The sequence below is a fragment of the Pelophylax lessonae genome, assembly GCF_965119305.1.
Source record: "Pelophylax lessonae genome assembly, chromosome: 2".
NCBI lineage: Eukaryota > Metazoa > Chordata > Amphibia > Anura > Ranidae > Pelophylax > Pelophylax lessonae.
In genome coordinates, this window is record NC_138769.1 from 654,728,939 (window position 1) to 654,801,027 (window position 72,089).

The following is a 72,089-nucleotide window of genomic DNA, read 5'->3' on the forward strand; positions in this document are numbered from 1 at the left end:
TGTTTGACTGGTGGTGAGGAGGTGATTTGTTGCTTCCTCACCACCTGATTCAAACCAATGATTTCCGTGCGATGCATGTGATTGTGTCATGGTAATGTCGCAGTTGGAGGTTTAAATCAGGTGTAAGGAGGCGACACTGTGCCTGGTGATCTTGACTTCTCCTAGGTTGTTCAGGTAGATCTCCAACTCTTTGTTGTCTACCCCTGCAATAGAATATAATTGTTTAATCAGGTTAATACCGCTTTATGCTTAATTTCCTCTTTCAGTGATTGCTGAAGCTGAATGAGCATGGTTTACCCAAAAATAAAGTCCAAATGTGTTCACTGAAAAAGTTATTTACTACAAATTCTATTATTACAGCATATAAAATACATGCTCTGTTTCAAAACAAACTGCCAGAGAATTCAAAAATAACAGTTTTTATTTAAATAAAACATCTTTTCTTTCATATACAGCTTCATCCCTTCCCGCATTTCTATTTTGTGCTCTTTCCCTTTGGACTAAAAAAAGAAGATATGCTTTTCATCCCAGTTTTGTCCACTTTAGCCAGGGATTTTTGGGCTGCAGTCATCTTGCTATTGACCTATAACAAGGAGAAAAATATTGATTAACTTTGCATACATTTTATACGCTAGGCATGAATAGGATAAAAAAAAATAAACAAATAAATAATTATATTACATTATATATATATAAATAAAATAACATACACACGCATATAGTATCTCACAAAAGTGAGTACACCCCTCATGTTTTTGTAAATATTTTATTATATAATTTCATGTGACAACACTGAAGAAATGACACTTTGCTGCAATGTAAAGTAGTGAGTATACAGCTTGTATATCAGTGTAAATTTGCTGTCCCCTCAAAATAACTCAACTCACAGCCATTAATGTCTAAACCACTCACAACAAAAGTGAGTACACCCCTAAGACAAAATGTCCAAATTGAGCCCAATTAGCCATTTTCCCTCCCCGGTGTCATGCGATTCGTTAGTGTTACAAGGTCTCCGGTGTGAATGGGGAGCAGGTGCGTTACATTTTGTGTTATCGCTCTCACTCTCTCATGCTGGTCACTGGAAGGTCAACATGGCACCTCATGGCAAAGAACTGAGGATCTGAAAAAAAGAATTGTTGCTCTACATAAAGATGGCCTAGGCTATAAGAAGATTGCCAAGACCCTGAAACTGAGCTGCAGCACGGTGGCCAAAACTATACAGCAGTTTAACAGGCCTCGTAATGGTCGACCAAAGAAGTTGAGTGCACATGCTCAGTGTCACATCCAGAGATTGTCTTTGGGAAATAGATGTACGAGTGCTGCCAGCATTGCTGCAGAGGGTGAAGGTGTTGGGGTCAGCCTGTCAGTGCCCAGACCATACGCCGCACACTGCATCAAATTGGTCTGCATGGCTGTTGTCCCAGAAGGAAGCCTCTTCTAAAGATGATGAACAAGAAAGCCCGCAGTTTGCTGAAGACAAGCAGACTAAGCAAATGGATTACTGGAACCATGTCCTGAGGTCTGATGAGACCAAGATAAACTTACTTGGTTCAGATGGTGTCAAGTGTGTGTGGCGGCAACCAGATGAGGAGTACAAAGACAAGTTCGTCTTGCCTACAGTCAAGCATGGTGGTGGGAGTGTCATGGTCTGTGGCTGTATGAGTGCTGCCGGCACTGGGAAGCTACAAGTCCTTCAGGGAACCATGAATGCCAACATTCAGTGACATACTGAAGCAGAACATGATTACCCTCCCTTTGGAGACCGGGCCGCAGGGCAGTATTCCAACATGATACAAGAGATTCGGGTGAATGCACTACCAATGGAATATATGTGATTGACATAAAAAACAATTTAAGATAACAAAATAAGGGAATCACACAATGCGATAAGATAATGGAATAAATAGAAAGAGGCTGCAAATTTTAGGGTCACCACTAATAAGATAAAATATTAGAGGATAAATCGGATCTCCTTTCCTATCTGAGTGGACTGCAAAAACGTGATTGGTATAATAAACATTAGAATGTAAAATCAAGTTCCCCAAAAACGGGGGTTAAAATAGATGAATCTGGGTGAGGAAAAAATGTGTGGATGTGCCAAATAGATAAAATACTGACAATAACTGTACCAAAACAGATGCCAAAAAAATGTGCAAATAAGCCAAAATGTAGTATAATGTAGATGGTGCAAAAGCAATAAAGTGCTCAAGTGCAATATAAATAATAAATCACAAAGAAAATATGTCCATGTGCAAAATAGTGCAACACAGTAATGTGCTTCAAAATATTGTGACTCTTCTCATTCAAATAAGGACTCTTGTGATTCTCCACTGTTGTCCGTTGGGACAGCGTGTCACCCGAGTGAGCTTAATCCTTAAATAAGTGCAATGGCCGCTCACCTCCAAATACACTCATATGAGCGTTTTGTGATAAATATAACTGGATCAGAGAGAAAAAAAAAACAGGTTTTCCTTCACAGATTGGAATGGGGCCAGATCCTCCTCCACATGTAGGACTTTACTGGGGCCAATGGGGAACTTCTCTCTTCCCTTAGAACACACTGCCAGTGGTGTAGTGATGTAACCCATCTCTTTAAGATAATTCTCCTAAAGATCTTGCTCATCCCAGGGACAATAAAAAGGGATCTCATGGTGTAGTATATTAAATAAATCGGTATTTAATATACTACACCATGAGATCCCTTTTTACATTATAATGTTTATTATACCAACCACGTTTTTTTGCAGTCCACTCAGATGGGAAAGGAGCGCCGATTTATTCTCAAATATTTTATTCCAACATGATAACAACCCCAAAACATCTCCAAGACGACCACTGCCTTGAAGATGAGGGTAAAGGTGATGGAATGGCCAAGCATGTCTCCAGACCTAAACCCTATTGAGCATCTTTGGGGCATCATCAAACCGAAGGTGGAAGAGTGCAAGGTCTCTAACATCCACCAGCTCTGTGATGTTGTCATGCCCAAGACGGTTAAGGTAGTGCTGGAAAATAATGGTGGCCACACAAAATATTGACACTTTGGGCCCAAAGTTTACAAAAATGTGAGGGGTGCACTCACTTTTGTGAGATATACACACACATTATAAACACACTATACAAATACAGTATCTCACAAAAGTGAGTACCACCCCTCACATTTTTGTAAATATTTTATTATATATTTAGTAAATATTTTATTATATCTTTCATGTGACAACACTAAGACCCGGTTCACACTTCTGCGTGTGCCGGGTTCGCATGTAATGTCGGAGCGCACTGCTCCGACATTACATGCGATCAGCTGTGCGGTGCGAGTTTAGCCATACAGTTTGTATGGCTAAATTCGCATCGCACCCGGTGCAAACACGCACAGGAGGCATTTTTGCAGCCGCATCAGGATCGGATCGCACAGCGGTTCACACTTGTGCGATCCCATCCTGTGCGAACTGCACGATCGCACTGCGATATGCGATCAAACTGGGGGTGTCGTTAAGATTACATTGACACCCCCAGCGTATCGCATATGGCAGTGTGAACTGCCGGGGGTGCGTGTGCGATGCGGGAAAAGGCTGCGAATTCGCAGCCTACCCGCATCGCATATATGTGAACCGAGCCTGAAGAAATGACACTTTGCTACAATGTAAAGTAGCTTGTATAACAGTGCAAATTTGCTGTCCCGTCAAAATAACAACACACCCATTAACCACTTGCCGACCGCCCCACGCAGATTTACTGCGGCAGAGCAGCTCGGCTGCGCATAATCACGTAAATTCGACATTAACCACTTTAGCTTCGGAAGGCTTTACCCCCTTAATGACCAGGCCATTTTTTGCGATTCGGCACTGCATTGCTTTAACTGAAAAGTGCGCGGTCGTGCAACGCCATACCCAAATACAATTGATGTCCTTTTTTTCCTACAAATAGAGATGATCTTTTGATCACTTCTGCATTTTTTTGATTTTGCACTATAAACAAAAAAAGAGCAACAATTTTGAAAAAAAAAAAAAAAACAATATTTTTTACTTTCTGTTGTAAAACAATCCCAATTAAAAAAAAAAAAAAAAAAAAAAAAAAATCACTTTTTTTTTATCATTTTAGGCCAATTTGTGTTCTACTTCTGCGGTCAGGTTCCCGCTGTGTCTAATCACAGTGGGAGCGCGGCACAAATCCACGTGCACATAATCACGTAGATTTACGTGATTATGTGCAGCCGAGCTGCCCTGCCACAGTAAATCTGCGTGGGGCGGTCAGCAAGTGGTTAATGGGTGTGTTATTTTGAGAGGACAGCAAATTTGCACTGTTATACAAGCTGTACATTCACTACTTTACATTGTAGCAAAGTGTCATTTCTTCAGTGTTGTCACATGAAAACATATAATAAAATATTTACAAAAATGTGAGGGGTGCACTCACTTTTGTGAGATACTGTATGTGTATAGTGTGTGTATATATATATCTCACAAAAGTGAGTGCACCCCTCACATTTTTATAAAATTTGGGCCCAAAGTGTCAATATTTTGTGTGGCTACTATTATTTTCCAGCACTGCCTTAACCATCTTGGGCATGGAGTTCACCAGAGCTTCACAGGTTGCCACTGGAGTCCTCTTCTACTCCTCCATGACGACATCACAGAACTGGTGGATGTTAGAGACCTTGCGCTCCTCCACCTTCCATTTGAGGATGCCCCACAGATGCTCGATGGGGTTTAGATCTAGAGACATGCTTGGCCAGTCCATCACCTTTACCCTCAGCTTCTTTAGCAAGGCAGTGGTCGTCTTGGAAGGATTGTTTGGATTTGGAGTCGTTGGAATACTGCCCTGCGGCACAGTCTCCGAAGGGAGGGGGATCATGCTCTGCTTCAGTATGTCACAGTACATGTTGGCATTCATGGTTCCCTCAATGAACTGTAGCTCTCCAGTGCCGGCAGCACTCATGCAGCCCCAGACCAGGACACTCCCACCACCATGCTTGACTGTAGGCAAGACACACTTGTCTTTGAACTCTTCACCTGGTTGCCGCCACATATGCTTGACACCATCTGAACCAAATAAGTTTATCTTGGTCTCATCAGACCACAGGACATGGTTCCAGTAATCCGTGTCCTTAGTCTGCTTGTCTTTAGCAAACGGTTTGCTGGCTTTCTTGTGCATCTTTAGAAGAGGCTTCCTTCTGGGATGACAGCCATTTAGACCAATCTGATGCAGTGTGGGGTGTATGGTCTGAGCACTGACAGGCTGACCCCCAACCCCTTCAACCTCTGCAGCAATGCTGGCAGCACTCATACCTCCATTTCCCAAAGACAACCTCTGGATATGACACTGAGCATGTGCACTCAACTCCTTTGGTCGACCATGGCAAGGCCTGTTCTGAGTGGAACCTGTCCTGTTAAACCGTTGTATGGCCTTGGCCACCGTGCTGCAGCTCAGTTTCAGGCTCTTGGCAATCTTCTTATAACGTAGGCCATCTTTATGTAAAGCAACAATTCTTTTTTTCAGATCCTAAGAGAGTTATTTGCCATGAGGTGCCATGTTGAACTTCCAGTGACCAGTAAGAGAGTGAGAGCGATAACACCAAATTTGACACACCTGCTCCCCATTCACACCTAAGACCTTGTAACACCAACGAGTCACATGACAAGGGAGGAAATATGGCTAACTGGGCCCAATTTGGACATTTTCACTTAGGGGTGTACTCACTTTTGTTGCAAGTGGTTTAGACATAATGGCTGTGTGTTGAGTTATTTTGAGGGGACAGCAAATTTACACTGTTATACAAGCTGTACACTCACTACTTTACATTGTATCAAAGTGTCATTTCCTCAGTGTTGTCCCATGAAAAGATAGAATAAAATATTTACAAAAACTGAGGGGTGTACTCACTTTTGTGAGATACTAATATATATATATATATATATATATATATATTTATATTAGTATCTCACAAAAGTGAGTACACCCCTCAGTTTTTGTTGTTAGGAAAAATACTTTGTGTGTGCAGAATTACCAAATCTTAGTTGCAACTCAATTGCCTGCATTTGTGAGAGTATTTTGAAGTATAGTGTCCCAAAGAAAATGTTAATTATGAAATGAAAAAAATTAAAGGTAAGGCTTTCTTGGAAATCTGTTGGGGTGTACTCATTTATGCTGTGTATGTATGTATGTATGTATGTATCTATATACACACATATATATATATATATATATATATATATATGTATATAGATACATACATACATACATACACAGCATAAATGAGTACACCCCAACAGATTTCCAAGAAAGCCTTACCTTTAATTTTTTTCATTTCATAATTAACATTTTCTTTGGGACACTATACTTCAAAATACTCTCACAAATGCAGGCAATTGAGTTGCAACTAAGATTTGGTAATCTGCACACACAAAGTATTTTTCCTAACAAGTTCATTGAAGACCATGTTGCAAAAATGATTATACCCCAATGAAAGTCTTGGAACAAAGCTAAATTTTAGGCCCCTTTCACACGATCGGTCCTATCAGGTCCGTCTGTTCGTTTTTTCAGGGGGACCCAATGGGGCCACCTGTTCTTTGTGCGGAGGTGGATGTCAGTGGACCTGCCTGGCATCCAATCCGACAAGATCCGCTGAAAACAGAGGGATGGCGATACGTTCGCCATCCATCCAGCGGGTTGAATCGGATGGGACTCGATGAAAACAGACAGGCTGTTCATTTGAATCCGATCTCCCCATAGAGGAGAGCAGGACTGAGCAAGCATAGTCCATCAAAACGAATCTGCCCCCTGAGAAAGCGGCCCCCCTTCAATTTCATGAAGTCAGCACTGGCACCACATGGAAGAAAAAGGTCACAAGGCCAGAGAAATAAAATTATTTCCTTATAAAAGAAAGGTGAAGGCTACAAGAAGATCAGCAAAGCTTTAGTTATCAATCAGAATATTGTAGCAAAAGTGATCCAAAAATGTAACAAAGATGGAACTTTGTCCAGGCCGTCCACGGAAGTTACCACCTCAATAGGAGCGTCTTCTGATGATCGCCATGTAAGTTCACTGTAGTTAGCTAAAGAAGTAGAAAACCAAACTGGGGGGATTGCTTTCCGCAACACAATAGGGTGTAAACTGCAGAGGAATGCATGGGTGTCATCCAAAAAGGAAGCCTCTCCTAAGGCCCATGCACAAAAAAGCCAGCCTAGAATTTGCCAAGGCCCATGCCTAAAAAGGAAGACTACTGGGACTCTGTACTCTGAAGTCATGAGACCAAGATAAATGTTTTTGGAACTGATGGGAGAAGATGTTACCATCACTCCATGCCATTTTCCATCATGACAATGATCCAACACACACATCTAAGGCATTTCTGAAGAACAGGGTGAAAGTAATTCAGTGGCCAAGTATGTCTCCTGATCTGAACCCAATCGTACACCTATGGGGAATTCTGAAGAGAGACAAGTCAAGCATCACGCTCCATCCAGCATCCAGGCTCTAAAAGAGGTAATTCTTGAAGGATGGAAAAAGATGTTGCAATATGTTGCCAACTTGATCATGCCTAGAAGACTTGGTGCTGTCCTTACAAATCATGGAGGTCATACAAAATACTAGATGTAGCAGTTGTTGTGGGGTGTATTCATTTTTGCATCGACTAATTTGAGTAAAACTGAAGATTTTATAGTTAACCTTACTTTCATGTATTGGAGCTAAACAAATGTTCTATAGAACTTAGTTTTTTCAAATTTTTGGAAATTGTTCTTGTGTTTGAGATATTGATTAAAATCTTACTTTTCAAAAAGGGTGTACTCATTTATGCTGAGCACTATATTATATATACACACACATACAGTACTGTGCAAAAGTTTTGGGGAGTCTTAAACAAATGGTGTAAATTAAAAGTTATACTAAGGGGTTAATTTACTAAAGGCATACAGACTGTGCACTTTGCAAAGTGTAGTTGCAGTCTGCAAGAGCAGTTGCTCCAGAGCTTAGTAAATGAGCAGAAGCTCAGCTGACTTCCATCATCCAATCATGTGCAAGCAGAAATGCTGTTTTTTTTTTTTCCTTGCACGTGATTGGTTATTCTCTGCAAAGTGATGCTTTACTGCCCTGGTCCTCAACCCTGGTCCTCAGGGCACACTAACAGGCCAGGTTTGCAAGATAACTGAAATACATAACAGGTGATATAATTTGCTGCTCAATGATTGCAGTATTCTAGTCTGCATCTCCCCAAGGTAATACCTAAAATCTGGCCTGTTAGTGGGCCCTGAGGACCGGAGTTGATGATCACTGCTTTACTACATTTATAAGCTCTGAAGCAACTGCACTTTGCAAAGTGCACAGCATGTTTGCCTTTTGTATATCAACCCCTAAGCCTCTGTTCACCCTAGAATGCAATGCGGGAAGACTGAGGATCTTTGCATTCAAATAGCACTGCCCTTGCAATTTGCAGCTGTTGCCAGTGCAATCTTAATGACAACCCAAACACAGGTTGCGAATGCAGTGCGTTTGCCTGCACAGGATTGCATCTTACAAAATGACCGTGCGATCCCGATGCAGTGCATTTCCAAAATGTCTGCATGCACGGCTTTGGCACGGATGCAGTAAAATTTGAGCCATTCAAAATAAATGTGTTCAAATCGCACAGCACTAAATGAAACCAAAACATGTGAGCTGTACAGGAATGCCATGCGGTTCCTGTGTGATGATTCATAGTGTGAATAAACACGTTAAAACTTACCTGCATGCTTACCTGATTTGGCGTTACCACCCTTTGCCTTCAAACCAGCATCAATTCTTCTAGGTACACTTACACACACAATTCTTCTAGGTACACTTACACACACAATTCTTCTAGGTACACTTACACACACAATTCTTCTAGGTACATAGGTAGATTGTTCCAAACATCTTGGAGAACTAATCACAGATCTTCAGTGGATATAGGCTGCCTCAAATCCTTCTGTCTCTTCATGTAATCCCAGACAGACTCGATAAGATCAGGGCTCTGTAGGGGCCAAACCATCGCTTCCAGGTCTCCTTATTTACACTTTAGATAGTTCTTATTGACATTGTCTATGTTTGGGGACATTGTCCTTCTCCAAAATACATTTGGGCCCAATCACACACCTCCCTGATGGTATGGCATGATCGATAAGTATCTGCCTGTATTTCCTAGCATTGAGGGCACCATTGATGCTGACCAAATCACCAACTCTATTTGCAGAAATGCAGCCCCAAACTTGAAAGGAACCTCCATCATGCTTTACTGTTGCCTGCACACACATTACTGTACTGCCCTTCAGTGAACAAACTGCCTCCTGCTACAGCAACATTTTTAAAATGTTTACTCATCTGTCCAGAGCACCTGCTGCCATACTTCTGCATCAGAGTTCCTATGTTTTCAGGTATAGTGCAGTCGCTTAGCCTTGTTTCCACGTCAAAAAGGTATGGCTTTTTGGCCTCAATTCTTCCATGAAGACCACAGTAGATGGGTGTACCTGGGTCCCAATGGTTTCCGCCGTTCTGTGGAAGATGTCCAGCAGTGCCATCAGCAATGTCGAAGGGAAGTAAGCATGATGTGTCTTTCATCTGCTGCATTAAGTTTCCTTGGTGGCACTTACGGTCCTCAGGGTTACCAGATCTATCGCGTCTTTAATGCTGAGAAATACAGGCAGATACCCATCCATCATGAATACCATCAGGGAGGCAGGTGATTGGCACCAAGTTTTTTCTACAGCAGGACAATGACCCCAAACATAGAGCCAACGCCATTAAGAACCATCTTCAGCATAAAGAAGAACAAGGTGTCCTGGAAGTCATGGTTTGGCCCCCACAGAGCCTTGATCACATAGAGTCTGTCTGGGGAGACCTGTGGTTAGTTCTCCAAGATGTTTGGAACAACCTACCATATTTGCCAAGTACTTTCAAATACTGTGTGCAAGTGTAGATAGAAGAACTGATGCAGTTTTGAAGCCAAAAAGGGAAAGTACACCAAATATGGATTTCATTTAGATTTTAAATCTGTTCGCTCACTTTGCATTTTGTAAATTGATAAAATCAAAAAAGATATCTCTGAAAGCATTTTTACTTTACAGAGTGAGTGTGTGTAGAAAGGAGGGCTCAAAATACCTTATTCCTCCCCGATACAAGTTCATTTTGGGAATTTTTTTTTTCCAATAGATCATTTCTCAGCCTAACTTGGCCATAAGAATTTCCCACACATATGCAAATTCTGATAAACACATTTAGGCTGACAATTTATGCTTACAAATTGGAAGCATGAATCCCAACAGATATGCTCAGTACCAACTAATGACAGTGGGGTGGACTCAACAACCAGAAATGCCCCCCCTCTCCTATAACCAAAAAAATACAAGCTGGCAAGTCTGCTGGTGCCCACTCACATTAAATACCATCCACAAGACCTTTTGATGGCAAGCTCACATCCATCGACTTAAGCAGATGACTGTTGGCTGCTCTAGACCAGGGCTGAGGTTTTGGTGGGACCTTTCCTAACTGCTACCCCCTTAAATATACATGCTGGGAATAGGCCTATACCACCTCTCTGTTCTCAGGGAACTTGGCTAAGAACCTGCATTTCTGTGCCAGGAGATCATATCATAGAGTGCTTGGATTTCTGCCCAGTGTCACCATCCTTTTTTCTGTGGTCACCCTTAGATTGTAAAACAGATGTTCAGCTATCAATGAGAACTGGTATATTGATTGTTATACAACTCATCAAGCTCAAAGTACTTAAGCTGCCATGGTTTATAATAACATGCAATCACATAGATGTTAAAGTGCATAGAAGCATGGGGGTCTGGAGGCAGAGCATATGTAGAAAGAAGGAGAGCTGAATCACAGAGTCAAGCCAAATGAGTTTATGGAAAAAAGGAACTTCAAATATAAGCCATTAACCAAAAGGTAGCTTGCAGCAAATGGATAAAGAAAAAAGATATTCTAAGTGTCGGGTCACACTTATGCAATGCGGGAAGGCTGCGAATTCGCAGCCTGTTCCCGCATCGCAAACGCACCCCTGGCAGTTCACACTGCCATATGCGATACGCTGGGGGTGTCAAGGAAATGTTAACGACACCCCCAGTTTGATCGCATATCGCAGTGCGATCTTTACAGTTCGCACAGGATCGGATCGCACAAGTGTGAACCACTGTGCGATCCGATTCTGATGTGGCTGAAAAAAACTGTCCTGTGCGTCTTTGCTGCAGGTGCAGTGCGAATTTAGCCATACAAAGTGTATGGCTGTATCCGCACCGCACAGCCGATCGCATGTAATGAAGGAGCAGTGTGCTCTGATATTACATGCGATCGCCGCAGCCGCAAGAATGTGAACCGGCACTCAGTGACAAATCTCTAAAATGCAATCACGCACACAAAAAGGTAAGGTTACCACGAAATGGTCTGCAGATAAACATCACGTCAGCCTTGAAGTAGGGCCTTCTATGCAATAAATATTAAACTGGTCCTCTATTAGGCAGAGCTATGATTATGTATGCATCATACATGTAAAGTATTAATACCCTACACACGGCGTCAAAAAATAAAAGAAAAAAAAAAAAAAAAATGACATGAACTAGGAAGATTAAAATGCCCACCTTTTTTGTTGAACTGGAATTAAATTTTGTGTAGTCCTCATCTGCTTCCACGGGTTTCTCAGACATTTTCCTTTTCTGTAAATTTAGATTGAGGAAGTTCTCAATTTACGGCCAGGTTACCATTTTATGAAAACTTCCTACTAATTACAGTGTAAAGTAACCTTCAATTCAAAATTACATGCAAAAACAAAAAACCCTCAACCAGTGCTGACCCATTAAAGCCCCACAATGTGTGTTTCTAAGAGCGCGATAGTAGAATTTTAGTGCCTCACATTTCACATTAAATAGGAAAGAGGAAAGGTGTTAGTTTGATTTTTTTGAAACTACATAGCACCCCCACTGCAATGCACAAACATTTCTACATCATTTACCTTTGCAGGAGGTTCTGGAGTTGGACCGGAGATATCCGGGAGGCTGTATGGTAAAATAAAGAATTGTCAAATATTTAAGCTGACATGTTATCTTTTAGAACAAGTCACAATGCTTTCCTCAAACCAAGACAATTTTTTTCCTTCAGTACATGTGAAATTATGCAATTTCTACTGGAAAAAGGAAAGCAAGTTACACTAGCTATTTCTAATGGTTCTCAAAACAACAAACATTTCATTATGCAGCTCTACAGGACTAGAATGGTTTGAAACGTTTTTTTTTGTTAAACTCGAGTTTTTTGTACAATACTAGCCACCGAACTCCCCACGCCGCGCCTGGATGTGATGTCAGCTGCGGGGTGGGCGGTGCGTCTGTACAGGCCGGGGCTGCGGCGCGCTGTGATGATCACAGCGCGCCGCAGCCCCGGCCTGTACAGACGCACCGCCCGCCCCGCAGCTGACGTCACATCCAGGCCGGGGAGACTGTCTGTACCTATCACAGCGCGCCGCAGCCCCGGCCTGTACAGACGCACCGCCCGCCCCGCAGCTGACGTCACATCCAGGCGCGGCGGTGGGGAGTTCGGTGGCTAGTAATGTACAAAAAAACTCGAGTTAAAAAAAAAAAAAAAAAAACGTTTCAAACCAAAAAAAGGTCGAGTTTAATAAAAAAAAAAAAAAAAACGTTTCAAACCAAAAAAAGGTCGAGTTTAATAAAAAAAAAAAAAAAAACGTTTCAAACGATACGTTACTGGGGACTGGAGTTCTGTTCCTGTGGACTAGGAGCTGGCTGGACTGGAGCCAAGGGCAGGCCCAGGGTGTGTGTAGTTACGCGGGGGCTGGCTGCACAAGGCAGAAAAAACTATTTTTGAAAAAAAAAATAGTTACTTTCAAACAAGTCAAACTAAAAAAGGTGGCCGGTTACTGACTGTGGACTCGTTCTCTGGACTGTCACTGTACCTATCTCAGCGCAGCCCCTGTACAGACGCACCGCCCGCAGCTGACGTCACAACATCCAGGCGCGGCGGTGGTCCGTCAGAGTCAGACACACATATACAGCGCTTCTCCTTCCTCAGTCCTCCCTCAACACAGTGAGCTCTCCTCCCTCCCCGCTCAGCGCGACGCCCCCGCATCTTCTTTTACTGTCTAATGTCAAGTAGTCTATTAAAAAAACAACAGTCAAAAAATTCTACGCATTTTAACTCTTGAGGAGTTAAAATGGCAATAAAGTTGCACTTTTGACACTATATCTGATGTCTGCAGTAATTTTTTAAGTGCATTGGGAAAAAAAAAAAATCGAAAATCGAATCGAAACTCGAATTTCTCTTTAAAAAAATCAAAGATTTTTTTTTTTTTTTTTAGGCAAAATCGCCCAGCCCTAAAATATATTATATATATATATATATATATATATATATCCCATCTATGATGGGGCTGATTTACTACAGGACTCAGGAACTTAAACAAGTCCTAAAGCAATTTATTGTGTGAATATTCGCAATTTATTAGTGAATCAGCCTCAGAATGTCACAGACTACTCATGCTGATCCCCCCTTTTGTTTAAATTCTTCACTTTGCTATCCATAAAGCCTGAAGACAGAATATATGCACCCTGCTGCATGGGTTATGGCTTTCCAGCATTCCATTAGATGCAAAACAGAAAGACCAAAAAGAACAACAACATACTCATAACCTTGTCTCCTATTGTTAACCGGATTATGAAAGCCTTTACTGGAAAGTTTTGCTGTAACTTTGATGGCATACTAGTTTTTGACTACTTAAAAAACCACCGTCACCTTGCCCAAGTAACGTGAAAGCGCCTCTGCAAAGGCCATCCCCTCAACCCCCATATACTCTCCCTACTAGCAAACCACTTGTTCCTCCACTGCAGATGCCCACAATACCCGGCACCACTGGGAATGTAGAAGCATGTGATCTCCTCCCAAGCACTGTCTTATAACAGGGGCAGCGATGTCACTGATCTCTTGGGTCGCAGATATCAGTCATTTCAGTGCTGGCTGCGGAGGAGGAAGGAGCATCGAGGAAGCACAGGTAAAGTGAGCAGAAGGATGTCCAGAGCGAGCCTATGATGATATCCTGCAATTTTGGTCTTGACTACATGAAGATTGCTAACCCTGATCTAGCACTAAACTATATTGTAAAAATCAAAAAAGGAGGTAAAGTAGGGTATAAAACTTACTTTAGATACTGGGACAGCTCAGATTGGAGTACTTCTGGTATATAATCTGATAAGAGGCCATGAGCATACCGGAGGTAGTCCTCTGTGTAACAAAAAAAGGTTTAAGAGGTTGAAAAACAAGGTTCACATTAGTACAGTGCCTAAAGTACATCATACACACTACAATCTTAACATACAATCTCTGTACCAGCAACTTTATATGTACCAAAGCCATGTACTTTGCATGACCTACCTGTCCTATCAGACAGGCCATGCACTAGAAACTTGTTGGTAGAGCTAAAGGAGATTGTACAATCTGATTGTAGCCTGTGCAGTGTGCTTCAGGTTATAACACAAGTACAGCATTTTGATTCATTAAAATGTATGTATATCCCCATGTTCAGAAGATGATATGGCAGATGATATGACAACAGCAATAAAAGATTATATTTGCAAGATTTTTACGCGAGGATGTGTGAAAATATCCTATCCAGTCCAGGATAATATAAAAAATCTCCCCATAACCCATCACCCACTTTCAGGAGGTATTCTGTAGAATAGCGGATAGAGCTTTCAGACAACAGATTATATCCAAAGACACCAGGGATTTCTTGATCATCGCTTATCCAGTTATGCCTATATTTTATGCGTTTCTGAAAACCGATGAACCCCTTTACAACCCCCTGGGCCGACCCATTGTTTCGGGTATTAAGGGTTTGACATCTAGGGCTAGTATATTGAGTATATTGGTGGATGACTATTTGCGTCCCCACGTGGAGAGTTTACCCACATATTTGAAGGATATGACTCATCTAGAATGTTAAAAAAAAAAAAAAGGAACACTCAGTTTAGCATCAAGTCAAAAACTCCTGGGATATTGATCTGGTCAGTTAAGTAGCAGGGGTTGTTAATCAGTTGCAGCTGCTTTGGTGTTAAAGAAATTAACAAAAGAGGCACTAGATGGGCAACAATGAGACTACCTCCAAAACAAAATGGTTTTACAGGTGGAGGCCACTAAAAATTATTTTCCCCTACTCAACTTTTCTGATTGTTTTTTTTTTTAAATGGCGGCCCGTGGTCCAAACACGGACCGAGTGACGCTCCTCTCCGGACCGTCAGGCCGCCGGTCAAAAGTGCCACATCTACAGTCCGCAGTCATTGGTTGCTGGGCGTCCCAGGAACCAATGACGTCGCGTGTGCGCCCCACCCCCTGCTGCTGACTATATTGTGGCTCCCAGCCGGGCCGCAAGGTAAGGCGTGATGTCACTTGTGTGCCCCGCCCCCTGCTGCTCGTTATTTCACAGCTCCCGACTCACTCCTACTGACCGCGAGCACACCGATGGGCACATTAGTGGGGGTTACTCTGACGGGGACACCTGATGTGAAGGGGCATTCTGATGGGGACACCTGAGGTGAAGGGGCATTCTGATGAAAAAACCTGATGCAAGTGGGCACTCTTATGGGGACACCTGCTATAAGGGATAAAATGGGGTACCTTGACAGTGGTAACTGATTTATGGGGGCACACAATGTAAAGAATTACTCTGGTAGGGGCACCTGATGTAAGGGGGAACACTTATGGGGACATTTACATTTACAGGGTATTATCAGAGTGTGTGGAGAAAAACAGTAAGAATAGCGCCAGAAAGCGTGGCTGTGCCAAAAAAAGGAAAGTTGACACATACAATCTTTCATGGCTCAGACTTGTAATTAGGACCTCGGCCCGGAAGAAAATTTTAGTGACCGGACCTCCTTGATTTTTAATTCACTACCCCCGCTATAGGAGGTTGCATAGGCAACCAGGATGGCACATCAATACGTGCCATTGCCAGAAGGTTTTGCGGTGTCTCCCACCACAGTCTCAAGAGCATGGAAGAGATTCCCGGAGACAGGCAGTTACTCTAGGACAGCTGGACAGGGCCAAAGAAGGTCCTTAACCCATCAGCAGGATTTACGGTTTATACTCAATGTTGGTTCTAACACATTACGTTTTTTGGATCTGATGATCATCAAACACCCTGATGGTGATATTGCCACAAATTTATATAGAGAGCCCACAGCGGGGAATTCCCTGCTGCATGCTGCACGTCCTAGACATTGGAGTAAAGGGATACCAGTGGGGAAATTCCTACGTATCCGAAGATGCTGCAGCAGTGATAAGGATTTTAAAAGGTACAGGCAGATTCATTGAGGAGAGGTTCCTCAAGAGAGGATACGGGCATATAAAAAAAGCATTCAAGAGTCTACGCAAGCTTTTATTATTTCAGGGTGAACACCAGTCTGAGGCTTTTAAAATGAGGCCAATTATGAAATTTAACAAAGTGATGATATCAGAGTGATCCTGTAGAGGCACTGACATTTTCTTATGCAGGATAGCACTATCAAACACTTTGTTGAGCCCAGTCCACAGATCACTTTCACGAAGAATCTTTCATTAGGGGAGTCTTACGTCCAGTTATTTTGACAGACATCAGGGATCACGCCCGAAGGGCACTTTCCAATGTGGCTATTGCGACTATTGTCAAGGGACCCTCTGATATTAGGATCAGTTAGCATAAGGCCCAAAAATGTTGCTAACTGAAACAAAAGGCATCGTTTACCTACTGAAAAGCAGGTTTGTTGCCTTCTATGGGGGTAAAACCAAACGCATGTTTTGGCAACACATCAAGGAACAGGTCGATGACATTCGGGATGGCATCCCTGAGAGCCCGATTGCAAGGGCTATGATTAAGTACCAGACTATGGTGTGAAACGCATCAGCTGTCATTGCTGCTGTACTTGATCTCCACGTTTCTGTATGAGTTTTTTTTATACACAATAAAAAGGTGTTGCACCTGGAGTGCTGCCATCCAGGACTTTTTTTGCTTTACTTGCGACACAAGGCAGAGCCAGCACCCAGACTTGCAGGGCGGAGCTGTATATTGGAGAGAGGACACCTGGAGCGGTATCTATTTAACCAATTACAAGGCATGTCAGGGATTGCCATGTTTAGTTTAGAGACACTTCGGTTTATGGATATTGACAGGATACAGGTGGTCATTTCGATAATTCCATCTTACATACAGAATCATGATGGCTTTTTACCCTAAGGGCCAACCAACCCCCTGGCCTAAATGGGTTTATCAGCTATGCCCCATTTTTAGAGGCCTGACATCACACCAACATACATCTGTGTGTGTTGGATGACACATTTAGGATACTATAACCAGTTAATGTATGTACAGATTGTACACCTTTTGAGATGAATGGGACAGACGACCAAGGAAAATAAAAAAGGCTATGTTCATGCTAGGTCTCTTTTGGCTCCAATCAGATTTATTTGGGGTAAATGTCTATTAAAACATATGCCTTATTCTTTTTAGTATATCTTTTTGATGATGAATATCAGTTATCTATAGTGGATGTGCAGTATGCTCTGGCATGTGTTTTTGGCTGTTGACGATTTGAGGTGCCCCTTATATATTTTTGGACATGCTGTTGGTTTGTTATGTTGGGATTGGCCCTCATTGATGTATTGGTTCGGCTATATAGACATTGAGGGGTCTGAGGTTGTCCATTGGTGATTGGACATACTGGATGCCTTTGCTGTTGTACCATTGGCTGGGCATCCATTATGCCCCCAAGTACATTTAGGAGGGTTGGACCACCTCCAGGTTCACCTGTCCCCTATCTATCCATTAGCTTGCATGTGCTTCCATTGTGAAGACTCACATATATTTACAACTAGGACTGCAGGTAATACAGGGTGCCGTGGAGTACTCCTACAGCTTACACATGCCTTTGCAAATGTGTGCCAACTAAACCCCTGTTTTGACGCAAAACTGTTAGACAGGTTAATTTGGTTGGTAAGCAAACTGGTTAGCAAATTGAACTGGGAATTTTTATCTTTGTCTGTCTCATCTGAGGTTGTCCCCCCCCCCCCCCCTCATTTTTATGCCTGTGCCACTGGATGTGGGTTGGGATCCATCTATGACCGGCTCTTGCTTTTACTTTTTTGGGCATGCTGTACCCTTTGTGGCGCGCATTGTTGCGCGTTGCACTTCCCTGTTGCTACGGGATGGAGTTGGAAGGCATTTCCAATTTGGCAATCTGATGTCATTTCTGCCTTCGGGCGGTAATGGACGGGATCGTAGGTCACTTATGCCCTTAGTCAGACCCCTTCGTAACAGCCATTATTCCAAGCCAGCAAGACGCCATAACGTAGCTCCCTGGTCAAGGGTATTCTATATAGTTGCTCTTCTAGTTAATTTGCCAGGAGAGAGATCTGTCCAGCTCCCTAGAGGCCGTCCTTATCCACAATTTAAGGGATTACTTGCTGGTGTACGGATCCTCAGGAGACCCAGATATACCTCTTGCCTTTTATCGCCTTCATGTATTACTGTTTCTGGGGGAATGTGGACATAATCCAATCTGGGATGGCCTTCTGGGTAAGACCACGAGTGAGGTATTATTCAATTTATTAGAAGGGTCCGATTCTGATGGGTGCTATTCTAAAAGGTTTATTTTTTATAAAATCGAGAGAGAACTCTTATCATGAACCCCTTTGATTTTGTGAAAATGTTGGAGGAATTGGCCTCTTTGCCAGTATTCCTGCAGCCCACCTCACTCAGGTTAGTTCCAATTTGGATGTTTTATCTACCTAGCAGGCCTGTCTGTTTTTGTCTGTCTTCAATCTATTGATCGGTAAATTGAGGAGTCTTTAAGATTCACAGATTTATGATATTTAGGAGTCACAGATTAATCCCCCCAACACCCAACATGTCCTCCCCCCCCCCCCCCCCCAATATGTCCCCGTGCCCAAACCATGTACCCTATTCTTATCCCATAGCACCATACACACAGCAACACATATCCATGACACTTATACACATAATCCCCCCAAAACCCCCCCCCTCCCTTGTCATCTCCATCCCTCCCAGTGAAAAAAACCCCCAAAACAAAACCCCCTCCCATTTTTAGTTTTCAACTACGGTCCTATTACACTATTGTTTCCCACATGGTCTGTTATTCCCCTCCCCATGCCTTTAACCACATCAGTTTGTGTACCCACACACCCCACCTAGTGGCCAAACACCTATATTCCACCTATTGCAGACTTTCAAGCCATGCTTTTTGCCTCCCCTGAGCCACCGTCCTTATCACTGCATAAATGCCCTGTCCAAACATGGTGCATCCACGGCCTGAGGAAGGAGCGCATGCTCCGATAACGCGTCGCCGTAGCATCCCGCATCACCGCCAGGAGTGACTCCAGGATCCCAGGACCCACGAGTGCCAGCGTTCCACCAGTTGACGAGGAGCCCACGGACACCACCGAGGCCATCCCTGTACACACGGAGGAACCCCCTGCCGCTCTCACCGGGATCCACTGCCTCCACCACCAGGACCTGCTCCAGTGATGCTCCTGATGATCAACATTACTTGACAAACTGCATCTTATTCACCGACTAAATGTGAGTGTAATACTGCTGCACATACTTCAATAAATGTCTTGCTGCACTTAGAAGGCGCTGCGCTGTCTTCACTCTTGTCTCCCCCCAGAGATCTCTTCTGTCTCTTCCACCGGCAGCCGCTACAGTGGACAGCTACCCCCTGAACTGTTTGGGGGTCCCCCCACCCCTGGTGTTTCCCTTCTCCCCCTCCCCAGGACCAGACTTTTTTTTTGAGACCTCTTCTTGCGCCAATTCACCACCAAACAGATTAATCTGTGCTTGCTGTTGTAGATGTCCTTCTATATAGAGCATATATACTACCTGACACAGTGCACCCCATGCTGTTCCACATTTATGCATGAGGCCAGCAAGACAGTTTGTGGGCTGGAGGTCTCCCATTAGCCTGAACACACCTGATGCTACTTTATGGAGTATTTTTATTCCCCCCCTCTAAATTTTTTTTGTGTGTCTGTCTCTCCATGCCATGGGACAGGGCAATGTTTATTTTATTCCACTTTACTATATAGTTAGTGTTTTGTGAATATGTATTATGTTTGCTTTGTTTGTATGTACTAGATACGGAGACAATTGAAGTTTTGGAACACATGTGGATTTTTTTTATTTTTTTGCGTGTTTTAGGGGTAACACTATTTATGATAACATTGCACAATTGTTGTATTGGAGCAGGTGTGAAAATCACTGATATTTTTTCATTTGCGTTTGTGTAATTTACTAGCTGGAGAAGTCCCCGTTCACACTGGGGCGACCTGTCAGGCGACCTGGTCGCCTGACAGGTCGCCTTCCATAGAGAAGCTGCGGACCCATTCTAATAGGAGCGACACAAGTCGCTCCGACTTAGAAAAAGGGTACGGAGCTTCTTTGGGGCGACCCGGAGCGACCTGCATAGACTACAATGTTATGAAGTCCGTGCCGGCCGCTCCGAGGTCGCGGTGCGAGCAGCGCGCTGCGACCTATGAGGTCGCCCCGGCAAGTAGCGTCGCCCCAGTGTGAACGGGGCCAAACAGGGGATGTGTTTTGTATTTTTGTTTTGTTTGTTATTTTATGTATTATTGTATTAAAAAATGAATAAAAATTAAAAAAAAAAAAAAAATGATATGGAGAATGATGCCCTGAGGAGGCGGTCTGTACTGAGAAACATGTAGGCCAGCTCCATGCGGTACATCCTATACCAAGTCTAATTGCTCTCAAAATATACATGATTTTAAATGTTTGTGGGCTTTCCTTTGTCCCCTTTTTTGATAATTATAACCTGTTATATATATATATATATTTTTTTTATAAGTTTATTACAATACAGAGAGTCCACCATCTTACACCCATAGACAAATATCCCTTTGTCCCCTCTCCTTATTGTGAATATATTTGCACAGAGGATAAGCATTCCTATTGGAGGAAGGGGGCAAATTCAAAATAATACCGAATCCAGGTGCATAGATCAGCAAGAAACTGGTACGTTTCCCCTTACATGACATGACAATGACATTGGTAACCTACTTGGTTCTTCGCCACTGGCTTTGTCAGTGATGTCTGCATAAGAACTACAGTATGTAGCCACTATCAGGCAGAACACTGATTCACAGGGGCAGGCATGCACAGTTGAGAGTTTTACATCAAAAACACCATCAGCTATGCTGCGGAGATCACAAATGTTTAGTCAGCAAGAAGGCCTCAGACTTGTTATCTTCGGCTGCCAAGTCCCAAAGACAATCTGCCAAAATTTCATAAATAAGAATGGGGTTAAACCAAACACTCGCTTACACTTATCAAATCTGAGTTTTATTATAAATACGAAAACATTCCAGTTTAAGCAGCCTAAAAGAGTAGAATCTGTGTCAGGGTAGGGATTATCATTGCTTCAGGAAAGGATCCTTACAATGAGCTGAAGAACCAAGCTTAAATGTGAACAGTCTGGAATCATAAATGAGGATTTTTTTTTTTTTTTTTTTTAATTATTAAAGTTAAAAAATGTTTCTTTCCAATCAGCATAAAAACCCACTTCTATAAACACAATGAAAGAAGAAAAGGACACATATGCTCAGACCAAGGCAGGACTCAATCCTTAATACTTTGTAGAACCAAAAAAAAGAATGAATTAGCCCATGGGACTTTTAAAAGAGCGGTGCCAGATAAAAACGATTGGATTGATTTACTAAAGGCAAATCCACTGTGCACTACACCAAAAAAAATGCACTGTCACTGTACCGACAATGGCAGGGAAGGGGTTATTAGGGGCGATCAAAGGGTTAAATGTACTCCCAGGGAGTGCTTTCTAACTAACTGTGTGGGGGATGCTTTGACTAGGGGGGGGGGGGGGAGACAGATCGGTGTTCCTGCTTAGCAGAAGCACAAAATCTCCATTTTCCCCTCTCACAGAACGGCAGTCTGCCTTGCTTACATAGGCTGACTGCTGTTCTGCCTCTCCTGAGAAAGATCGCTCGGTGCCGGCGAACATCAGGCCCGCTGATTGGCTCCCGCTGTATCCAATCACAGCCACACACACCAGACCCAGTGCATGAAATCACATACAGGTACATGCTTTCGCACAGGAGGGCCAACCTTCTGCAGTATATCTGTGTGGGGTGGTCCAGAAGCTGTTAAATGTGCCGGCTTGCATTACAGTGGGATGTGGGGGTGTGGCAATCAGCATGGTCACCCAACCACACCTAGTCCTGCCAACGGCTTTCTGGATTGACAGCACTGTGTCTTTGGCTGAAACCTTCCCACTGTGAGCTGCAGTGTCTGAAGGGGAGTGAAGGAGACAAAGGGAGGATTTGGCTTTGTCAGGGAGGTAAATTAATTTATCAGGCTTGTGAATCACAAAACTGGATTTGGTACTTGTTTTAAAAGGAGTCTTTAGTTGTACTTTAAAATCACCAATTGGCATTTCATAATGCAAACTCATGAGGGAAGCACACCCAATTTGGGCTCGAGCACCCCCTCCCTCAATGACTCCTTGGCTCTTGCCATTCCACTAACTACTATTTTATAATGTAAGATTTTGCATCTAACCCCTTTTTCAGAGAAAGTAGAGACTCCTGTATTTAAAAGTTTACACCAATCTATACTTCTTAAGGATAAGCGCTGTATTTTATTTGAACAGAGTAAATCAGACTATTCATTTAGAGTTAGAATTTTAAAATGCAAAACCTCAAGAGATAGCGTGCCAAGGAAATAAACAAACATTTCCTGTGAATTCTCCGGTGTAAAAGGCTTCCTAAATCTACTTTAACGATAGACATATGGGGGGACAAGCTGAAATATATAGAATACACCTCTCCTGCTCCCAGCATGCTCCAGCAATCTGCCAGATGAGAAGAATTTCACCAGTTCAACTCAAACATGACCTAAAATTTCTAGAGAGGGTGTAAAACAAAGGTGTGTCAATAGCACATGAACTCAGAGTTCTTTAGAGCTTGAAATTAGAAAATTGTTGAATAACTTTCTTTTAAACATATTTTAACAGAAAGCTTCAACAAAATGTATTTTATATTGCAGAAATTAAAGTGATACTAAAAAGGTCTAAGTTTTTTTTTTTGTTTAAAAATAACAAACATGTAAATACTTACCTGCTCTGTGCAGTGGTTTTGCACAGAGCAGCCCCAATCCCCCTCGGCGCTCCCGGTCCCTCCCTCCTGCCCCCACAGAAAGCAGCTTGCTATAGGGGCACCCAAGCCGAAGCTCCATGTGTCCCTTCATATACAAAGCCGTGGCTAACCCCCACCCCCTCTCTCCTCATTGGCTCACTGACTTCCACTGACAGCAGCGGGAGCCAATGGCACCTGCTGCTGTGTCTCAACCAATGGGGGGGGCGGAGGGGAGTCCTGGACAGCCGAGTCTCACGTGCAACATCGCTGGATCGAGATAGGCTAAGGTAAGTATTAGGGGGCAGAGGGGGACTGCTGCACAGAAGTTTTATTTTTTTTAAATCTTAACTGCATTAAGAAAAAAACAAACTTCTGCCTTCACATCCACCATTCACTAGCTGTACACAGGATTTCAACAAACCTCTTCTAGCATGGTGAAAACTTGCTTGACAGGTGATGTAAGTTATGGTCAATAGGAAACAAATCGATTCTCTACCAGCACAGTAAGGACCCCTCTGTTTATAGTACATGTAAAAAACAAAACCCACAACACGACACTCGAATGCAGCTGTCAGAGTAATAAAGATATATTTTTTTAAAATTGGGGTTTTTACCTTCTTTTACATCAGATTCCTGCTTGATCCGAACAAAACTGGCAGACTGAACTCCTCCACCCACACACACATCATTGTTCTTTAAAACTTTGACAGTCTGGTCAACCTATAAAAAAGGCACACAAGCAACATTTTAACAGTATAAAGATCCAGGGTTTTTTTTTTTTTTCTTTCTTTTAAATATAAAAAAAAAAAAAAAAATGGGAAAAGTTTTTACTCAAGGCTCATCTACGACAGCTTTTATGGCAGTAAAGACCATCATAGATGAGCCTTGAGTGAAACAATTTCCCATGGAGTAGTTGGCGATTGCTGGGAGGGAGACCAGTTGTGGTTATACTGACCCTGGTTTAAAAGGGAATGGGCATTGGACCTAAAATATAATTGGGTCATATGCAGAAGGGGAAGGCATTTGTAAGTCTGACAGGAATTGCAGTGTATAGCGTATTTAGAGCACGACTGCACAGGAAGATATTGCAACATTTTGTATGGACATGGACACAAATATATGGTGAACGAAATATATTTATTGAAGGACTCACTTTATCTTTTTGTGTTTTTTCATTTAAATAGTGTATTTTGTTTGTAATATACCAGCTTTATGTTTGCTTTCAGTCAGTGCCTCAAAGCCAGACAGACATTGTTATGCAAGTGCATCGGATTATTTTTTTTCCCCCCCTTTAAATAAATATGATGCTTTCACTATGAGAGGCTTGTCTCATTCCACTTCATTTGTCCACTAAATAAACTGGGCAAGAGATTACCTGGAGTGGCAAATAAGAGACGGACATCCTGGAAGATTGATACTGGGTGCTTACCTACCAGGTGACATCTTGGGCATTTTTTGACTCTTAATTCAAGGAGTCAATATTCTCTGGTTATGTGTGGCATGCATTGGACAAACAGGGATGGTGTGGAGGCAATGAGTTGAATCACAAATACACTGATGTATTATGTAATACAGAAGTATTGTTTAGGCACAAATTTACTGAGCATGGTTATGAATTTGCACATATTAGCCCCATAATTTAGGTTTCTATGGATGCCATTTCACTGAGTTTTGTATTTGTTTAGAGCGTATGTATTTATTTCCAGGGCTTCTATAGCGCTGTCAATTTACACAGAACTTTACATATATACATTGTACGTTTACATCAGTCCCTACCCTTAAGGAGCTTACAATCTAAGGTCCCTAACTCGCATTCATACACTGAACAAAATTATAAAATGCAACACTTTTGTTTTTACCCCCATTTTTCATGAGCTGAACCCAAAGATCTAAGACTTTTTCTATGCACACAAAAGGCCTATTTCTCTCAAATATTGATCACAAATCTGTCTAAATCTGTGTTAGTGAGCACTTCTTTGCCGAGATAATCCATCCACCTCACAGGTGTGGCATATCAAGATGCTGATTAGACAGCATGATCATTGCACAGGTGTGCCTTAGGCTGGCCACAAAAGGCCAGTCTAAAATGTGCAGCTTTATCACACAGCACAATGCCACAGATGTCGCAAGTTTTAAAGGGAGCAATTGGCATGCTGACTGCAGGCATGTCCACCAGAGCTGTTGCCTGTGAATTGAATGCTCATTTATCTACCATAAGCTGTCTCCAATGGCATTTTAGAGAATTTGGCAGTACATCCAACCGGCCTCACAACCACAGACCACATGTAACCACACCAGCCCAGGAATTCCAAATCCAGCATCTTCACCTCCAAGATCATCTGAGACCAGCCACCCGGACAGCTGCTGCAACAATCGGTTTGCATAACCAAAGAATTTCTGCACAAACTGTCAGAAACCGTCTCAGGAAAGCTCATCTGCATGCTCGTCATCCTTATCTGGGCTTCGACCTGACTGCAGTTTGTGGTAACTGACTTGAGTGGGCAAATGATCACATTCCATGGCATCTGGCACTTGAGAGGTGTTCTCTTCACGGATTAATCCCAGTTTTCACTGTACAGGGCAGATGGCAGACAGCGTGTATGGCATTGTGTGGGTGAACGGTTTGCTGATGTCAACATTGTGGATGGAGTGGCCCATGGTGGCAGTGGGGTTATGGTATGGGCAGGTGTATGTTACAGACCATGAACACAGGTGCATTTTATTGATGGCATTTGAATGAAGAGATACGGTGGCGAGATCCTGAGGCTCATTGTTGTGCCATTCATCCATAACCATCACCTCATGTTGCAGCATGATAATGCACGGCCCATGTTTCAAGGATCTGTACACAATTCCTGGAAGCTGAAAACATCCCAGTTCTTGCATGGCCAGCATACTCACCAGACATGTCACCCATTAAGCATGTTTTGGATGGTCTGGATCAGCGTATACAACAGCGTGTTCCAGGTCCTGCCAATATCCAGCAAATTCGCACAGCCATTGAAGAGGCGTGGACCAACATTCCACAGACCACAATCACCAACCTGATCAACTCTATGCGAAGGAGATGTGTGCACTGTGTGAGGCAAATGGTGGTCATACCAGACACAGTAAAACTGCAGGTTTAATGCTGGCCATACATACACTAGACGAAAAAATTGTTTAAAAAAAAAATGTGTCATTTGGTCCGTTCGTTCATTTTTCTTCCAGATAATGGGCACAAATAGAAAATCAGTTTTAACTTTTCTGAGCTGAAAAATCTGCCGAACGATTAATTGAAAGGTTAATGTATTTCTCGCCCAAACTGTCTGCACTAGACATATGTGACAAAACTAAAGAAAAATGGATTCATTTATGTCCATTGAACGATTGATCAAAATGAGGCATTACATGATGGCACGATCATCTGCTCTCACGGCCAGGTGTTCGCTTTTCGAAAAGGAGTTTGAACGACTTTTCGTATAGCGTATGGCCGCAGCATTAGGCCCCTTTCACACATACAGTCCGTTCAGTTCATCAGTTCAGTCACGTCAAATGTATCAGTTTTTCATCCGTTTTTCATCAGTTTTTCATCCGTTTTTCATCAGTTGTCATCCGTTTTTCATCCGTTTTTCATCAGTTGTCATCCGTTTTTCATCCGTTGTCGTCCGTTTTTCATCCGCTGTCATCAGTTGACATCAGTTTTTCATCCATTGTCATCAGTTGACATCCGTTTTTCATCCGTTGTCATCCGTTTTTCGTCCGATCCGTTTTTTTGACGGATGAAAAATAGGGCATTCATCCGTTCAAAAAAACGGACATTGACGGAAGTGGATGAAAACGGATGTTAACTGATGATCATCAGTTGTCATCCGTTTTTACATAGAGATGCATTGATGTCCATTTTTCATCCGTCAACGGATGGATGAAAAACGGACAAACGGACAGCATGTGTGAAAGAGGCCTTAGTGCGGCCTTTTATTGTGCCCAGCCTAAGGCACACCTGTGCAATAATCATGCTGTCTAATCAGCATCTTGATATGCCACACCTGTGAGGTGGATGGTTATCTCGGCAAAGGAGAAGTGCTCACTAACACAGATATAGCCAGATTTGTGAATATTTGAGAGAAATAAGCCTTTTGTGTACATAGAAAAAAAAGTCTTAGATCTTTGAGTTCAGCTCATGAAAAATGGGGGCAAAAACAAAGTGTTGCGTTTATAATATTGTTCAGTTTATATACACATACTAGAGCCAATTTAGACAGGATTCAATTAACCTACCAGCATGACTTTGGAGTGCAGGAGGAAACCGGAGTTCCCAGAGGAAACCCACATATTGTATTGTATTTTTGAACAACTGTGCTGATTAAATGAAAATCGTACGATCTGGTATCATATGAGAAAAAATGTCATGCTTGTACTATTGGATAATATCGGATTGCTTTTAAAGCAGTATTTTTCCTGCGATTTTATGAACGTGTGCATGAGCTTTATATCAGTGACTGCTGGAAGAAACAAAATTACCAGCACATTCAACCATTCTAATAATGCCAGCACCAAAATTAACAAATTTGGCAATTGAACAGATTTAAACACCTAAAATAGCCTACATTTTACAAATCTAAGTAGGTAGTCTCTAATTGTTTAAAAAAAAATAAAAAATCGCTCCAAAGACTGAAAAACCAAAATAGAGGGACTTAGAAGACTACAGCTGACTATCACTATGGATTTTTGCACTATTTTTCGTAAACATACTACAAATAAAATTATAGTGCCAAACATTAATACCCGTTATTGAAGTAGAGCTACAAGGATACAAGAATTACACTTCAGGTAGGCCTATGCATTAATGTCTACAGCAATAGATGTGTTAGTGCAGCCAGGAAACAATCTGCCCCTTCAGCAGCTTCCCTCCAACAGGAAAAAAATACTAAAGCATGTAAAATAAGGTCACTGATAAAAGTATTAATATGCGAGAGTCCACAGACCAAAAGTTTGCAAGTGCATTAATTAGAAGTTAGAAGAGAGGGTCTCTCTCTTAACTGCTGGAAGCTCAAACTGAGGTTGTACACCCGAAGTTCAACAAAAAGAACAAACCTTAAGATAGCCCCAATTTTCGAATTGCGTGGTCATGCAACGCTGTACACGTGACATTTTTATATATTTTTTTTCACACAAATAGAGCTTTCTTTTGGTGGTAATTATTCACCATTGGGTTTTTACAATTTTTGCTCAACAAGCAAACATTTTTTTTATAGTTTGTTACAAAATTTTGCAAACAGGTAATTTTTTTCCTTCACTGATGTGTGCTGATGAGGCTGCGCAGATGGGCACTAATGAGGTGGCACTGATTAGCAGTACGGATGGGCACAAATAGATGGCACCAATTAGCAGCACTGCGGGGACCGATGTCCCTGTAACAAAAGCCAGTTAACCGCTTTCTTCTTTTTTCCCCTCACACCGATAGCTGGGAGTGCGGGGGCAGCATGAGCACCGGAATGACATCCATAGATGCCCTCCTGGCATTTTAAGCCCATGCTGTAGATGTCTTTCAGCTATAGCGTGAACGGATAGGGTTTAATAAGGGCAACAGCAGCCTACAGAAAACAAATGGTCTATATTAAATAACTTAATATTGAAAGGGGTTGAACACAATATCTTTACAAAACCCCTTTTAGGTGACCCCTTTCACAACATTTCACCATGTTCTTCAAAAGGGGTAAACCCAATGATTAAAGCAGAACCTAATCCTCTCCACTGACATTGACTATTTTTAATCCTTATGCTGCTAGCATTAGTAAACAGATAGGAAAGTAGATCACATTTACTTTAACCACTTGCCGACCGCTTACTTTATATTTACGACGGCAAAGTGGCAGTCCCAGGCAGAATCATGTTAATAAATGTCATCTGCCTGGGAGGAGCTAGGGGGCGAGCGTGTGCAGACGCCGGCGCGCTCCCGCCCCCGATCGTCAGCGGGGAAGCCAGTGCGGGTGCCAGGCGGCTCCGATTGCCGCCTGACACCTGCGATCTCTCCCCGGTGACAGAGAAGGACGGACGGCTGATGTAAACACAGCCGTCCGTTCTTCTCCTTCTGATGATCACAGAGGCTATGTGATCCTGCTATATAGGTTCGCATGTCTCTGTGATCATCTCACAAGTCCAACCCCCACAGTTAGAATCACTCCCCTAGGCTTATATTTAAGCCCTTGATCACTAACAATGGTAACCCCTTCCCTGCCAGTGTCATTATTACAGTAACCGTGCATATTTTTAGCACTGATTATTGTAGTAATGTCACTGGTACTCCCCAAAAGTGTCAAAAATGTCAGTTAGGGGTCCGATATGTCCGCCGCAATGTAGCAGTCCCACACAAAAAATAAATAAATAAAATAGCAGATCACCGCCATTACTAGTAAACACAACACACACACACACACAATAAAAAAATGACATAACTCTTTCCCGTAGTTAGTAGACGTAATAACTTTTGCGCAAACCAATCAAAATACACTTATAGCGATTTTTTTTACAAAAAATATGTAGCAGAAAAAAAAGTTGGCCTAAAATGTTAAAACATTTTGATTTTTAATTTTTTTTTGGGAATGTCATATAGCAGAATGTGAAAAATATTGTTTTTTGCAAAATTGTCGCTATTTTTTTTATTTATAGCGCGGAAAAAAAAAAAAAAAAAAAAAAAAAAAAAAAAAAAAAAAAAAAAAAAAAAATCGCACAGGTGATCAAATACCACCAAACGAAATCTCTATTTGTGGGAAAGAAAGGACGTCAATTTTATTTAGGTACAGCGTCGCACGACCGCGCAATTGTCCCTTAAAGTAACGCAGTGCCGATTAGCAAAAAATAGGGCCTGGTCATTACGGGGGAAAATCCTCCGGTCTGAAAGTGGTTAAACTTTTGTCATGCACTCCAGGAGTCTTCAGGAGGGGGGGGGGGGGGGGGGACGGGGAGAGGATTTTTTTTAAGCACACCCTCTTGTCTGCATGCCTGAGCTAGGGGTTTATGGATTCCAAGAAGTAAATGCTACATGAATCTACCTTACCCAAGATAGCCACAGCCATAAATGCTAGCGGGTGTTTTCAAAGTGATTTCTCAGCAAAATAAAGCATGGAGACATGGATGGATAGATGGACGAGTTTGCTTTAAATATTAAAAATGAATTAAATAGCGTCCACCCAAAGCTCACATGGAACAGAAACATTACTGGAAATGTAACCTAGTCAGTAGAGGAACCTCACCAAAATGAAACTGCACTCATGATAACGGTAAAATGTGAACGAGAAAAAAAAAAAAAAGTCACCTTTTTCTTAAGCCATGCTAAAGTTTTTTCTTTGCTGTATTTATAAAACTTCTTGCTGCCAATTTCTAGGGATAAAAATGCAAAGACAAAAATTATTTTTGAATTAAGAATCATGCACATTGAGCTTTTACATGCATTTTGCTTTGTTTATGCCCTTAAAACACAATGTTTACACAAAAAAAAAAAAAAAAGGAAAAAAATAAAACACCATTACCACATTACCAGCACAGGAGAGGAGCTTTTGGGAAGAAAACAAAGAATGCAGAATATGCATAAATGCTAGGTGCAATAATGCACTCTAATGGGCAGAACAAATGAATGGGTGTGTGCAATATGCGGCTTTTACCATGTTTTTAAGCAACGTTTCTCGTACCAGGAGAAAAGGCATTCAGAGGAGCTGAGCAAAGGCTCAGTGTGCATGAGGCCTCATTCTGATACATATATACTTTTTGTTCTGCAGGATCATTATGTGCTTTTTAGACCATCACAAGACTTAAGCCTCGTACACACGCACCGATTTTTGGCCGACCGATCGGCCGTCTTTTGTCCAGTGTTGTTGTGTTGGTTGAAATGTGCTCTAGACTGCACACAAATTTTGTCGGTCAACAACCAACTGCAGAAGTGATGTCATGTTCTGGTCTACTTTTCGTGTTTTTTTCTTCTCTGAGCATGCCCAGTCTTGCTCATCTGACTTTTGTCGGCCGAAATCTGTACTGACTGAGGAACAATCGGCCGTTCTGTTGACGGCCAACAAAAATTTTATAGCATGCACACCAGATTTTGTTCGGCCGAAAAGTCGCAGTCGGTTGTCGGAAGCATCATACTAACAAGCCGACAATCGGCCGATCGGACATTGGCCGAAAATTTACGGCCAACAATCTGTGCGTGTGTACGGGGCTTTAAGGCAAACCTGACCTGCTATTGCAGACCACTCCTGGTGATATTGATAGATACCAAGCCATCGTGCTGATCACAGAACAAATACTGTATAACAAATAATTCACTATTTTCTCTCCACTTTTCTTTCATTTGCTGCATGTTTAAGATCTGTAAAGTTTTAAGGCAAGCACGGAATGCCAGGTGCCCTTCAAAGCACAACTTAAGGCAAACAAGTAATTGAAGGTTGCTCTACAATCCCCTTCACAGAAAATATTTCAGGTGAGAATGATAAGAGGGAAATACATCTGCAGAGTACTTCCAATCTAACGTGCTTCAGGCACTGGAGTCACATAAGGCAGATGGATTTAATCACAAGACTTGTTAAAAGGGAAATAAAAAATACTACAATAGGTTTAAGCTAATCCCCCACCTCCTGCAGCCAATTCTGCATTTAGATTTTAAAGCTGAGCTTCAGGCAAAGTAAAAATGCTCCCTTGCTGTGGGTCCGTGCCAACACTGCAAGGGTTAACTGTTCATGTCTAGGGGACTTGGAAAAGCACTTTTACTTACCCAATCCTCCACTCCAGCTGACTCCTCTACACTTTATTTTTAACCAGTCCCAGAAGACTCCTGTCCCTCCACTCTTGGACGTCATCATAACCAATGCAGGGCTGATGAACAGTCCCAGCGCCGGGGCACAGGGCAGCAAGATTCAGATAAGTAAAAGTGCTACTTCTGTCTCTTAGGCATAAACAAGTATTTAACACTTGCAGTGTGAGCGTAGTTCAACTGCAAGGGAGGGTTTTTACTCTTCCCAAAGTTCAGCTTTAAAAACGAAATGGCCCAAATACTTACCTAAATCTGTGGTCACAGGACATACTGGGTCCTGAGTGATCTTCTTTTGTAGTAAAGAGTGGGGTTATTCTACAAGCAGGATGCTCCTTCTCTGGTAAAGTGGAAAATTCACATTTGCTGGGTCCTCTGGAGGTACTGAAGATCCCCGTGGCTGTGTGATTCTATTTTTTTAAATTTTAAATGGGTGGGAAAGAGCCCAGAGATGGGCTTTAACAATGTCCGTATATTGTATACATTCAATGGTATAGATAGTGGTTTCTCTGAAGCTTCGCTTGAAGCTATTCAAAAAGTTTGATTTTTTTTTTTTTTATAGGAAGTTAGAAAGAGAGTAGGAGATAGACAGATTGGAGTAAGGAGTTCCATAGGATTGAGGAGGCTCTGGGAAAGTCCTGGAGGCGACTATAGGAGGAGGTGACGAAGGAGCTAGAGAGCAGGGGGTTTTGAGAGAAACGAAGAGAGCGATAAGGTCGGTATTTTGAGAAAAGGCTGGTGATGTAGCTGGGGGGCTAAGTTGTGGATTGCTTTGTAAGACGTTGTTAGTATTTTGAATTTAATTTGTTGGTTGAGCGGAAGCCAAAGATGAAAAATGGCCAGGAAATGCCAATGAAGGTTCAGAGAAAGCAAAATTCACATGTGTAGCCGGGTCCGGACTACCATGTTTATGTGTGCAGACTTATCTTTTGTTGGTTGGAATCGTTTTTGTTCCCCTTTAATGCTGGATTTAGATGGGATCGTCATCTTGCAAGAGATGGAAGATTGGCATTGTGGGAGCTGTAGTCTTTTACAGAGTGCTAATCATGTGCCTGGATTGCTCAGGAAATGACCTTCCCAGGAAGCAAAGGGGGAGTGGAGCATCATGGGAGGGGTTATAACTATCTGCTGCACAGATTGGAGGCTCTCTTGCTCCTGGAACCCACAGCGTGCACATCAGCCTGCTGAGAGTGTGTGTGTGTGACAGCAGATTGCGGCCTACTGCACGAGGCCTGACCAGCTTCCAGAACTTAAAGCCAATTTATACTGTGTCAGTGTGTTCCTTAAAGGTGTATACACTATGTCTGAACCTAGGGTGTCAGGTGGGCTGGACGGTTCACAGGGTCACGATAGTGCTGAAGAACACCCATTAACCAGCAACCCTCCAGGGTTTAGTGCTACACATGGAAGTATTCATGAATGATAATATGTGGAGTCTGTCTAAACAAGGACCTGTAGTCCCATTTTAAACACAGACACATGTTCTTGAAAAGGCAAAGATATTTTGGAAAAGTGAATGCTTGCTTTCCAAACGCCTATTCCGATATGTAATGCCAACACAATTTCACAAGAAATATAAGAAAAGTGCACCTTTTTCTTCTGTCACATGATGGAGGGACTTCTCTACTTGAGTGCACTTCAGCAACAAGTTACAAGATGGAAATTCTTCATCTACCACAATCTGTTCCGCTGGTTGAAATTTTCCTTGCTAAAAGACAAAAACTGAAAAGTATCAATAATGAGAATGCAGACATATAATAATAGATATAAAAGGGCGCACTGGAGGGGGGGGGAATTTGTTTATCCAGCTTCTAAACTAGCGGACTGAAAGTCATCACCCCTAACAATGGCTAGCTCTCAAATCTGGGACTGTTGAACTATTGTGCAAGCTATCCATCAACTAAAAGTTCTAGTTTATATTTTTCCAGTCATGAATCAGAAATGGGTGGAGCTCAATTACGTAACTGACTTTGTTATTTGCATAACACTCATGACAGAGCTATTATAAGAAGCAAAATATTTTAGGCAAAAAGGTATGCACTTCCTTTCGGGTGTGTATAGAAAATGCATCAAAACATTTTAAATAGAATACTTGTGAGTAAACAGTAACAGGCTAAGCAGGCTGATAGTTTTGGGTGTCCGATCACATGCTTATCACTGACACATACATACTGACTTGTATAGCTCTTGTTTACTTGTGTATACAAATACTACTATACATACCTCCTTGTCTGCCTTTATTAGGTAGTATATCACCAAAAACAAAGGATCCACTGGGGTTGCATATAGTAACCTGCCATCTAGAACAAAGTAACATGAAAATGGTTTTGAGACAATCCAACCTATGTTATTATCTCATTAGTTTGCAATTTTTAGCATGCAATTGTAAAGTAGTATCAGTAATATTTTGAAGTTCAATCAACTACGGAGGGGGGGATTAGAGACGAGGTTCCCCAGTAGGTTGCACCCAGGGAATAAATAGGGAGATCCCTCGGCACAGGGAATTTGGGATCTGGTCTATGATTGCTAAACAGACCCGTGCAAAAGCTGGCCATACACTAGTAGGAGTTTAATGTGGTAGTAAACTCCGTTTTACCACTTGTTCCTACATGTACGCCTATAATAGGATTTACCTGTAAGTACTGTGAATATATCCTGAATTTGCACGGTTTAAAAGATATTCAGAGTGCATGCAGCCGTTGACGTTCACACATGCGTCTGAAGCCCACGCCGGCAGCTTGTGCGCACATGCGCAGGAGTGACATTATGGCGCACAGCCACTCGTGTAGCCCGAGGCCGCGTACCTGGAAGGAAGACTGGATGAAGATGGAAGCCCTCTCTGTGGTGACAGTGCGCCGCTGGAGGGCTTTGTTTTAAGGTAAGTGTCTCATAATTTGCTAGTATGTGATTGCATACTAGTCCATTATGACATTGCCATGCAGGGGAATTTTTTTTTTCTCCCCCTCCTTCCAACTGCAGTTTGCTACCACTTTAATTCTAAATTTTTCTTTTTAAGAACAGACAATTTTTTAATTACTACTGCAATGACAAGAAAATTTGAAGAAGCAGAATGGAAAATGTCTAAGTCTATATGGTTTTCATGCAGCAAGTATCTTCGTTTCAAAATTGACTGTTAAAAGCAAACTCAATTTTGAAGTACTTTCGAAAGTCATTCATTAAGTCATCGAACATACTGTGAATTTCCATAAGAATGTTGATTTATAAACCTACTAGTATGCTGCTTTAGAAAAAAAAGAGAATCCTCAGAATATGCTCCAGTGATAGACATGAAGGAGCTCTTGGCTGAAGGGTACTGGAAACTTTCTTGCCGAGGGTCAGTAGAAAACCAGAGTTCAAGTAGGGCTCTCTGTTGATTTTAGGACGACCTACACATAAAACAGCAATTGCACTTCTCTGATAGCCGTGCGGAGGACAATATCTGTATTTATCTCAGGTCAACTGCTCTTCCTCTATCGCTGCAGATAGCGGCAGTAGCCAATGGACCTTGTGAGAATGCCTGCTGTATGCCGATACCAAGACACTGGGACTTGTAGTGCTAATACCTGCTGAATATCAATAGCAGGACTCTGGGAACTATAGTGCTAATACCTGCTTCTAATTGATTGCTTTGACCTAAATGTTCTCCAGGCATTGTGTATGAATTAGAATTGTTTTTCCCCTTGCACCGATCCTTGCTGATGTAGGATTAGATAGTGGTGCCCTTGGTCTCCTGTTTTGTGAATTGTTGGGATTCTGATGCAGTTCTACTTGTCCTTGCCATCACTGTCCTTTCTGCCCTAGGGCAACTACAATTTTCTAAAAAATAAATATCATGCACATCAGATCACGTATACTTAGCCTTTGTGTGCTGAGTAACGTGTTGTAATGTTTGCATGCGTGTAAAACATTTGTAGGTGCATTAGTTCCACTGGAAACTGGGATTCATACAAATAGTTCAACTGCAAACTGCACTGAATTTGTTAAATCTGTACAAAAGGTCTAAAATATAAATAGATGAACAGGAGCCAAGAGAAGGAAAAGACGTGTGATATGTTCCAGATAAAAAAAAAAAAAAAAAATTGGTAATGCTAAATGTGGCATGAGAGAAAATCTGTATATACTTTAACTGACTACAGCCCACATAGCAAATTATGCAGACAGCCTAATATGCGTTTGAACCCAAAGGGTTTCATTTTAGTTATCCAAGGATACTGCTTGGTTAAAATAATGTGGAGGGTGAGGGAGTGGAGAAAAAAAAAATGGATGGTTCTTAACCACTTAAGCCCCGGAGGATTTGGCTGCTAAACGACCAGAGGGGATTTTGCGATTCGGCACTGCGTGACTTTAACGGACAATTGCGCGGTCGTGCGACGCTGTACCTAAACGAATTTGGCGTCCTTTTTTTCCCACAAACAGAGCTTTCTTTTGGTGGTATTTGATCACCTGTGCGATTTTTTGATCACGCGCTATAAACAAAAAAAGAGCGTAAATTTTGCAAAAATAGCAATATTTTTCCCTTTTTTTTATATGAAATTCCCCCCAAAAAAAATGTAAAAATCAAAATTTTTTAATATTTTCGGCCAATTTGTTTTATGCTACCTATGTTTGGTAAAAAAAAAAATCGCAAAAAGCGTATTTTGATTGGTTTGCGCAAAAGTTATTGCGTTTACTAACAAAGGGAAAGATTTTTGTCATTTTTGTTGTTTTTTTTTTTAACGCGTAATGGCGGCGATCTGCGATTTTTTTTGCGGTACTGCGACATTGCGGCGGAAAGATCGGACCCTTGACTGACATTTTTGACACTTTTGGGGTTACCAGTGACATTTCTACAGTAATCAGTGCTATATATATGCACTGTTACTGTAAAAATACACTGGTAGTGAAGGGGTTAACTTTATTTGAGAGGGAGGGGCTGTGTGTGTCCCTAGGGGCGTGATTCTAACTGTGATTGGCTGTGGCTTCAACTGTATGCAGAGTGATCAATGGATCTACATAGTAGATCCATGTGATCAGCTCTCATACAGAGAGGAGAATGACAGGCAGCTTGTTTACACAAGCTGCCTGACTTTCTCCCTCTCCCCCGCCGATCGCAGAGTGGCCGGCGGCGATCGGGTCCGCCGGTCACACGCGCGGGGGGGTCCGTGACCACGCGGGAGCGCGCCTCCGGCGGCGCGCGCTCGCTCCCTAAACCCTCACAGGCGAGCGACGTAGACCTACGTCACTTTGCCTGTGAGGGGCTGACCGCCGCCGTAGATAGTCGTGCGGCGGTCGGCAAGTGGTTAACAGATAAGGAAGGGGAAGACTTTGCAGTCTGTTTCTGAAGAATTTTTCTGCTGAGGAAGATGGATGCTCTTGTCTCCAATATAATTCTCTCCAGGTCCAAGTTTTACACAAAAGTGTTTTACAGTCCAGCACCTTAGCCAAATGGCGCTTTTCCACTGCATGGAACCGAACGGTTCGGCTCGCTTTTGTGCTTTTCCACTGCTGGTACCGCATGGTATGGTGTAGGAACGGTTCGGTATGGTACGGTACAGCAGCGCTTTTCCACTGCATGGAACCGAACGGTACGGCTCTCAAAAACAGTACCACCTCGATTGTGGTTCCAAGAGGTACCATACCCGGTACCATATCCCACAATCCTTTGCATGCAGTCACTACTAGCCACTGATTGGTCAGAGAATCCCACCCATCCCGTTGTTATCCCACCCACTTAACTTTAGTACTACTTTAGTGGAAAAGCAAACCATACCGTACCGTACCGAACAGTTCCAACACTGTACCATGCGGTACCAGCAGTGGAAAAGCAAAGCAGGCCAAGCAGGGCCGTGTAGAGCCGAGCCGGTACTTGCAGTGGAAAAGTGCCACAAGTGTCCTACACATTTAAACCAACATGAAACACATGAGATAAATTAGTCTCTTCAGAAAAGCATCACAGATAAAATAAAATTCTACAGCCTGCTCCACGCATTTAAAAGCGAGGGATCAAGCTCAAGCCTGCTGCATAGGCTGAAATCCAGCTGCTTCAGTAGAACTCAAAGGTTTAAGATTTAGTGTGTACCTCAGTAGATAAAAAGTAAAGAAAAAGTCTAAAACACAAGTATGCTACAATAAATTAAATGCTTGTTTTTTGGTTAAGATAGGCCTTAAGGACTCTTACCTTGTTGAACTGTCTGACCAATGAACCAAGATCGATATTCTTCTTGGAAAGCTTTCACTTCACAGATCTGCTGCCCAGAGTTAACAAACAGGTACATGTTGCCTTTTTCTATAAACGTTACAAAACATAAATCTCATGTATTTCTCAGTATATGGCTGGTCTCACTTACACTGCAAAATTAATAAAACACAACTAAAGCCACTTGTAGGGCAACCTGAACCACATAGTGCAAGTTCCAGACCAAACAACAGCTGATGGTTTAAAGCCTCGTACATACGCACCGATTGTTGGCCGACCTATCGGCCGTCTTTTGTCCAGTGTTGTTGTGTTGGTTGAAATGTGCTCTAGACTGCACACGGATTTTCTCGGCCAACAACAACCAACTTCAGAAGTGATGTCATGTGCTGGTTAACTTTCCGTGTGTTTTTTCTTCTCTGAGCATGCCCAGTCTTGCTCATCTGATCTTTGTCTGCCGAAATCTGTACTGACTGACGGAAAATCGGCCGTTGTGGTGACGGCCAACAAAAATTTTATAGCCTGCACACCAGATTTTGTTCGGCCGAAAAGTCGCAGTCGGTTGTCGGAAGCATCATACTAACAAGCCGACAATCGGCGGATGGCTGAAAATTCACGGCCAACAATCGGTGTACGAGCCTTTACCTGCCAAACAAGCCTGATTATCTTTCAGTATTCATAGTAAACATAAAATTGCACCTTTCCTATGAGTTTCAGTGTGCAAATTTAATTTGGAATAGTGATATGGCAGAACACAGAACAGAACATAATCAGCACTCATGCAACCATATAGTTTCTCTTGTTCAGCCCTGTGATCTGAAGGAGATCATGTAAGAACTAATATCCCTTGCCGGCTATTGTATTTTAACAGCTGCGGGTTCCGATTGGATAGAGCCGCTGTTCAGCCCACAATTCTCCATCTGGCTTCTTTGATTTGCAAAACAAAGGATGTTGGGCAAGGGTTGCTGACAGGGCCACCCATGGCTTGATTTCATCCGGTTCGTTAGGAAGGAATTCACACCAAGGTTCAGTGTTGGGACCCTTACTTTTTAATATCTTTATAAATGATATAGGGTCTGGGATTAAAAGAACCATTTCAGTCTTTGCAGATGACACCAAGCTTTGCAGTGGAATAACTTCCTTACAGGATGTCTCTAACTTAAAAGCTGACCTCAATGCACTGTTTCATTGGGCAACTATGTGGCAAATGAGGTTTAATGTTGATAAATGTAAAGTTATGCACTTTGGGGCTAAGAATATGCATGCATCATACATACTAGGGGGAGTAGAACTGGGGAAATCCATAGCGGAGAAGGATCTGGGTGTTCTGGTAGATCATAAGCTTAATAACAGCATGCAATGCCAAGCTGTGGTTTCCAAAGCAAGCAAAGTCCTTTCTTGTATTAACAGAGGCATGGACTCCAGAGAGAGAGAGAGAGATATAATTTTGCCCCTGTACAAATCATTAGTAAGACCTCATCTGGAATATGCAGTTCAGTTTTGGGCACCAGTTCTTAAAAAGGATATCGGGGAACTGCAGAAAGTGCAGAAAAGGGCAACCAAACTGATAAGAGGCATGGAGGAGCTCAGCTATGAGAAAAGATTAGAGGAACTGAATTTATTCTCTCTTGAGAAGAGGAGATTAACCTCCCTGGCGGTATGATTCTTTTGGATTTTAGGTGCTGAAAGCGGTACCATTATTTTGCATGAGCAGCCCAAACCAACTGTATACATTATATATAAATATATGTATACAGTTGGTTTGGGGTGCTCATTCACAAGAATTATGTGTATGTATATTATATATATATATATACACACACATACACACACACACATACACACACATACATATATTTACATAAAAAGTACAGTAAAACTGCAGGAAAGGGCACTGGGGGGCAATGTAATGTGATTTTTTTTTTATTTTGAATGGTATCAGTGTGTTTTACATTCGAATTTGCCGCCGTTTCCACCCCCCAGCGGACGTCATGTCGCCGGAGACGGAAGCCGGGGCTCGCAGACGATCGGGAGGAAGCTCCGCCGCCGCACACCGCCCGCATTCTTCGCTGGATCCCGGAGAAAAGGTAAGTAAAACCTCTTCCAGCATTCAGCGATCTTCCTAGCGCTACCCCGAGTGTGACTCGGGGTTACCGCTTTTGGCTCTAAAATCTAACCCCGAGTCACACTCGGGAATACCGCTAGGAAGGTTAAGGGGGGGATATGATCACCATGTATAAATACATAAGGGGTCCATATAGTGAACTTGGTGTTGAGTTGTTCACTTTAAAGGTCAACACAGAGGACAAGGGGCACTCTTTACGTCTAGAGGAAAACAGATTTCGTCCAAATACAGAAAGGTTTCTTCACCGTAAGAGCTGTGAAAATGTGGAATAGACTCCTTCCAGAGGTGGCTCTGGCTAGCTCAATAGATTGCTTTAAAAAAGGGCCTGGATTCTTTCCTGGGTGTACATAATATAAATGGGTACTAATATTTATAGGTAAAGTTGATCCAGGGAATATCCGATTGCCTCTTGGGGGATCCGGAAGGAATTTTTTACCCCTGCTGTAGCAAATTGGATCATGGTTTGCTGGGCTTTTTCGCCTTCCTCTGGATCAACTGCAGGTATAGGATTGTGTATATGGGATTGTATGGTGGGTTTTTCAATACTGTTTTTTTCTTTTTGTTGGTTGAACCAGATGGACTTTTTTCAACCTAACTATGTAACACTGTGTATGGCCAGCTTTATAACTTCCTGTCCAGCTACTGCAACAAAATAGAGTGAGGCTGAGTGCTGCCCAGCCATTCACAGGAAGCTTTGTATTTTTTGAGTGATTACAAGGCTTCTTCAAATTGGCTGAGCTGGAGATAGTGATTCATCTGCCCACCTCTGCCAATTAGAGGATGCCTTGTATTTATTAAAAAAATTAAAAATGGCTGAAGAGTGCTCAGCCTTACTCTATTTTGTTCCAGGAATGGGATGGGGGAGCCCCCAAACCGCTGTCGGAACACAGAGCTGTTGCTACATACAGTTTTATTTAGCGCTGACAGAAGCCAAATATCTTAGTAACGAAAATAGTTTCTTTGGGCCTGGAGTTAGGCTTTAAGGGGTGAGCACCAGAATATGCCAATTAGAGCTAGGGAGTGACCATCACACTTATTCACTAGCTCATAACCAAAAATTTTAAAGTATGCTCACAGAGTTTCAAAATGATCACTATAGCAAAGGATGTCTCCTAATTTTACAAATTAACGTCTATATAGTGTAAACATTTGGAAAGGAGTTAAACAGAAATCCACATACCTGTCAACGGACTGCGCAGCTTTGCAAATAGTGTTTTACTGCTTGGCTTCTTTGCATCATCCTTTAAGGTTTCTGTAAGAAAACAAAGCATGAATGAGTAAGCTGGAAATATTTATATTGTATGGTCTATAACTAATAAGGGGTATGATAGTATACTCTATTTTCTCCTTTTTGACCCTTGTGCCCTGACCTAACCCATCCTCCCCCTCTGCAGATGCATACTTACCTCAATCCCAGGGACACAGTTTCACTGTTTGTTTTTGTTCAGTGGTGCAAGACTTTACTGTCCTGGCGGTACCTGTGTATAGGTGCCCCATAGACTTCTAGGAGTCTGTATTCAGAGACAAGTTGAGAATTACAAAGCTGACCCACTCTGATCTGAGAGGTTTGCATAGAAGTCTACAGGTGCTAACTGCGCCGATGCAGCCAGAATAGTGAAGGCTTGCACTTTCCCAATGGAATAGAAGGCCCCTTTCACACAGGCGGACCGTTCAGATCCGCCTGTCCATTTTTTGGCGGATCTGAACGGTCCCCCCGTGCATCTCTATGGGGGATCGGATGTCAGCGGAGACATGTCCGCTGACATCCGATCCGTCAAATCTGGACGGAAGGAAACCCTATTTTCCATCCGTCCAGCAGTTTGGATGGGATCGGATGAGAACGGACCGACGGTCCGTTCCCATCCGATTTCCCCCATAGAGATGCATGGGGACCTGACAGCTGTGTCTCTGCACACAGCGCGGAGACACAGCTGTCATCCTTCTGTTCATCGGGGGATCAATCCCCCACTGAGAAAAACGGAATCCGTCCGATGGACGGATAGTGTGAAAGGGGCCTAAAGATGAAAATGTGAAGGGGAGGCGGCTGCACTTATCCTTTAAAGCAGGGATCCTCAAACTACAGCCCTCCAGCTGCTGCAGAACTACACATCCCATGAGGTATTGTAAAACTGACATTCACAGACATGACTAGGCATGATGGGAATTGTAGTTCCTGAACAACTGGAGGGCCATAGTGTGAAGACCCCTGCTTTAAAGCATATCCAAAGCCAAGACTATTTTGTCTTGATAGTATTGAGGGTTTAAAAGCTCTGACAGGTTTTTATTACTGTCTGTGCCCTTACTAGGAAGATTTATCCTATTTGTCCAGATGACCTAACTGGGACTAAACTGAAATAATCCAGAATCCTGTTGCCACCAGAATAGAAAGTGAGAGGAAATTTTCCAAATGGGGATACTTTTTAGGCATTTTTTTAATTACCAATTTAAGGGCAGCAAATAGAGGGGTGGTAATGTTGCAGCTTACCAGTCCTTAGATGAAGCGATTGCACAATTTATTTATTTTTCTCTCCTTTACTTTCAACTGGTGATCAATCACATTTCCTGTCAAAGTGGCAACGCTCCCTCACCATACTGTATCTTTGGAGGAGCAGTGTTGTCACCATAGGACAAAAACATGTGTTAGGACAACAGAACGTCTCCATCTCTCCTCATCTGTATCACACAGGGGAGGTGTTCTGTAGCTCACAAGTGTGAATTAGGAAGTCTGGTTTCATTGTTTGAGATGTCAGTTCAGTGCACAGAAAGGGTCACCAGGTATTTTTTTTTTGTATTTGCTGAAGATGCTCTTGGCTTAAAAAATAAATGTAGCCATTAAATCTAAGAGAGCTCATTCGCAACAGCAGTTGCATTCTACTGTGACTAATGTGCACTGAGATGGGAGCAATGCTGATGTGTTGTAAATTATGTGTGTTAGATGTGTGACGGGAGTGACTTTGGGTTGGGGGCCCATGGAACCCAGCTTACCTTAGAGAGGTTGGGAACCCCCTGTATTTGTTCCCCAGGTCCCTTTTATGTGTAAGTCACCCATTAGGGGCACAGGGTGTCTGAGAAAATTGACAACTACTTAACGGACATTGAGAATATGGTTTGGATTACTTCAAATAGGACAGTAAAATTTACCAACAATATCCCTCAAGAAACATATGAAGATTTCATCCCACTTTACACTGTAGACTTATAGCCTGTTGTAGAACATTGCCATGAAGTCTGTGACTCCTGAATAATCAAAGCATTGCTTAAGGCCCGTACACACGTACCGATCGTCGGCAGACAAGCGTCGGCCGACAAACGATCTGCCGAATGTACGCTTATTAGTATGATGCTTCCGACAGCCGTCAGCGCACATTCTGCCGACAAGAATCTGTCATGCAAGCATTAAAATTTTTGTAGGCCGACACCAGAGCGGCCGATTGTTCGCCAGTCAGTACAGAATTCGGCCGACAGACAGCAGATTTGCAAGACTGGGCATGCTCAGAAAAGAAAAAACACAGGGAAAGTTAACCATTACATGACATCACTTCTGCAGTCGGCTGTAGTCGGCGGACAAAATTCTTGTGCTGTCTTTGCACTTTTCAACAGACACCGACAGCCCGGGGACAAAAGACGGCCGATCGTTCGCCGACGATCGGTACGTGTGTACAGGCCTTTAGATGTGGATCCATGGTTAATTGGGTCACCTATTGTTTGTCTGCCTGCTAGTATTGTGTACACTCCTCCTTGGCTGGTTTAAGGGGCTAGATAAATAGCTCAAGTTAACCGCTTGCCGACCGCCGCAGTAGATTTACTGCGGCGGTCAGCCCCTGCCAGGCAGAGTGACGTTAATTAACGTCACTAGCCTGGGAGGGTCTGGGGAGCGAGCGCGCGCCCGCGGAGGCGCGCTCCTGCGCGGTCACGGACCCCCCCGCGCGTGTGACTGGCGGACCCGATGTCCGCCGGTCACTCGGCGATAGTCGGGGGAGAGGGAGAAAGTCAGGCGGCTTGTGTAAACAAGCCCCCTGTCATTCTCCTCGATGTAAAAACACTGATCACACGGATCTACTATGTAGGTCCGTTGATCAGTGTCCTTACAGCTCAAGCCACAGCCAATCACAGTAGAAAGCACGCCCCTAGGGAAACACACAGCCCCTCCCTCCCAAATAAAGTTAACCCCTTCACTACCAGTGTATTTTTACAGTAACAGTGCATATGTATAGCACTGATTACTGTAGAAATGTCACTGGTAACCCCAAAAGTGTCAAAAAATGTCAGTCAAGGGTCTGATCTGTCCGCCCCAATGTCGCAGTACCGCAAAAAAAAAAAAAAAAAAAAAAAAAAAAAAAAAAAAAAAAAATCGCAGATCGCCGCCATTACGAGTTAAAAAAAAAAAAAAAAAACAACAAAAATGACAAAAATCTTTCCCTTTGCTAATAAACGCGATAACTTTTGCGCAAACCAATCAAAATACGCTTTTTGTGATTATTTTTTACCAAACATATGTAGCATAAAACAAATTGGCCAAAAATGTTAAAAAATTTTGATTTTTACATTTTTTTGGGGGGGAATTTCATATAAAAAAAAATGTGAAAAATATTGCTATTTTTGCAAAATTGACGCTCTTTTTTTGTTTATAGCGCGTGATCAAAAAAAAAAAAAAAAAAAAAAAAAAAAAAAAAAAAAAAAAACAAAAAAAAAAAAAAAAAAAAATCGCACAGGTGATCAAATACCACCAAAAGAAAGCTCTGTTTGTGGGAAAAAAAGGACGTCAAATTTGTTTAGGTACAGCGTCGCACGACCGCGCAATTGTCCGTTAAAGTTACGCAGTGCCGAATCGCAAAATACCCCCTGGTCTTTTAGCAGGAAAATCCTCCGGGGCTTAAGTGGTTAATTAAATCACCGTCAGCTATTAGTTGCCAGTGGGAAAGTAGTATACCATTTGTGATGGATGTTCCTTAGATATGTTAATTATATTTCAGTAAACAATTTGATCTGCATGCGATAATGTAATGTAATGCAATGGTTAACATTTTTAGTTTTCAACTTTTTTGAAATGTCACAATGCCATTTCTTTCATCTTTATTCTCCACAGAGGGTTGTGATGCAGTATACTGTGTTGCAACATGCTGCTCTAAAGTAGAGCATGTCCTAATTTTTTATTATACTAAAATTAAGAGGTTTATCGTAACTTGCTCTGTGCAATGGTATTGCACAGAGTGCCCCCCCCCCTCCAGCGCTCTCCCCTCCTCCTCTCCTGTGTGTGCCCCCATAGCAAGCCATGTGATATAGGGGCATATGTGTGGGCAAGCTCCTGAGTCAGGTGGTGTGCGTCCATAGACACATGTAGTGCAGCTCCGCCACGCCCCCCATCTCTCTCCTCACAGGATTTGACTGACCGCAGCAGGAGCCAATGGCTCCCGTAGCTGCCTGAGTCTCCTGGGAGAAGAAGGGAGAGAAAAGCTGCAGCTGGGCATAGCTCTGGAGAAAGGACTAAGGGTAAGTCTTGGGGGAAGGCGCACAAGTGTTAAACATGATTTTTAACCTAATACAAGGAATGCATCAAGGTTAAAAAAAGGATGTTCACTTTAGAACCACCTAAAGGCTTGACAGGTTTTTTTATCCATTTATACATCATCTTTTATATTTTTCAAAAAAAAAAAAAAAAAAAAAAACACAACAATAGGTAATGTATTGCGTGTGCCCTAACCTTAGTGTATTTTTTCCTGAAAGTGTGTGCTTGAGAAACTGTTGTGCCAATATTGTGCGGCCAAAAAAATAGGAACTACCACTAGTTTATCTCTAGGGTCTCTGGGTTCCAACTAATCCTCAGGCCTTTTTTTTTGTACCCTAATGCATTACCTGCATACAGTAATGTTTTTTTTTTTTTTTTACACTAGTTGTTCCCACCACCACTCTCCTTTGATCCAACACTGTCCTCACCCATAACAGTCCTGGTCTCTCTCCCCCTCTCACAGGCACAGAGGCAGCAATGGGAGCCATTGGCTCCTGCTGCTGTTAATCAAATCCAGTGAGGAAGTATCAGGGGCGAGCAGTGTGTGTGTATTAGGATGTATACAGCGTGGCTCAGGAGTGTGCACACGTGTGCCCCCATGGCAAGTGGCTTGCTATGGGAGCACACAAAGAAGAGAAAGATCGGAGAGCACCAACAGGTGGAATCCAGCAGAGGAAGTTCGGTCCCACTCTGAAAAAACACTGCAGAGCAGATAAGCCCCCGTTCACACTGGGGCGACCTGGTCGCCTTCCAAAGAGAAGCTGCGGACCCGTTCTAATAGGAGCGACACAAGTCGCTCCGACTTAGAAAAAGGGTCCGGAGCTTCTTTGGGGCGACCCGGAGCGACCTGCATAGACTTCAATGTTATGAAGTCTGTGCCGGCCGCTCCGAGGTCACATTCTGCTATATAAACATTCCCCAAACTGACATTTTTGGGGGCAACAGTGACATTACTACAGTAATCAGTGCTAAAAATATGCACTGTTACTGTACCAATGACACTGGCATGGAAGGGGTTAATACAGTGGGTGATCAAGGGGTTACATGTAAGCCTAGGGGAGTGTTTCTAACTGTATGGGGGTTGGGCATTTGAAATTATCACAGAGCCCTGTGATCCTACATAGAAGGATCACAGGCACTCTGATTATTCCAGCAAGAAGAACGGTTAGCTGTGTTTACAATAGCTGACTGTTCTCTCTCAGCAGGGAGCAATCGCGGGTGGCCGGCGGCAATCGGAGCCCCCTGCATCGGAGTCCCGCTGCCGAGTGGGAGAGGTGCGCACTCGCCCCCTAGCTGCCGGCACGCGACTGACGTAGAGTTACGTCGGTTCGCGCAGGAGGAGCTGCCTGCCGCAGTAAATCTGTGGCGGGCGGTCGTTAAGAAGTTAAAGCGGAGTTCCAGCCATTTACTCACCTGTCCAACGGTCCAGCGATGCGGCCGCCGGAAGCCTCGATCCTCTCCCTCGGCGCCGGCATCACTGCTGTGGGCACCCGGCTGTTACAGTTTGCGGCTTCACAGCCGGGTACCCACTGCGCATGCGCGAGTCGCGCTGCGCGCCGTGATTGGCCGGCAATCTTCTGGGACCTCTGACGTGTCCCAGAAGATTGCAGGGAGGGAGGGGGAGAGGAGAACTTCCGCTCAGGGTGCCGCGGCGCTCCGAGCGAAAGTGGGAGCGGGTACCTGTCAAAACTAGGTACCCGCTCCCCCCCCCAAAAAATAACATGCCAAATGTGGCATGTCAGGGGGTCAGGACTCCCTAAAGCGGAAGTTCCACTTTTGGGTGGAACTCCGCTTTAAAGTAACGCAATGCCGAATTGCAAATGGTCCAGAAATGGTTAAAGTATAACTAAAGGCAAAACCTGTTTTTTTCTTAGTTTTGGATAGAATGGAGATGTGGATTAGAACATCTGTCAGTTTTTATTGCTGTGTCCCTGTTTTGGAGATCACCCTCTATACATTTGTCCTGTTTACCATTATCATTGAAAGTGAAGTCAAAAGAAAATCCCAAATTTTGGGTTGTCCCCAGAAAAGATATAAAGGGTAAAAGTTCCAAGTGGGACACTAGTTCTGGTGACCTGGGGGTCCCTCAAGGAACTCCCTTAATTTGCAGGGATTTCCTCTCACTTCCTGTTTGGCTATGAGACAGGAAGCAAAGGGAAATCTCTGCAATGGGACACAGATGACGAAAATAATATGACATGGGTTATAGCATCCCTTACTCTATCCAAAGTGAAAAAAATAAATAACTTTTGCCTGTAGTTCTACTTCAGAAGCTGATTGGCTGCCATGCACACATTCTCCTGTTTTGTTCTGATAAATCCCTCTCACAGTTTCTATATAGCAGTCATGTGTTCCTGCATCCGTCCTGGACACACTGCATCCCTCCCTGGACACACTGCGCCCCCTCCTGGACACCTCCTGTACACACTGCCACCGGGCCCTTTCCTGTACACCTGTTTTGTTCTGATAAATCCCCTCACAGTTTCCATTTCTATATAGCAGTCACATGTTCCCGCACCCCTCCTGGAAACAACGGGACCTCATCTGTCTCACAGTTTCTATATAGCAGTCAGGTGTTCCTGCACCCCTCCTGCACCTACACACTGCACCCCCTACTGTAACCATTGCACCCCCCCTCCTGTACACACTGCACCCCCCCTCCTCTACACACTGCGCCCCCCTCCTCTACACACTGCGCCCCCCTCCTCTACACACTGCGCCCCCCTCTCCTCTACACACTGCGCCCCCCTCTCCTCTACACACTGCGCCCCCCTCTCCTCTACACACTGCGCCCCCCTCTCCTCTACACACTGCGCCCCCCTCTCCTCTACACACTGCACACCCCCTCCTCTACACACTGCGCCCCCCCCTCCTCTACACACTGCGCCCCCCCCTCCTCTACACACTGCGCCCCCCCTCCTCTACACACTGCGCCCCCCCCTCCTCTACACACTGCGCCCCCCCCTCCTCTACACACTGCGCCCCCCTCTCCTCTACACACTGCGCCCCCCTCTCCTCTACACACTGCGCCCCCCTCTCCTCTACACACTGCGCCCCCCTCCTCTACACACTGCGCCCCCCTCCTCTACACACTGCGCCCCCCTCCTCTACACACTGCGCCCCCCTCTCCTCTACACACTGCGCCCCCCTCTCCTCTACACACTGCACCCCCCTCTCCTCTACACACTGCGCCCCCCTCCTCTACACACTGCACACCCCCTCCTCTACACACTGCACCCTTCTCCTCTACACACTGCACCCCCCTCTCCTGTACACACTGCGCCCCCTCTCCTCTACACACTGCACACCCCCTCCTCTACACACTGCACACCCCCTCCTCTACACACTGCGCCCCCTCTCCTGTACACACTGCACACCCCCTCCTCTACACACTGCACACCCCCTCCTCTACACACTGCGCCCCCCTCCTCTACACACTGCGCCCCCCTCCTCTACACACTGCGCCCCCCTCCTCTACACACTGCGCCCCCCTCCTCTACACACTGCACCCCCCTCTCCTCTACACACTGCGCCCCCCTCCTCTACACACTGCGCCCCCCTCCTCTACACACTGCGCCCCCCTCCTCTACACACTGCACACCCCCTCCTCTACACACTGCACCCCTCTCCTCTACACACTGCACCCCCCTCTCCTGTACACACTGCGCCCCCTCTCCTGTACACACTGCACACCCCCTCCTCTACACACTGCACACCCCCTCCTCTACACACTGCGCCCCCTCTCCTGTACACACTGCACACCCCCTCCTCTACACACTGCGCCCCCCTCCTCTACACACTGCGCCCCCCTCCTCTACACACTGCGCCCCCCTCCTCTACACACTGCGCCCCCCTCTCCTCTACACACTGCGCCCCTCTCCTCTACACACTGCGCCCCTCTCCTCTACACACTGCGCCCCTCTCCTCTACACACTGCGCCCCTCTCCTCTACACACTGCGCCCCCCTCTCCTCTACACACTGCGCCCCCCTCCTCTACACACTGAGCCCCCCTCCTCTACACACTGAGCCCCCCTCCTCTACACACTGAGCCCCCCTCCTCTACACACTGAGCCCCCCTCCTCTACACACTGCGCCCCCCTCTCCTCTACACACTGCGCCCCTCTCCTCTACACACTGCGCCCCCCTCTCCTCTACACACTGCGCCCCCCTCCTCTACACACTGAGCCCCCCTCCTCTACACACTGAGCCCCCCTCCTCTACACACTGAGCCCCCCTCCTCTACACACTGAGCCCCCCTCCTCTACACACTGCGCCCCCCTCTCCTCTACACACTGCGCCCCCCTCTCCTCTACACACTGCGCCCCCCTCTCCTCTACACACTGCGCCCCTCTCCTCTACACACTGCGCCCCTCTCCTCTACACACTGCGCCCCTCTCCTCTACACACTGCGCCCCTCTCCTCTACACACTGCGCCCCCCTCTCCTCTACACACTGCGCCCCCCTCTCCTCTACACACTGCGCCCCCCTCCTCTACACACTGCACCCCCCTCCTCTACACACTGCGCCCCCCTCTCCTCTACACACTGCACCCCCCTCTCCTCTACACACTGCTCCCCTCTCCTCTACACACTGCGCCCCCCTCCTCTACACACTGCGCCCCTCTCCTCTACACACTGCGCCCCTCTCCTCTACACACTGCGCCCCTCTCCTCTACACACTGCGCCCCTCTCCTCTACACACTGCGCCCCCCTCTCCTCTACACACTGCGCCCCCCTCTCCTCTACACACTGCGCCCCCCTCTCCTCTACACACTGCGCCCCCCTCCTCTACACACTGCGCCCCCCTCCTCTACACACTGAGCCCCCCTCCTCTACACACTGAGCCCCCCTCCTCTACACACTGCGCCCCCCTCCTCTACACATTGCGCCCCCCTCTCCTCTACACACTGCACCCCCCTCTCCTCTACACACTGCACCCCCCTCCTCTACACACTGCACCCCCCTCTCCTCTACACACTGCACCCCCCTCTCCTCTACACACTGCACCCCCCTCCTCTACACACTGCGCCCCCCTCCTCTACACACTGCGCCCCCCTCCTCTACACACTGCGCCCCCCTCCTCTACACACTGCGCCCCTCTCCTCTACACACTGCGCCCCCCTCTCCTCTACACACTGCGCCCCCCTCTCCTCTACACACTGCGCCCCCTCTCCTCTACACACTGCACCCCCCTCTCCTCTACACACTGCACCCCCCTCCTCTACACACTGCGCCCCTCTCCTCTACACACTGCGCCCCTCTCCTCTACACACTGCGCCCCCCTCTCCTCTACACACTGCACCCCCCTCTCCTCTACACACTGCACCCCCCTCTCCTCTACACACTGCACCCCCCTCCTCTACACACTGCACCCCTCTCCTCTACACACTGCACCCCCCTCCTCTACACACTGCGCCCCCCTCCTCTACACACTGCACCCCTCTCCTCTACACACTGCACCCCTCTCCTCTACACACTGCACCCCCCTCCTCTACACACTGCACCCCCTCCTCTACACACTGCACCCCTCTCCTCTACACACTGCGCCCCCCTCCTCTACACACTGCGCCCCCCTCTCCTCTACACACTGCGCCCCCCTCTCCTCTACACACTGCGCCCCCCTCCTCTACACACTGCACCCCCCTCCTCTACACACTGCACCCCCCTCCTCTACACACTGCACCCCCCTCTCCTCTACACACTGCACCCCCCTCTCCTCTACACACTGCACCCCTCTCCTCTACACACTGCACCCCCCTCTCCTCTACACACTGCACCCCGTGCTGGGAGAGATTACAGAGCCATGAGTGATTTCCCTGGAGGTGAGTACCTGGAGCTATGAGCACCCACTGATCACACTGCACATCCCCGACCTTCTTCTTCCTGGACATCTTCCCCTCACACCGCACCAGTCACACAGTCCGCTATACTTGGCGCCCTCCGGAGCACTACATCACTATGAAGGAGGGAGGGGGAGGCGGAAATTCTATAACTTATCCCGCTGAGCAGGAAGAACACAAACTGGTGAGGGAGTAATATACTTTATCTATGTAGTGTTCTGATGTGTCTGAGGATGGATTGTCCCACTATCTTGTTCTATTTCTCCTTATCACCGTACAGACTCCCCCCCCCCTCCCTCCCCGGGAGTTGGTACATGCCACATGTGGGTACAGTGTTGCAGGAAGAGGATATCGCAGGGCTTCCTGCAGAACAAGGGGGAGGGACTATACAACGCAGGTCTGAGGACAGAGGATTCTGATTGGTTAGTTTATGATATTGGAATCCGCGGCAGCCAACCAGCGTTGACATTTACATGGGATCGGACGCAGTTTATGATGTGTGTGTATAAGCGGACACAGGGAATGTAATCTTGTGGTTGATGGACAGGACTTTGTCCTATTAGCTTGCTGTGTGGTAGATAGGTGACCTGGGTGCCCTCCATTCTGTAAGCCAGCAGCCCCCAACCTTTGTGGACTGGTTTTATGGAAGATAATTTTGCCAAGGGGGGTAGTGAGTTTTTGCAGGGGGGGGGGGTGGGGTGGGGGTATTGGCAATGGAGGCGGTCCACGGCCGATTTGTCGGGGCATTGGCTGGTATTAGCGCTTCAATCATCACAGCACCATGGTTGTTATGGTATCAGGATGATTGAAGTGCATTATTTCTATTATTACATTGTAATATAAAATGAAATAGTTCAACTCACCATAAAACACCTTTCACACTTGTGCCACCTAAAAGTCGCACAATTGTGACGACTTGAAGCAATGCCTGGGTAATCTGAGGTCTAAAGACCTCAAATGCGTCAAAGTCAGAGCAAAGTATTGCAGGGACCACTGTGAAGTCAATGTGACTTGACGTCGCACAGATATGAACAGTACTCATTGGAAATCCATGGAGTACGACTTGTCATGCGACTTTGCAGTCCCGGGACAAGTCACACAAGTGTGGAAGGGGCTGTGACAGGACATTGTGCTGTGATTGGCCAAAGCATACAGGTCATGTGCATGCTTTGGCCAATCATTAGCAATCAAAGCATTGCAACAGCGCAGTGCATTATGGGGCGCTCATCCAAGGCAAACTTCCAGCCAGGGGCCCCATTTGTTTGTGTGTTTAGCGAACACACGCACAGCTGATGTTCGAGTCAAACTTATGTTTGACTCGAACACAGAACCCATCCCTACTATAGAGGAAGTCACTAAACTTTTTTCCAATGCCCACCTAACTTCCTGGACCCTGGACCCTGTTCCTTCTCAAATACTACCAAAGTCAACCTCTGGCTCTATCCTATACTCTATAACTCATAGCTTCAACCTCTCCCTCTCCACTGGCATCTTCCCCAACCCTCTAAAACATGCACTAGTCACTCCCATACCAAAGAAAGCCTCACTAGACCCCACCAATCTAAGACCCATCTCCTTACTCCCTTTTGCCTCCAAACTCTTTGAACATCTAGTCTACAATCGACTGAGCAATCACCTCATTGAGAACAACCTTCTTGATCCCCTTCAGACTGGATTTTTCCCCACAGCACTCCCCAGAAATTTCTCTCCTAATGCCTCGTACACACGTTCAGATAATCGGACGATTTATCGTTCGCATTTTTTTTGCATGATACTAACATCGAATCCAACAATGCGTACAAACCGTATGATTTTTGTTGTACGATTCTGGAAAAGCTTCCTGGTTGCTTAGCTACATATCAGATGGTGCAAAACAAAAACAATGGCAGCCAGGCTTTTTCGGGGCTTTTTTAGTGTTTCTGAGCATGCGCGGTCTTTGTCGATCGATTTTTAGTGGACGCATACTGTACTGATGAAACGATTGTTGTTCGCGAGGCTATCGTATGACAGAAGTTTTCCTGTTTGTCCCTTCGGATTTTGTTGGACCAACTGTCGTGATTGGCTGTCGAAAGCTGCGTACTAACGATCAGATTATCATGCGATCAGGTCGAAAGCGAGTTTTGTCGTCCGATTATCTGAACGTGTGTATGGGGCATTACTCACAAATGACTTACTAACAGCTAAAGCCAATGATCACTACTCTGTACTCCTAAGGGCCATACACACTATAGGATTTTCTGAAGACTTTTCCCTTCAGATTTACCTTTTCTATGTAGTGCAAGGGCCTGCCAGATTGCATACAAATTGAAAGTGTTTAGGTTTGACCTCATATTATATGGTTTTGGTAAGTCTAAAGGAAAAAGTCTTCAGAAAATCTTATAGTGTGTATGGACCATTACTCTTGGACCTCTCTGCTGCCTTTGATCCAGTTGGCCAACCCCTCCTCCTTAAAAAAATGTTCTTGGTCTCTGTGGCTGCGCTTTCTGTTGGTTCGAATTTTACCTATCTCATTGCACCTTTAGGCCCCTTTCACACTTACGGTCTGTTCAGTTCATCAGTTGAGTCACGTCAAAATGTATCAGTTTTCCATCCGTTTTTCATCCATTTTTCGTCAGTTGTTATCCGTTTTTCGTCTGATATGTTTTTTTGACGGATGAAAAATAGGGCATTCATCGGTTCAAAAAAACGGACATTGACGGAAGCGGATGAAAACAGATGTTAAATGATGATCATCCGTTGTCATCAGTTTTTACATAGAGATTCATTGATGTCCGTTTTTCATCTGTCAACGGATGGATGAAAGACGGACAAACAGACAGCATGTGTGAAAGGGGCCTTAGTGTCACTTACAACTTCACTTACTCCTCTCCAACTCCTCTTACCGTTGGGGTCACCCAAGGTTCTGTCCTTGGACCTCTACTATTCTCGATCTACACCTCCTCCCTGGGTCAGCTAATAGTCTCCCATGGCTTCCACTATCTTTTTTATGCTGATGACACCCAAATCTAGCTCTCTACCCCTCAGCTCACCCCATCAGTCTCCTCACGCATCACTGATTTACTAAGACATATCAGCCTGGATGTCACACCACTTCCTCAAACTGAATCTATCTAAAACCGAGCTCATTATATTTCCTCCTCCACATGCCCCTTCCCCTGAATTCTCTGTCAAGATCAATGGCGCAACTATCAGTCCTTGCACACATGCCAGGGTGCTAGGGGTAACCCTGGCCTCTGAACTGAATGCTGCTGCAAGACTCATCCACCTTAACAAACGTTCAGTGTCCTCCACCCCTCTCTGCCAATCTCTCCACTGGCTTCCTCTTACCAAATGAATAAAATTCAAGGTACTAACAATAGTTTACAATGCCATCAACTCTGCCCCCAGTTACATCAGTAACCTGATCTCAAAATATCAACCAAGCCACTCTCTTTGGTCCTCCCAAGACCTCCCGCTCTCTAGCTCCCTTGTCATCTCCTTCCATGCTTGCCTCCAGGATTTCTCCGGAGCTTCTCCCATCCTTTGGAACTCCCTACCCTAATCTGTAAGACTGTCTCCTGAACTATCCATCTATAAACGATCCCTGAAAACCCTTCTCTTTAAAGAAGCCTATCTGGCTTCTAATACAAGGTTTCACTTTTTCCATCAGCTCATCCCCCACAGCTATTACCATTTGTATCAACTGACCCTCCCTCTTAGATTGTAAGCTCTAACGAACAGGGCCCTTTGATTCCTTTTGTACCAAGTCTATTGTAACTTTAACGTCTGCCTTCATTTTGTTAAGAGCTGCACTAACTGTTGGCGCTATATAAATCCTTATAATGACAAAAAAAAAAAAAGTGCTGCGTTGCTTAAAGCAAACTAAAGTGCAACAAGTGATAAATATCTAAAATATAATTGTCGATTAAATAAATAAAATGATGTGAAACAGTTCATAAATAATTGCAAAAGTCCCAATAAAGTGCAGAAAAAATGTGCAAATATTGCTAATCCAGTGTAATCCAAAAAAGTGCTCGTGCTGTAATAATCACTCCAGTGTCTGTGCTCGCCTTTCACCAACTATTGGATGGCTGCTCACCGCAGGTTCTGACCCTTGTATTACCAATGGGTCAGAACTAGTAGTTCCCTTGAATGGGATAGATTCCAATACAAAATCAGCTGCGCACACTCCAGATGATGACGTACTCCCAGTCACGGTATAATCAAGCTAAAATACCCAGGGAAATATAAAAAGAGGACACAATCTAATGCTCTCTGTGTATACATTTATTAGCAACGATAGATGAAATGAAACGCACATTTGTAAACACAATCAGCTGTGCGGACTGTGTAAAGCAATCCGTGCAGTATAATGATCCACAGTGGAATGGCATTGGGTAGCAGGCTCCTTCCCCTATACGCGTTGCGTCATCCGATTGACTTTGTCAGTAGGGGTGGAGCCAGCATCCACCATTCTCTCATTAAATGTGTTGCCGAACAACCTGTATCGGAAGCTCCTGCTGATGATTGGTATCTCAGCCAATCACCCCCGCACTGATTTCATACTCGCGGTAAAGTACACACATATATATTGATTTGAGTTTTTCCTAATCACTGGAACATTTTTGGTTGCGCTGATTTATATTCAGTATTATGCTATATAAATCCTGTATAATAATAAAAATAATATTAAGAATGCATGGGGCCTGATAAGGATTATCTGAAAAGGACCCCCTCCCCCTCAAGCTGACATCAGCTACACCCATGTCATTGCCCCAGTCTGCACTTCTGTGGTTCTAAGCCTAGCAGAGTGCTTTTATACTGTATATAATCAGCCATACAGAGCCTCTACGACTGACTGTACTAGTCTCTGTGCAGAAGAGACGTCAATTTTTTTTTCATGGGGTTTCGAGGAAAATGCAGTACATGTAGCATGCCATCTACTTGGGCATGATCAATAAAGTAGGTGTAGGTGTTGTTTCAAGGTGTACACCATCTACTGGCCATAGTGTGGTATTTTCCTGATTGAGGTATTTAAAAATGATTTTGCATTATGGCCACTGGATGGCACAGAGGATCATAGAAGATCGTTATATTACACATTATATGACAAGTTTTGTTGGGGCTGTGCGATTTTTTTATTTTTTTTTGCGGAATGTACAGATGAAAAGTGTCTCTGCTCATAAACAAAGCTACAATAGGGCATATAAGCAGCAGTGTTTACTACAATATTCATATGGAAAATGGTAAGGAACTTGAATAGAACACAATCATAATTCAGGTGTGCCTAGGGCAACATGAGCTTTTATCAAACATTCACTTAAATTGCCATGCACACAATTCAGTAAAATGCAGTAAGTAAGCTAAAAAGATATTTGCTTCAGTCATCTGATAAAATCACAAGATAAAACTGTTTGTTCAGCTTTGTGTAAGTTGTCCGATGAAATGTACTAGCAGTCAGGAGCAGTTTGCAGAAATGAAAGTACGAATCTGGCAGCATTTGTGAATTTTGTAATAATGTCCATAGGAGGAAGTGATGATGAGAAGTCCTTAGAGAAGAGAAGAACTGACAACAATGACATGTTCACATTATATAAGTCATTCACCACCAAACCAAAGCGCTGTACCTAATAACTTGTACTGAGACATCGCTGACCTCTTTCTAAAAATGCTACTTGCCTGGCTTTTTTAAATTTCACTACAATAAAAAAACAACAACCTGGAACAAGCACGTGGCGAGCAATGTCAGAGTAAAGTCAGAACTTCCATATCTGCATACTTATGGGTCAGTGACTCAGAAAGCGCTAAAGACACTGGATTAGGTTGATAGGCAACCTTCAGAAGGAGAGGTTAGTTATGGCAGCCTTCATATTTTCTCAGTTCAGATTTCCTTTGAAGGTGCACAATAGTGTAACATAAAAATTGTATTTAAAGTGGTTGTAAACCTCAAACATGAAATATGAACAAAGCATATTCATCTATAGTTTGTACTTGTCTCAATCCACAGCACTAAGTGTCATTTCTGTCTGCTGCTTCATTCCTCTGCTATCAGCATGAAACTCTTCTGACAAGTTTTCCCGACACCAAAAGAAAAATGGTGGCACAGGAAGGAGCTCAAACACACATCCTGTGACTGACAGTCTCAGCTGTTCCTGTGTGCTGTCTGGAGGGGCTGTGTCCCTTACCTCCAATCAACTCTCAGAGCTCTCTTCACTTAGCTCTGCAGAGTGTAACTTCAGCTCCCTGCCCCATTTTTCCGTAAGCTCAGATAAGCTTTATGAATGAAAATTCTAGGAACAGATGTAGAGAAGACTGCAGATAAACAGGTGCAACGTATGTAGGAGGATTTGTTTCATCTCTGTGTATCACCCGAGGCCGTCTCTGTGTATCACCTGAGACTACTCACTGAATATACAGTATGTAAGGGTTTACAACCCTTTTGCTGCCAGAGTTGGTATTTTTTATTTTTATTGCATGCGTTTAAAAAATTATTTTAGGCCTGAAAATTACATAAACCCCCCCTCTCCCCCCCCAAAAGAAAAGAAATATGCATTTTTTGATAGCTGAAAATCCTTGAGAATAAAAGGAACAAGAGAAGTGCCTGCCGCTAGGTGTAGACTAACGAAATTTAATAAAATCATAAGCTGAACAACTGACATGTGATAGGAGACTACAAGTAGACGTGCAGTTTGTTTCGTTCCGAATAAATATTCAGACAAATTTTTATAAATAAAAATTCTAGGAACAGATGTAGAGAATACTGCAGATAAACAGGTGCAACGTATGTAGGAGGATTTGTTTCATCTCTGTGTATCACCTGAGGCCATCTCTGTGTATGACCTACTCACTGAGTATACAGTATGTAAGTTTACAACCACTTCAACCCTTTTGCTGCCAGAGCTGGTTTTGCTATTTTTTTTTGCATGCGTTTAAAAAATCATCTTAGGCCTGAAGATTACATAACCCCCCCCCCCCCAAAAAAAAAAACTAAAAAAAAATATGCATTTTTTGAAAGCTGAAAACCCTTGAGAATAAGGGAACAAGAGAAGTGCCTTCCTCTAAGTGTAGACTAACGGAAGTTGAACAACTCACATGTGATAGGAGACTAAAAGTAGACATGTGCAGTTTGTTTCATTCCGAATAAGTATTAAGACAAATTTTCAGTTATTTGGAGATTCGGATATATCCGAATCCCCGAATTGCAGTACAAACGAATTTTAACGAATTCTCCAAATAACGAAACAAAATTCCTCCAAATTTTCGAAATTCAAATTGAAATTCGACTACATCGAATTCCATTCAAATTCGAACTGTAAACACATTGTTGAAATCAAAGACTGTGTGTGTTATTAGTGTACCATTTCAAAATAATGCTGTTTTTTTCCCATTTTCGCGTGGAGTTCCCCCTCAAGATTCTCAGAGCACAAGTCGCATCATCCTGATCCGACTTCTGATGCAACTTCCATTCAAATCAATGGGCTCCCATAGGGAACCATTGATTTAAAAAAAAAAACGTATAACGTGGCTTAACGCTGTATAAGCAACGTTAAGCAATGTTAATCAGCCGTTAGCAGCGTCAGACGTTTTTACAGCTTGACGCTGCAGTTCCAGAACGCACTGGTCCTGGGTTTTTTTTGCAGCTCAAAAACGCCTATGCCACTTGGAGCTCCTAAAAGCCTGTGTGTGCATGAGTCCATAGAATAACATGGAGGGGCACTTTTAAGCTGCAAAAATGCCCTGTGTGCATGGGGCCGAACACTTCGCATATTTTGAATAAACATATTGTTAAGAGCCGGTCCACACTGCCGCGATTGACCGCTACAGGACCCGTTCTAATAGGAGCGACACAAGTCGCTCCGACTTAGAAAAAGGGTCCTGTACTACTTCGGGGTGACCTCGGAGCGACTTGCATAGACTTCCATTATGTGAAGTGCCTGCAAGTCGCTCCGAAGTCGTGGTGCACGGTAATGCACAAGTCGCCCCCGAAGTAGTAAGGAGTAGTGTCGCCTTAGTGTGAACCGACTCTTAAGCAAACAAGATCAATGTGTATAAATAACAATCAGATGTTTGGTTACACAGCTGATGCATTCGAATCGAAAAAAAAACCTAAAATTTTCAATTCAACTGATTTGTAATTTATTGATTCGAATGTTTCAAATCCAGAAAAAAATAAAAACAAACTGTAAATTTGAAGGAAATTTGTAAAATACATAGAACGAATTCCAAATACAAATTCCAAATATGAATCCCGAATGCGAATTGAACGAACCAACCGAATTAAACTAAACTAAAAAACTAGATTAATGAAGCTATAGGAAACAAAACAAAATGTTTTTGTCATGCACATGGCTAACTAAAAGGTGTAGAAATTCCCATGGGGTGTCACCACTGCATGGTGGAGGGAACTGGAGGGAACCCGGTGCACAGCCACTGGTGTGGACAACTCCTGTGTGATGGAATGCTGGAAGGCTCATCGGTGTGGAAATCCTCATGGAGGGTACACCACTACCCGGTGGTTGGTACTGGAGGGTATCCAAAGTGAAGCCAGCTAGACCCATCTATAACAGGAAGCAAGGACTGGAGCGCTTCGCGGAATACACTGCCAGTTTGGTGACATCACTAGGGGAGGGTACGACGTGTTTCTGATCATGCGCATTGCCAGGACCCAGCCAGCACACTCCTTTCTCAAGTTAACCACTTGCCGACTGCCGCATGACTATTTACGTCGGCAGTCAGCCCCTCACAGGCAGAGTGACGTAGATCTACGTCACTAGCCTGTGAGGGTCTAGGAAACGAGGGCGCGCCCCCGGAGGCGTGCTCCCGCGCGGTCACTGACCCCCCGGTCACTCGCCGATCGTCGGTGCAGAGGGAGAAAGGCAGGCGGCTGATATAAACAAGCTGCCTGTCATTCTCCCCTGTGTAGAAACAGTGATCATACGGTTCTACTATGTAGGACCGTTGATCACTGTTCCTAAACCTCAAGCCACAGCCAATCACAGTTAGAATCATACCCCTAGGGACACACACCACCCCTCCCTCTCAAAAAAAGTTAACCCCTTCACTGCCAGTGTAATTTTAAAGTAACAGTGCATATGTATAGCACTGATTACTGTAGAAATGTCACTGGTAACCCCAAAAGTGTCAAAAATGTCATTCAAGGGTCCGATCTGTCCGCCGCAATGTCGCAGTACCGCAAAAAAAAATCGCAGGTCGCCGCCATTACGCGTTAAAAAAAAACAACAAAAATGACAAAATCTTTCCCTTTGTTAGTAAACGCGATAAGTTTTGCGCAAACCAATCAAAATACGCTTTTTGCGATTTTTTTTACCAAACAAATTGGCCGAAAATGTTAAAAAAATTTGATTTTTAAATTTTTTTTGGGGAATTTCATATAAAAAATATGAAAAATAACAGAAAATTTATATCAAATACTTACCGTAATTTTCCTTTCCTGATGGACTCCATGGCAGCATACGAATCGGGTTTGGCCCCGCCCCCAAACCTACCCATAGGACATCACTCCCATGCTCCTGTTCAGCACACGTGTTCTGTAACTATCCTGCACAGAAATCCGGGAGGGAACTCCTGCTGCCATGAAGTCCATCAGGAAAGGAAAATTACGGTAAGTATTTGATATAAATTTTCCGTTTTCCTGACAGACTCCATGGCAGCATACGTATCGGGAAATAACTTGCCGTACACACAGGGTGGGCAGGTGCTGAACAGAAAAAAGTTTAATTCACTTTGTCAACAGACAAGATTTGCAAACCAAAATTTACAGATGAGAGAGCCGCTGGCTCAACACAGTAGTGTGACAGAAAAGTATTAATAGAGGACCATGCCGCTGCTTTACAAATTACGTCGGGAGCAACGTGTCTAAAGACTGCCCAGGAGGTCGCGATGCTTCGCATTGAATGAGCCGTAACTGCTGTTGGAGTGGTCAAGCCCTTAGCCCTATAAGCCCACTGTATAGTTTGAATAATCCATGAGGAGATAGATCTCGTAGAAGCCCTGGAACCTTTGTTCTTCCCATAGAAGGCAACAAAGAGATATTCTGATTTCCTGAAAGAAGATGTTGCTTCCAGATATTTTTTGATGCAATTGCCGACATACAAAGAGTGAACCGGAGAATCTTCCTCTTGTCTGAAAGTTGGTAACACAATTTCAACGTTCTCATGGAAAACAGAAGTCACTTTCGGTCTTGCATCCAACATAGGGATAAGAACCACTCTGTCAGGAAAGAATGTCAAGAACGGCTCTTGTGCCCCTAGGGACCCAATTTCTGATACCCTCTTAGCCAAAGTTACAGCTACCAGAAAGACTGTAATCAGAGTAAGCTCCTTGACGGTGAGGGGCTCCGACGTGTCTTGAATCCGATCAGACAGGAAATCCAGGACCAAGGGAAGGTCCCACTTGGGAAATCTAGGCTTTCTTTGAGGCCTAATTCTCACTGCTCCTTTAAAGAATTGTCGTATCAGAGCATGACTAGCCCAAGAGACCCCCGTGAAGGCCGAGATAGCTGACACTTGGACCCTGAGGGAACTCGCGGAAAGAGGGAGATCCAGACCTGATTGCAAGAAGGACAACACATCTCGAATTTTGATGAAAGAAAGAGGATCAGGTCTTGCAGCCAACTGTGCAGAAAACCTTGACCAGATTCTTTGGTATACTCTATTTGTTGAATCTCTTCTGGCACTGAGTAGCGTAGAAATCGCATCTTCAGGACACCCTAGCGACTGTAATCTCCTCCTTTCAACATCCAGACCCTCAGATGTAGACGAGCTGGGTATGGATGTAGCACCGACCCCTGGGACAACAAATCCGGTCTGATGGGTATAGGGATTGGGTCTCGGACACTGAGAAGTGTCAGGAGGGAAAACCATGGCCTGTTGGGCCACAAGGGAATCACTGCCAGTATTTCTACAGGCTCCGACCTGAGTCTCCGGGGCAAATTTCAAAATTATCAGATCCGGTGGGAAAGCGTACGCCCTGTGAAACCTCCACTAGTCCGAAAGGGCATCCACCCCGAATGCCTGGGGATCCCTGAACCTTGAGTAATACTTCCGTAGCTTGTGGTTTCAGGGGGAAGCGAAGAGATCGACTTCTGGGGAGAACCCCAGTGACAGGATCCAGTTGAATACTTCCCAGTGTAGGGACCACTCGTTGTTGTCCAGGTCTACTCTGGACAGAAAGTCCGCTTGGGCATTCTGCATTCCTGGGACATAGACTGCTGACAGATCTGAGAGGTTCTTTTGTGCCCATGACATGATCGGCTCTACTTCCCTTAAAAGGGACCAGCTGCGCGTCCCACCCTGTCTCCTCACATACGCTACTGCTGAGGTATTGTCCAGTCGTAGCATGACAGGTAGACCTTTTATCAGATGCGAAAATGCCCGAAGGGCTTGATATGCTGCCCGGAGTTCCAGGACGTTGGACACTATCCCTTGGGTAGGAAACCTCCACCTGCCCTGAGCCACTTCCGACTGACAGTGGGCGCCCCAGCCTAGATTGCTGGCGTCCGAAGTGATCACTACCCACTGGGCTGGCCTCAGCGAGTGGCAGTTCAATAGATGATCTTAGCACAACCACCACGGGAGACTCGCTCTCATAGCTGGAGTCAGAAAGATCGGTTGATCCAGGTGCCATGCATCCCACTGCTGCAGAAATCCCTTCTGAAAAGGCCTCATCTTCCACAGGGCCCATTTTACCATGGGAACTACTGCGACCATAGTCCCGATTACCTTCAGGCATTGGCGTGCCTGAAGATGAAAAGACGAGAGGGCAGACCGAACTGTATCTATCTTTTCTACCGGCAGGGATATTGTCGCCTTGGCCGTATCGAACAGAGCGCCCAGATAGACAAGGGACTGTGTTGGGGTTAAATGGCTCTTTTCTTCGTTCAGAAGCCAGCCGAAACTCTGAAGGGTGGATATGACCTGTCCCAGATGAACTACCAGTTGATCTTTGTTTTGAGACAAAAGGAGGAGGTCGTCCAAATAGTGATGGAGCCGAATACCTCTTGTTCTCAGCAGCGCTACCACGGCCAATAAGATTTTTGAAAAGGTCCGTGGAGATGTGAAGAGCCCGAAGGGGAGACAGATAAACTGTAGATGTGAACCTCCCACTGCGAACCGGAGATATTTTTGAAAACTTTCTGCCACAGGAACATGAAAGTAGGCATCCTTCAGGTCGATGGACACCATCCAATCGTCCGGCTGAACTGCCTGTTTTATGGACAGCAGAGACTCCATCTTGAACTTCTCTCTCTTTATAAACTGGTTTAAGAAAGTGAGGTCTATGACTGGTCTCCACGACCCGTTTTTCTTTTGTACCAGAAAGAGCGGAGAGTAAATTCCTTGGCCTCGCTCGGACTCTGGAACGGAGATGACAGCCCCCTGAGTAATGAGAGACTCGACGTAAGAAAGTAAAATCTGACGTCTTTCTACTGAGGATGGTAGGGCAGTAAGCAGGAATCTTGAACCTGGCATCTCTTTGAAGACCCACTTGTGACCTGAAGACACCGTCCTGACGGTCCATGGATCTTGAATCGAAGCCGCCCAGACATGACGAAAGGAGAGTAGACGTGCTCCCACTCGGCATGCCTGAGCGGGCCCAATCTTCAAAAGGACTTAGTGGGCTCACGGTCCCCGGAAGAGAAGCTTTCCTGGAGGATTGTCTGGACCTCCAATTTCTATTAAATTCTCGTCCAGGCCTATATGTGCGAGCCTCCCTGGCTCGATCTGGAACTAACTTCCTATTAGGTTGCCCCTTCTTTACATTAAACTGGCGTCGATCCTGAGGAAGAAACCCAGATTTCCCGCCTGTGGCCTGGGTTATGGCCTCGTCCAGCTTGTTCCCGAAAAGGGAGGACCCCTCAAAGGGAATACGGCACCAGACTTGTTTTGATGCCGGATCAGCGACCCATGGACGAAGCCAAAGGGCCCTCTTAGCTGTGACTGAGGACAGCATAACTCTGGCCAACAGCCGGATAAGATCTATGGAAGCCTCCCCAAGAAACGACGAGGCCAGTCTAAGTTCCTCAATTGGGGAACTTCTGGCGACCTCTTCCGAGACTGTCTTGATGGATTCATCCACCACATCAGCCCATGACTCCATAGCCTTGGATAGAGCGGCCAGGGCTAGGGCCGGTTTGCAGGCCATGCCTGCCGTCAAATAAATTCTCTTTAAGTCTGAGTCCATTCTTCGATCCAGCGGATCTTTTAACGAGACCGTATCCTCTAGGGGAAGGGTCACGTGCTTCACCAGCCTCATTACTGCTGCGTCCACCAGAGGGGGTGACTCAAGATTTTTGACGTCTTCCTCTTTAAAAGGGTATAACTTGGACATCTTGGAGACTAAGGAATTTTTTCGCTCCACCTTACCCCACTCGTCTGAGATAATATCTCCCAGCTCTCCCAGGAAGGGAAAATTAACACGCTCCTTATTGAGCTGTTTAAAAGTATTTCTTTTGTTTTGGAGGGGGAACCGCCGACTCCTCCCAATTTAAGGTTTCCCTTACCGCCTTTACCAAGGAAGGAACTAAGGCGTACTCAAACCCCAGACAGGGGTCTTCAGCTTCAGAGTCGCTCTCCGACAGGAGTGCCGACTGATGGCTTGTCTGAGCAGACTCCAGGTCTTCCTGCGGACGAAGCATTGCAGGGGAAGGGCTTGGAGAAGCCGTTGTAGAGCCTTGGGATTGATTGACACCCATCTCGGCCAGAGAGTCCTTCACTACCCTTTTGACTAAGGCCTCAATACGCTGGTCAGAAGTATCCCTTTCTCCCGCAGCCTGGGAAAAACACCTGTCACACAGGGACTTCTTTTCAGGGACACGAGCTCCACAGCCCCAACAACCTGCTTTGTCAGGTTTTCTTGAGTGACTAGCTGATGTGGACGCTGTTTTATGGTGATGGGAGCCCGATGGGGACTTCCGAGAAGAAGAATGTCGGTGGTGTGAACTTGAACGCCTTTCACTCCTATGAGAGGAATGCCGAGATTCTGAATGAGAAGGGCTGAAACGAAAAGAGAAAGCAAAGAGACACAAACAGGAAGCTAGGAACATGTGTTCCCTTCCCCCCCAAAATCCCCACCCCCACCCTGAAGAGCCCCTAATACCTGATAAGGGCGGGCTGACCACCGGAGGGCAGAGAGGCTTCCATTCTGGCGTTGACCTACAGGGTGAGCCGGACAACGATATCAGAGAAGGAAGCAAACAAACATGGGGGGGGGGGGAGGCTCCCAAACTGGGGACCAGCTACTCACCAGGAAACCAGGTGGATAAGAGGCAGAGCGGCAGCGATGCAGCAGTAGGAATGTCTTCCAGGAACAAGCTGGCAGCACACAGAGCGTCTCCTAGCAGCAGTGTATACACACAGACACTGCTGACAGCTGAGGAGATTTAAATATGGCGCCCTATGACGTCATCAGCGATCGCCGCCTGAAAACGATACTGCGCATGCGCCGCTTCGCTACTGCGCATGCGCGAGAACCAAGCCTCGTTCTCGAGGCGCCCGCGCATGCGCACTACGGATCTAACCGGCGACCGAACAGGAAATGCACACCGATCGGTCCCGGACCGCTAGCCACCAGGGAACATGTAAGAATCATAAAGGCAACACAGATATTAATAATACAATCATAGCTGCCATGGAGATATTGAAACCAAGAGGTACTCACGAACCGCTACCTCCAGGGATGGATGATCACACACACCGGACTTATGTCACTTTTAGGGTACCGGCCACCCGCAGCAGCTGGGCTTTTTGGCCAAAGGCTGCGTGCATCTTCGCCCCTACTCCATACCCCGCAGCAGCTGGGGCTTATAGGAGAACTCTATACCCGACTGGTAGAGACATCCATCTCCCGGGATCCATCTTCAGGTAGGATACAGGTAATCCTTTGGAGGACAAAAAAGGAACACGTGTGCTGAACAGGAGCAAAGATTTATGGGAGTGATGTCCTATGGGTAGGTTTGGGGGCGGGGCCAAACCCGATATGTATGCTGCCATGGAGTCTGTCAGGAAATTGCTATTTTTGCAAAATTGATGCTCTTTTTTTGTTTATAGCACATGATCAAAAAATCGCACAGGTGATCAAATACCACCAAAAGAAAGCTCTGTTTGTGGGAAAAAAAGGACGTCAAATGAATTTAGGTACAGCGTCGCACGACCGCGCAATTGTCCGTTAAAGTCACGCAGTGCCGAATTGCAAAATAGGCCCTGGTCAGGAAGGGGCAGTGCTGTATCTTGGCCTAGGCCAACAAGGCCCAGGCCTAGGGCGGCACTTTGCAGGGGGGCAGCAAAAAAGCTGCACCCTGCATGAATAAAAAACAGCCTCCTCCCGGGTCCCACACGAAAAGGGTCTTCGCCGGCTTGCGCTACACTTTTAATATAGTGCCAGTCTTATGGGGTGAATTGGGCCAGAGGGCAGAGTCCAGGAGGCAAATCAGTCTGGCAACCCCATAAAGCGGTCAGTGATGAGGCTGCACAGATGGGCACTGATGAGGCTGAACATATGGGAACTGATGAGGCTACGCTGATGGGCACTGATAGACTTGTGGTCTGTGGTTCACAGATGACAGGGCGGGTTGTAAACAGCAAAGGGCGTGGCCTTTACAGGAAGGGGTGGGTCATATGTAAATTAGGGGGTGCACAAGTTTAGTCAGGCCTAGGGCAGCACAAAACCTAAATACACCACTGGGAAGGGGGTAAAATCTTACGGGGCTTAAAGCGGAGTTCCACCCATTTTTAAGAGGTTGGAATACATAGATCTATGTAATCCCCTTTAAAACGGCTTTTACCAATGGAAACTTTTTTTTTTTTTTTTCTGCTAGTAAATACCTGAATTTCGGCTTTATTCCTCCTCTTCTCACTTCCGGGTCCGATCGGCGATGACGTCATTCGGCGATTCGCAGTGTCTGCTGGGATGTATTCTATTCCAGAAATCTCGCAGTAGCTGTATCTGTACTGAGCCGTGCCTGCCCCGCCTCCGCCCTGCCTCTGCCCCGCCTCCTCTCATTGAGTTGCATTGTATGAATGTATTAAGGCTGTTCTCTGCCCCGCCTCCACCCCGCCTCCTCTCATTGAGTTGTATTGTATGCAATACAACTCAATGAGAGGAGGCGGGTGGAGGCGGGGCAGAGAACGGCCTTAATACATTCATACAATGCAACTCAATGAGAGGAGGCGGGGCGGAGGCGGGGCAGGCACGGCTCAGTACAGATACAGCTACTGCGAGATTTCTGGAATAGAATACATCCCAGCAGACACCGCGAATCGCCGAATGACGTCATCGCCGATCGGACCCGGAAGTGAGGAGAGGAGGAATAAAGCCGAAATTAAGGTATTTACTAGCAAAAAAAAAAAGTTTCCATTGGTAAAAGCCATTTTAAAGGGGATTACATAGATCTAAAGTTCCAAAAATGGGTGGAACTCCACTTTAAGTGGTTAAAGGGGGGAAAAGCTAAAGCAACCTTTTATGCTGGGAACAAGCCATGGAAGTAATTGAGCTACAACCACCAGCATGAACAAAACAAAAAAAAATTCATACAAATTTCCTAAAATAAATGCATGTAATAAATACAACAGCATAAAAAATCCAACATAATCAAGGACATGGTATAATATTAAAGGAATGGATACGCATATAGGATGCTAGTACATTACCCATAAGGAATGGATAGATAATGGCTTATTAATTCATCTATTGAGAACTGATATCTGGATAAATATGATAAAAAACAAAAAATAATTATTATAGTTCACCAATGTGTGGATGACGGGGAACTGGATTACAAAGCTCTTGAATGAAGGTGCATTCAATGATATGAGCCATGTATTACACAAATGGGTGCGTGATTCAGATACAACACAAGATTGTTTACAATAGTTTTGGTTGATAAAAATAATACAGTCATATACAGCTTCAAGGAGTATATAGATAATATACCTGATATATAGATAGAGGAAAAATATAATAAACGAAATATCTAAAATTTTTAAGGGATCATTCCGCATTAGGAATAATAAAGGGGATAAAATCATGTTACTGTATGTTACAATAGTATACTTGCTATGAACGTGAAGCTAGGAGTAAGACCACCCATATAATTAATACCTGACCACCCATGTTAATCAAGAATAATGAAAAAACCTGTAAAATCATGTAAAAAATATATATATTGTTAAATCACTTAATAGCCTGTTGTACCTATCCCCTATATACAGAAGAAGTATAGCACATATTATTACCAACAGTGAAATGTGTGTGTGAGGTAACCAAACGTATATACAGTATTATAGGATGGTACCGGCTTTTAGATGTAGCACTGACCCCCGTAGGAACTGCTAGATATTGACTCTGCGGGCTCCACCGGTTACCAGCACACAGTTATAATTAGATAAAGTTCCTGGATCCCTCCTTACTCCTGTTGGCTCTTCACAGAAATAAACAGTCTAGGGGTGTTGGGGTTTTTTGTTGTTTATTTTGTATTTGGGACAGAAGAAGGGAATAGTGGGATACTCCAACTGAACTATTCACATGGATGAGGACTTCTATCTTCAGAACTACTTTAGTGATTTAGAACACCCAGTCTGTTAATTCACACTGTCAGAAGTGTAGATGGGGTTAAGTCTCTTGCTCTCTTTACTCTCTGTCAAGACAACTTGGTGATTGATATCTTATTTTCAGGACACTCTCACTAGCATCTCCTTTCAGCTGACACCACTGACTATCCTAGGAGCAGGGGTGACCCCCCTCAGGTCAGGCCCCTTTGACACGAGTTCCTGTACTAACGAAACAGGACCTCCAGTGTCTTCCATCTCAGCCAGCTTCCCTGGACCTCTGAGTTCAGCTCCTCTCCGCTACTCTTCCGGCCCCCAGGATGACCCCCTGAGACTGCATGGCGCCTCTACAGAGGAGGAGGCAGCCGTCCCCTCCCTCCGGGACTCAGCTCCCCCAATGAAAGAGCTCGAGCAAATGTGCTCCTGGCTTTTATACAGTATCCCAACATGCACAGGGGCAACTTTCCCTCTGCCAATTATGGCAGATAGAACTGTATCAAAAGCCCATGCACCCATTCGTCAGTGTGACGGTACTCACCATCACTGGGAGTAAAAGTAAGGTACTTAATGGACACTGAGAATATGGTTTGAAGCTATACTTCAAATGGGACAGTAATATTTATCTCAAGAAACCTAGGAAGATTGCTTCAAACAGTCAGACTTATAACAGATGCTAATATCATCAGCTCAACCTCCTGTCTTCCACACATTGTTGAATATGCTGATATACTCACCTGTTATCTACTGGGGGTTCTGTGTTTACACTTCTGATAATGTGTATTGTACTTCAATGTCAGAGACGGACAGTCTGTCACTGGCGATCTCTTCCTATTGCCTGTGTATTTAGGTGTGATGTGTATTTTTTTAAGCCTTTCTGTCCCATTGTTAATTGTTAATGAACTCACATATTGTTTCTGTCCAGATGGCTAGATAATTAGTTTAGGTTAATTCTATTTCTGTATGCAATTTCATCTGCATATGATAATGTAATCAGGCAACCCCTGACCTGATGGGTAAATCTGATCAGGAGGGGATGTCTATGTTGTATATAAATCCTGTGTGACTGTTCCATAAAGCAGTGGTCCTCAACTCCGGTCCTCAGGGCCCACTAACAGGCCAGATTTTAAGTATTACCTTGAGGAGATGCAGACTAGAGTACTGCAATCACTGAGAAGCAAATTATATCACCTGGGATGTATTTCAGTTATCTTGCAAACCTGGCCTGTTAGTGGGCCCTGAGGACCAGGGTTGATGACCACTGCCATAAAGCAGAAGGTTCCAAAGCTAAGTTGTCGACTAGCTTTTTATGGGGGCGGCTGGAATATTTGATATCTATGTTCAAGACTGGGAGGAAGCGGTATACTGAAGGAAGTCCCCAAGCACAGTGTGGGTCAAGGTTCCGTTATAGCCAGGTTTCCTCCCACTGTCCAACATGCCTCCCTATTGGACCAGTGTAAAACACTCTCTAGACTGAATGAATTGCATGCTGATTACAATGAGCAGACCTCACTAACAGATCCTGCTCTCTGGTAGGCAGAGAATGTTATAGATTTACCTGTAGCTCTTCTGGTAAGCAGACAGAGCTCAAAATTATACTTTCTCACTAGCACCTACCTAGGAGGGTGCTACATAGATCTTCATTGGGTCCTCCCGGGAAGAGGGTATCTAGAGTCTAAATCAAATAGGTCTCCCTTCTGCAGAGCTTAAAGAAATGCTCAGTGTCAGGGAGACACTTGGGCATGGCCTCAAACACTTAGACTCTCAGCCCAGAGGTGTATTTCTTATGGGCCTCTAAGAAACGGCGAGGGACACTATGTTTGTCCTTCCCTTCTGTAAATTTGCAATGTTCGCCAAATCTCTCTCAACAGCCTTATGGTACAGCCCAGGTATAGCAATCTACAAGAGCAGGTGAGGCAAAAGACCACAAAGTCAGATGAATCATCTAACCCAGTGGTCCTCAACCCTGGCCTACAGGGCCCATTAACAGGCCAGGTTTGCAAGATAACTGAAATACATCCCAGGTGATATCATTTGCTGCTCAGTGATTGCAGTACTCTAGTCTGCATCTCCCCAAGGTAATACTTAAAATCTGGCCTGTTAGTGGGCCCTGAGGACTGGAGTTGAGGACCACTGATCTAACCTATATGTCTTGCTCTTGGCAGTGAATTATTTTTGACCATGTTGTACGAAACCACAAGTTTTACATAAGGCTTTACGGCATTGGTACTTGCCTTGGAGAGGAACTACGGTAGGTGTAGAGTTAGCCGATCTATATTTGTACTGCATGGCTTGAGCTTACTTTAGGCCACATTATTTTTCAGATTGGGGGCTCTACTATAGGTCACTCTGTCTGTCCGGAATGACAGGCTGTAAATTGGGGATCTTGGAGCAAAATGTTCCAATGTTTGGGAAGAATATATTCCATTTTGAGATGCTGGTCATGGAACCGTGTGGTGAACCTTGAGGAATGCTCCCCTATCTCATTATTTGTTTTGGTAGGTTTTTCACTAGACCAAAATGAGGGACAAATGAGGAGGACAGGGGGATTTTGTTCCAAATCAGGGACAGTCCCTCGAAATCAGGGACAATTAGGAGCTATGTATACATTCATTTACCCCCCCCCCCCCCACACACTTTTTATTCTGGTGAATACTGTAAAAAAATAATATAACACATGCAGTCATAATTAATTTTTACTTGCTCTAACCCTTCCCCTCTCTATCCATTTGCCTGGAGTTCCATTTGAGCTTGAATCCGAAAATAAAGTGCATATAAAGCCAAAACTTTTTTTTCTGGTGTCTGTCTTTGCTATTCAGACACATCTTCTCTATTTGTTCTGGTCCTTCTCTTTTTGTTCTGGTCTTTCTCTATTTGTTCTGGTCCTTCTCTATTTGTTCTGGTCCTTTATTTGTTCTGGTCCTTCTCTATTTGTTCTGGTCTTTCTCTATTAGT

At 44.4% G+C, this 72,089-nt stretch overlaps 1 protein-coding gene across 1 annotated transcript; it reads right to left on the bottom strand.

Moving 5' to 3' along the window:
- Window positions 1-275: 275 nt before the first annotated feature.
- Window positions 276-51,709, bottom strand: RNASEH2B (ribonuclease H2 subunit B). The gene is made up of 11 exons (XM_082244382.1): window positions 51,588-51,709; window positions 41,432-41,503; window positions 38,112-38,219; window positions 34,178-34,254; window positions 33,545-33,662; window positions 30,470-30,534; window positions 23,787-23,892; window positions 14,160-14,241; window positions 11,966-12,008; window positions 11,595-11,669; window positions 276-583 (listed from the first exon to the last, which is right to left on the bottom strand). Exons 1-11 carry the CDS (start codon window positions 51,646-51,648, stop codon window positions 476-478), a joined length of 915 nt encoding a protein of 304 aa, XP_082100508.1. The 5' UTR covers window positions 51,649-51,709; the 3' UTR covers window positions 276-475.
- Window positions 51,710-72,089: the final 20,380 nt, after the last annotated feature.

What these genes read in the sequence shown, in the direction of transcription:
- RNASEH2B (XM_082244382.1), bottom strand. Translation starts at nt 51,648, where the DNA reads ATGTCCAGGAAGAAGAAGGTCGGGGATGTGCAGTGTGATCAGTGGGTG. An exon ending in TAATAAAGGCAGACAAGGAG is followed by an intron (nt 33,663 to 34,177) that starts GTATGTATAGTA and finishes TTTGTCTTTTAG; the next exon opens with CAAGGAAAATTTCAACCAGC. An exon ending in TAGCATGGCTTAAGAAAAAG is followed by an intron (nt 23,893 to 30,469) that starts GTGACTTTTTTT and finishes CCTTTTTTATAG; the next exon opens with GTTGACCAGACTGTCAAAGT.